Source organism: Salmo trutta, chromosome 18 (genome assembly GCF_901001165.1).
Source record: "Salmo trutta chromosome 18, fSalTru1.1, whole genome shotgun sequence".
Classification (NCBI taxonomy): Eukaryota; Metazoa; Chordata; class Actinopteri; order Salmoniformes; family Salmonidae; genus Salmo; species Salmo trutta.
Window position 1 is genome coordinate 19,015,715 of NC_042974.1, and position 72,089 is coordinate 19,087,803.

Genomic DNA, 72,089 nt, shown 5'->3' on the forward strand with positions numbered 1-72,089 from the left:
CCCTGTGGGTGGCGGCAACGTTTGTGCGGTTATTCCCTTGTGTTTGTGTTGTGCTTTCGGGACCGCCTGAATAAATGTTTGAGTTACACTGGAACTTATCTGCTCTCCTGCTCCTGATTTCCTACACACACCCCTCCTACGAAGAGGCGTTGTTACAGAATCCCGCACCACCTCAATGGAGTCAGCAGGAGCTGACGCGCTCTCCACGTCCATGGAGGAGCGCGTACAACATCACACCACCATTCTCCACCGTCTCAGGACTGCCATGGATCAGGTGATGGCAACGATGGAGAGATGGCCTGCCTACCCCTGCACCCGCCACGTACCAACCTACACCATCACCTGGGCCGGCGCCATCCGGACCCAGCGGTATTCGGCTCGCGCTCCCGAGGGAGTACGATGGGACGGCTGCCGGGTACAAGGGTTTCCTGCTCCAGCTGGAGCTGTACCTGGCAACCATTCACCCGGCTCCTTCGGGAGGTGAGAGCGTGAACGCCCTCGTCTCCTGCCTGTCCGGCAAAGCTCTGGAGTGGACCAACGCAGTCTGGGAGGGACCAGACTCGGCGAGGGACAACTACCCAGAGTTCACCCCTGCCGCTTCCGGGCCATGTTCGACCATCCCCCGGAAGGGCGAGCGGCGGGTGAGCATCTGTTCCATTTACGGCAGGAGACGAGGAGTGCCCAAGACTTCGTGCTGGAGTTCCGGACCTTGGCTGCCGGCTTGGAGTGGAACGACAGGGCCTTGATTGACCACGATAGGTGCAATCTACGTGAGGACGTCCGCAGGGAGCAAGCCTGCAGAGACGCTACCCTCACCCTGGACCAGCTAGTGGACATGTCCATCAGGTTGGATAAATTGCTGGCTACCCACGGGCGTCCAGATCGGGTCCTGTTGGTTCCACCCCCCAGCACCTCCGCTCCAACCCCCATGGAGTTAGGAGGTGCTGCAGCGAGGGAAATCGGAGGAGGAGCCTCCTTCTGCACCGGATGTGGTCGGAGAGGGCACACTGCCGACCGGTGTTGGAGGGGCTCGTCTGGGAGTTGAGACGGCAGGACGAGCACTGTTCGAACACGCCAGGAGAGTCAGCACCAGGCTCACCCAGAGCCCCCTGTTGGTCACATGTATGTGTTGATTTCTTTTCCTGAGTTTTTTCCCCATTCTCAGCATAAGGCGCTAGTCGATTCAGGCGCAGCAGGGAATTTTATGGACCGTGGTTTTGCACATAGGTTAGGGATTCCCCAGGTTCAGATGGACAAACCCTTTCAGGTGCACTCCCTAGATAGTCGACCATTAGGGTCAGGGGTGGTCAGGGAGTCCACGGCTCCACTGGACATGGTTACGCGGGGGGATCATGAAGAGAGAATTCGTTTTTTCCTCATTGATTCTCCTGTGTTTCCAGTGGTGCTGGGGATTCCCTGGTTGGCCTTTCACAACCCCACTATTTCGTGGCAACAGAGGGCTCTAAAGGGGTGGTCAGAGAAGTGCTCAGGCAGGTGTGTGGGAGTTTCCATCGGTGCAACGACGGTGGAGAGTCCAGACCAAGTCCCCACCGTGCGCATTCCCCCCGAGTATGCCGATTTGGCTATCGCCTTCTGTAAGAAGAGGGCGACCCAATTACCACCCCATCGACGAGGGGATTGTGCGATAAACCTCCAGGTAAACGCCGCACCTCCCAAGAGTCACGTGTATCCCCTGTCACAGGAGGAGACGGTGGCTATGGAAACATATGTCTCTGAACTTTTGAGGCAGGTCTACATTCGGCCCTCCATGTCACCCACCTCCTTGAGTTTCCTTTTTGTGAAGAAGAAGGGAGGAGGTTTGGGTCCGTGCATTGACTATAGAGGTCTAAATTCGATTACGGTGGGGTACAGTTACCCCCTACCTCTCATCGCTACGGCAACGGAGTAATTTCATGGAGCACGCTTCTTCACAAAATTGGATCTCAGGAGCGCGTATAATTTGGTGTGTATCCGGGCGGGAGATGAGTGGAAGACAGCATTTAGTACCACATCTGGCCATTATGAGTATCTCGTCATGCCGTATGGGTTGAAGAATGCTCCAGCCGTCTTCCAATCCTTTGTAGACGAGATTCTCAGGGACCTGCACGTGCAGGGTGTGGTGGCTTATATCGATGACATTCTGATATATTCCGCTACACGCGCCGCGCATATGTCTCTGGTGCGCAGAGTACTTGGGCGACTGTTGGAGCATGACCTATACGTCAAGGCTGAGAAATGCGTGTTCATCAAACAGACCTTCTCCTTCCTGGGGTATCGCATTTCCACATTAGGGGTGGAAAGGAAGTGTGACCTCATTTCGGCCGTGTGTAATTGGCCGACTCCCACCACGGTGAAGGAAGTGCAGCGGTTTTTAGGGTTTGCCAATTACTACCAGAGGTTTATCCGGGGTTTTGGGCAGGTGGCTGCTCCCATTACCTCACTGCTGAAAGGAGGGCCGGTGCGGTGGTCGGCTGAGGCGGACAGAGCTTTTGATCACTTGAAGTCTCTGTTTACCGAGGCTCCCGTATTGCCTCATCCGGATCCCTCTTTGCCATTCATAGTGGAGGTGGATGCGTCCGAGGCTGGGGTAGGAGCCGTGCTCTCACAGCGCTCGGGCACGCCACTGAAGTTCCGCCCCTGCGGAGCTAGCTGTCATAAAAGCTCTGAAAGTTGTTGCTAGCTATCATAAAAGCTCTGAAAGTGTGGAGACATTGGCTCGAGGGGGCCAAACACCCTTTCCTCATCTGGACTGACCACCGTAATCTGGAGTACATCCAGGCGGCGAGGAGACTGAATCCTCGTCAGGCAAGGTGGGCCATGTTTTTCACCAGATTTAATTTTACAATCGCGTATAGACCAGGTTCCCAGAACACTAAGGCAGACGCACTGTCCCGTCTGTATGATACGGAGGAACGGTCCATCGATCCCACCCCCATACTTCCGGCCTCTTATCTGGTGGCGCCGGTGGTGTGGGAGGTGGATGCGGACATCGAGCGGGCATCTCGTTCGGTGATGCCTCAGTGTCCTGCGGGATGGAGGTATGTCCCGCTTGGTGTCCACAATACATTGATTCGGTGGGCGCATACGTTACCTTCCTCTGGTCATCCAGGTATAGATAGGACGGTGTGAAGCCTTAGGGGGAAGTACTGGTGGCCCACTTTAGCAAAGGACGTGAGGGTTTACGTCTCCTCCTGTTCGGTGTGCGCTCAGTGCAAGGCTCCTAGACACCTGCCCAAAGGGAAGTTACAACCCCTCCCCGTTCCACAGCGGCCTTGGTCACACCTATCGGTAGACTTCCTGACCGATCTCCCTCCATCCCAGGGGAACACCACGATCCTGGTCGTTGTGGATCGGTTTTCTAAGTCCTGTCGTCTCCTCCATTTGCCCTGTCTCCCTACAGACTGCGGAGGCCCTATTTACACACGTCTTCCAGCACTATGGGGTGCCTGAGGACAGTTTCTGATCGGGGTCCCCAGTTCACGACCCGGGTGTGGAAGACGTTCATGGAGCATCTGTGGGTCTCGGTCAGCCTGACCTCTGGTTTTCACCCCGAGACTAATGGGCAGGTGGAGAGAGTGAACCAGGATGTGGGTAGGTTTCTGCGGTCGTATTGCCAGGACCGGCCAGGGGAGTGGGCGAGTTATGTTCCATGTGCAGAGATGATCCAGAACTCGCTCCGCCACTCCTCAACAAACATTTTGCCCTTTCAGTGCATGTTGGGGTATCAGCCGGTCCTGGTACCATGGCATCAGAGCCAGACCGAGGCTCCTGTGGTGGAGGATTGGGTACAGCGCTCGAGGGAGACCTGGGAGGCCGTCCAGGGGCACCTCAAACGGGCCGAAGGCCAGCAGAAGACGAGCGCTGACTGCCACCGCAGTGAGGCCCCAGTGTTCACGCCTGGGGATCGGGTCTGGCTCTCGACCCGAAACCTGCCCCTCCGCCTGCCCTGCCGGAAGCTGCGTCCACAGTTTGTGGGGACATTTAAAGTCCTGAGGAGGATAAACGAGGTGTGTTATTGGTTACAGCTCCCCCGTTATTACCGTATTAACCCCTCGTTTCATGTGTCTCTCCTCTGACCGGTGGTAGCTGGTCTGCTTCAAGAAGCTGAGGTGCAGGAGGTCCCTCCGCCCCCCCTGGACATCGAGGATGCCCCGGCGTACACAGTACGATCCATACTGGATTCCAGGCGTCGGGTGGGGGGCCTTCAGTACCTCGTGGATTGGGAGGGGTACGGTCCGGAGGAGAGATGCTGGGTGCCGGTTGGGGACGTCTTGGACCCATCTCTGCTGAGTGAGTTTCACCGCCTCCATCCGGGTTGCCCTGCACCTCATCCTCCGGGTCGTCCTTGAGGCCGGCGTCGGCGCGCTGCCGGAGCTGTGCGTCAGGGGGGGGTACTGTCACGACTTCCACCGAAGGTGGCTCCTCTCCCTGTTTGGGCGGTGCTCGGCGGTCGTCGTCGCCGGCCTACTAGCTGCCACCGATCCCATTTTCCTTTTCGTTTAGTTCTGTCTGTTTTTTCACACCTGTGTTTAGTTTAGTTGATTTAGGTGGGTTTATTACACCCCGCTGCAGGCTAGGCTTTGTGCGGGATTATTGCTGTGTATTTTGCTTGTAAGGGGTATGTGCCTGCACCACGGGATTTCGTTTCCTTCTTTTAGTATATGTTTAACGTGTGCATTTTGCGCTTTTGTTTGCGGAGTCAAGGTTTCTCCTCCGTGTGCGTAATTCATTCCCTGTGGGTGGCGACGACATTTGTGCGGTTATTCCCTTGTGTTTGTGTTGTGCTTTCGGGACTGCCTGAATAAACGGTTGAGTTACACTGGAACTTATCTGCTCTCTTGCTCCTGATTTCCTACACATCCCCCTCCTACGAAGAGGCGTTGTTACACCCTTACCTCTTCAATGAATATTCCATAGGCCTCTACATTATGGACAAGGTATGTGAAGGAAATCCATTATCAAAACAGTTTATTAAATTCACATTTACTACAAAAACCAAGGTATGAATAATGTTGTGTGCATGTTTTGTTAAACATCTGTATAATACCTATTTTTGGGATTCACAGACTTCACCCTCCCTACACCTTTCTTGAATGTTTCGAGAGATACAGGAATACAAAACTTGAGTGTCTCCATTGATCCAAGTTCCTTACAGTTCTGTGCAGACTCAGGATAAATACGTTTTGGATAAATACGCAGATTCAAAGAGGAGTCTGTAATTTGCTTTCTAGTGATCATGATATTTTCGTCAAAGAATATAATATATAACAGGAAACCTGTTTGATCACCATGCACCCCAAAATCATTCTGGCTATGGATACAGAGAACATCAACATGCCAGAGGATATATATACATCATGGGACTTGGGATTCAGCTGGAAGTTAACCTCATATTTAGATTTTTTTATTTCACTTAGCAAGTCAGTTACAAACAAATTCTTATTTACAATGACAACCTAGGAATAGTGGGTTAACTGCCTTGTTCAGGGGCAGAACAACAGATTTTTACCTTGTCAGCTCGGGGATTCGATCTAGCAACCTTTCAGTTACTAGCCCAACACTCTTGCCACTAGGTTACCTGCTTTGCCACTAAAATCATAAAAAACACTGATAACTAAAATATTGTGTTATTGTTATTGTTATGCGTATTATTAATAATAATAATAATAACAGGGGAGGGGGGTAGTTCAAAATTGTACCCAAAAAGGTTCTTCAAAAGGTTCTTTGAGGATCTATTAAAAAGGGTTCTTCGAGGACCTTATAGGGGTTCCCCCACATTTTCAATTTGAAGAACCCCTAAAGGATACTTCAGGTACCTTTTCTTTTAGAGTGTATGCTGCATTTCCTATAGACCTATTGTTAACTTTTTTTTGTAACAGTGATATCTTGATAATATGCAGCTGTTTAAAGGGCAAATCCCAGATTAAACAATAACAAAACGGCCGCCCTGCCTCTGTTTTGGTAAAAAGCTGAGGGATGGGTCTGGAGAAATGTAACCACTCTCAGATTAATAGACAGATATACGGATGCAAGGACTGACCATCCATGATATCAAAATTATTGTTTTAACCATATTATGAGGCTACACAGTGTTTGGTTACATTTACAATGTTTACAAACACTGAAGCAAAACAAATTTATATTTTGGGTTTTTATGGAGTGTGACATTTGAACTAACCTAAGACAACAACATAGCATGGCAGCAACACATGACAACACAACATGGCAGCAGCACAACATGGTAGCAGCACAAAACATGGTACAAGCATTATTGGGCACAGGCAACAGTACAAAGGACAAGAGTGTCAGTAAGAGCGTCCTTGATTGAGTCTTTGAATGAAGCGATGGAGATAAAACTGTCCAGCTTGAGGGTTTTTTGTAGCTCGTTCCAGTCTCTAGCTGCAGCAAACTGAAAAGAGGAGCGACCCAGGGATGTGTGTGCTTTGGGGACCTTTAACAGAATGTGACTGGCAGAACGGGTGTTATATATGGAGGATGAGGTCTACAGTAGGTATCTCAGATGGGGGGAGTGAGACCTAAGAGGGTTTGAAAAATAAGCATCAACCAGTGGGTCTTGCGACGGGTATACAGAGATGACCAGTTTACAGAGGAGTACAGAGTGCAGTGATGTGTCCTATAAGGAGCATTGGTGGCAAATCTGATGGCCGAATGGTAAACAACATCTAGCCGCTGGAGCGCATCCTTACCTGCCGATCTATAAATTATGTCTCCGTTATCTAGCATGGGTAGGATGGTCATCTGAATCAGGTTAAGTTTGGCAGCTGGAGTGAAAGATGCGCGATTACAATAAAGGAAACCATGTCCAGATTTAAAATTAAGCTGCAGGCTAATTTTAAATCAAATATATCTATAACCTTTATTTAACTAGGCAAGTCAGTTAAGAACAAATTCTTCTTTACATTGGCGGCCTACCCCGGCCAAACCCTCCCCTAACCTGGACGACGCTGGGCCAATTGTGCGCCGCCATATGTGCTTAGAGAAGGACAGTGTGCCATCTAGCCATACTCCCAAGTACTTGTATGAGGTGACTACCTCAAGCTCTAAACCCTCAGAGGTAGTAATCACAGTAGGTCTATGTTCCCCCACTCCTGGCCTGCCTTCACTGAGACCATCAAAGAGGACAGCGTCACCAAGATGATGGAGTCACTCACAGCCTTCAAAGTAGGATGACTCTCTATGGAGACTTACATGCATATCCCAGATTGTGCCTTTAAGCACAATCTTAATGGCTGTAAATATCACAGAGTAGACCATTAAAGGGGTAGTTCACGCCCAAATCGCATTATCTCTTATTACCTCAAAAGTGGTGTAAGAAATCGGTCAGAATTTAGGTTATAGACGTTTGCAGTTCATGTCCAGCAGGTGGGGCGATATCTCTGTGTATGAGCCACTGAGAACACCCCAGCTCAGGGCATTGGGTGTGGTATACCCAGTCGTTGGACATGACTCTTTTAGAGTACGGAAAAGGCTGACCTGAATTGGCAAGGTGTAGACTGGTGGAACTGAGACTGTAGCTGTATCAACATTTTGACAGTGATCTTCTTTGTCAAATCAAAGGTTATTGGTTGCATACACATACTTAGCAGATGTTATTGCGGGTGTTGCAAAATGCATGGGTTCCTAGCTCCAACAGTGCAGTAATATCTAACAGTACAAAACAATACACACAAATCTAAAAGTAAAATAATGAATATAAGAAATATAGAAATATTAGGATGAGCAATGTCAGAGTCCAGAGTATAAATATGTACAGTATGTGATGGGATGAATAGACATTATGTACAGTATGTGGATAGAATATATAGTGTATACATATATATACAGACACACTCCGGACTACGACATTGCTCGTCCTAAAATGTATATATTTCTTGATTCCATTCTTTTACTTTTAGTGTGTATTGTTGTGAATTGTTAGATACTACTGTACGGCTAGAGCTAGGAATACAAGCATTTCACTACACCCACAATAACATCTGCTAAATATGTGTATGTGACCAATAACAATAGCTTACCTTTTGACCTATATATCCCTCAGAATGCCCTTTGAAAACCAACATATGGTGTCACCTACATTAGGGTTAAACAGTCGGACCCTGCAGTTGTCATTATAGTGTTTCCTAGCAGAGACGACTGATCAAAAGCATGACTGCACCTTTACTAAAATGACATGTTGTTGAGTTAGTGCTCTCATAGACATCTCCCCAGCAGTTTGTCCTTTTATCAGGCTATAGCAAACACACACACCCACATGGGACGATCTGAACGTTAGATGACTGGGCAGCAGAAACGTGTAATCAGGGTACAGCTGAAGAGACCAGACATCACTTCACAATCCTGGGCAGTGCAGGCCAGCCCGACACAAAGCAGTGTTTTGGCTGCCTCAGAGAAGTATGTGTCTCCACCACAAAGCTGTTAGGTAAGCCACAAACTGGTTTGAACAGTGTATTCTGTTGAGGCATACGTACATAGACGACCAGTTGTACCATGCTGTGTCCTGACACGTAGCTCTTCACACTGAGATCAGTGACATTTTAGCCATAGGGAATTACCCTCACACTAACTGAAACTCTATAAGACATTATGTCAATCTATTTTTGCTTAGTAGTCAAGTACACCAAATACTGTATGCATGGGAATAAAGTAAAGTTGTTTACGTAGTACTGTCTGGGCCAGTCATTAGAATGTAACTGTCTTTTTTAAAGCAGAGTTGTTTATACAGGATCTGAGTTGAAGGTGATTTGAGGACACTGCTGAAGCTGAGGTAATGAGCTTGATCAGAGAGCAGAGACTTGTCATGCACTCATCTGAAACTACAATCCCTGAAAATCTAACACTGCATAAAGATGATGTATCTAAGAGCATTTGAAACTAACACTTCAGGTAAAATGGGGGATGAGGTCAATGTTTGATACAGTTGTAACATTTTCAGAGAAGGCTGAAAGAACTTAATCAGTCTTAGCTACACACCATAAAAACAGGAAAGTGAACTTGAATTGTTTACACTGTACCTTATACAGTACACACCACAGCTGCTTTTGTCCAATGGGTATCATTCAGGACAGGGACACACAAATACAAAGTCACCGACGCTAGCAGTGAGACAGCAGATGAGTGTACATGGGACCTATGGACATGCATACTCCATCATACACACACACACACAATCACACACACACACAAACACACACGCACGCACAAACACACACAGCCACATACACAAACACAGACAATGCCGTCCCCATGGGAGAGTTCAGCACTCTGTTGTCTGATTACTGCCATTAAAAATACCTGGAAACTGTCAAACGGAAATGCCTCGTCCCATAGGGGTAGCTCTACTAAGGGTATTGACACACCTGCGTATCTATCCACACCACTCATCCAGGCACATGTTGGTGGCATTCAGTTTGAAGAGAGAGATCCTAACGGCAATTTTAGTCATTCCTACTGTCATTTTTAATTCCACCAACATGCTAGAACAATATAGAACTTTCATTTTGAGCCTAACAACATTCTATAACATTCAATAACATTTTTACCCCACCAACATTCTAATTTGCAAGATAGTGGATAAAATGGCTGGATTAAAATGACTGGTGCCCCCACCACATCATTCTAAGCCTCCAGGGACCCTCACCTGCCAAAGGGACAGAATCACATCACATCTGGACATTGTTAGCCTCTATTTCCCCTGTGGGTGGCTGGCAAATAGCCACATCCATCTTTATCCTCTGACACGCTGTATGAGCCTCAGACCACACCACATAGTCTAATGTAACCTGCATTTCTAGGGGCCCTTAAGACCACACACACACTCACAGAAATGCATCAAATAACATGATCCAGCAGACAGGCTGTGCAGTGAGCTACTGATCAATGTTAAGTTTACAGTCAAAGAGAACAGTAATGACATATTTCAAATCCATCTAGGATTTGATATGAAGTTAGAAATTGACAATGGAACAAGATGACTTCTCGCCTTTGTGTCCTCAAATTGGATTTCAACAAGAAGTTTCCGTTGGCCATTACACAGCTCTCTACTACTGTGGATTTAAACAAGAAGGCTCAGTTGGCCCTTACACAGCTCTCTACTATTGTGGATATAAACATGCCATTTTATTACAAGAAGGCTCAGTTGGCCCTTACATAGCTTTCTACTACTGTGGATTTGTGGAGAAGTTAGCATGTCTTGGGGGTATGATCTTTGACCCTCTGTAACCTTCTCACTCATCATTATTCACAATTAATTCAGGATTATCCATAATCATGGTAGCATTCACATTCAAGTAAAAGTGTTAAAAAATATATTATATTCTTATTTACAATAAAAGTGACTCCAAAAGGACACAATACACTATTTATCATTCATTTCTATTGGGCACAAAATAATCTGAAACAACCAAAACAAACAACATATGCATCCAACATATTTGTACAGTCACAAGCTTAATGTAGCCATTGCGTGCTATGAATATAGGACCAAATGCATAACTTTTTACTACTTTAATATACAAGTGAATTTATCCCAATACTTTTGCAGGGATTTAGAACTATGTCTACATCCCAAATGGCACCCTAGTCCCTATATAGTGCACTACTTTTGACCAAGGCCTATAGGACTGTGGGCAAAAGTAGTGCACTATGTAGAGCATAAGGTGCCGTTTGTGGCACAGTAACCTGGAACTGATCTCAGAAGGGGTGTTTTACTGTGAAGAAATGCGTTATGTAACTATTTTTCTGTTCTGTTCTTTGTCCCTGTACAGTCACACAGGCCTAAGAGACAAGATGACGAGTCAAGCTTTTGAATAGGCTGTCACAAGAGTTTGGTTGATGTTAGAAAAATAGTTTTAATTATACACTAACTAGTAGCCTACAACTCCTAGACCCAAGGTGCTGCAGCATCTATTTTCCAAAGATAAACATTCTGACATTCTAACATACAGATGTAGGATCTTAATTTGATCACCCTGTTGTAGGAGAACTTTCCTGCAATGCAGGACATTTGAGGTTTGAAAAGGCTTGATTTTCCCTTACAAAATGTATCAACCCCTACAAAAATGTCTGTTACTTATAATCCACATAATAATTCACATTTCCTGTTGCTGCAGAATTATTTTCCTGCTGTAGCAAACTGGCTCAAATTAAGATCCTACATCTGTAAGTAGCCTGTCTCTTTACTCATTTTTATTTGATTTTTGGTTTCTAGAAGTTTCTCTGAAATGGTTAGCCCCCATGGACACTTCTGTTTATTTATGGATAAGCTGGTTTGTGATACAGTATATTTTCTTTCTCTGTGGAAGCCATCGAAGAAGAGACCAGCATGATTGCAGTCCTTATTCCATAGATGACATCATACCGTAGGCTATAGAATCACGTGGTTTGGGATTCTCTCTGTATGTATCCCACTAAATTTGACATTTTAGTCATTTAGCAGACACTCTTATCCAAAGCGATTTATAGGAGCAATTAGGGTTAACCCACTGGGCACAGAAGTCAGTTCAACGTCTAGTTTTGATTTACATTTGGTTAAGTTGTCAACTAATGGGAATTCAATGTGAGATCAACAACAAATGTCATCATGTCATTGGATTTAGGTTCAAAAAGATTAAGTGCCCTTACGTTGACAATATTTTGCAAATCCAATCAGTTTTCCACATTGATTTTTGGGGTTGAAATGACATGGAAACAACATTGATTCAATCAGTTTTTTTTTCCCAAGGGCACATTGATAGATTTTTCAGCTCGTCGGCTTGGGGATTAGAACCAGCAACATTTCGGTTACTAGCCCAACACTCTTAACTGCTAGGCTGCCTGCCGCCCGCTACGTAGTAATGTATATGAAATGCATACTGTATAGCAGAGGATTTGTTGCAAAAAGGAAACATCAGGTCAAGAAAGACCCCACGTGTATGCACACACACACACACACGTGCACACACACACACACACACACACAGTATCTGTAGTACACACACACTTCATGTGGAAGGTGGGTCCACATGCAGTCCACAGCAGGTTGTTATGGGTGGTCTGTGAATTATACCTTTCAGATAACAACCTATCAGAGCTGGGTTGATTGCTTACTCCTGTAGATTAAACACCAGATACCTCGGTTTTGGTTGTTTTCCTCTCTGACTTAAGGTCATGCTTTCATTGTTCCTAGGAATGCATATTGTCCATATTTCAAAAGTTGTTTTGACACTGTTCAGCCAACAGTGACTTTTGTTACCCAAATACTGCGGTGCATATTTTACCAATATATTTCATATATTCATCTTTTTTTGCTATGAGAGACTTCTGTTGGCTTTTTTTCAGGTTAATATTTATTTTGCCCATGGGTATTGTTAGTTTGGTGGGTACATATTGATGGTATGTGGGGTGAATTACTCCCCATTTAAAAACTCTTTGAAACGTCATGAAAAACTCTTCAGCATATACAGTAAATACAATCTATTACCCTTCTTCAATAAATATCACGACCAGTTAATGACCCGTCTTTTGAACTACTCTACTGACCTCTTAAGTACTGTGAATGTGCCACTCCATCTCCTTCATCTGCTTTTCCCATCTAGCAGCAGCAACAGCAGTAGAGACGTACTTCAGGCCTCTAGACTTCCGGTTGTTCTCTCCCAATGTTGTGTCTGGATCTCCAGACGGTATCACTAACCTCTGAATTTAAGACCACTGTGCTTTTTCCCCAGTCCTTACACAGTTTTAATAGGACTTAACCCAGTAATCATGGTCAGTGTATTTGTTTTAACGTGAGGCCCTGGCTGTTTTCACTCAGTATAACCCAGCTGATGTCCTCAGCTCTTTCTCTTTCCCAACCTAAAGCCGGATCTCAAACAGTTTACATTGAGTTATACATACAGATGTAGGGGCTTATTTTGATCACTCGGTTGCAGGAGAACTTTCCTGCTATTCAGGAAATGCAAAACCTCTACATCTGCATGTCCTCCTTTTCCTCTACTTTGTGACACCTGCTGATGTAAAAAGGGCTTTATAAATACTATAAATGTAATTGATTGATTGTTTAAAAAGGCTTCTGAAGTTTGTAATTACCACTTAAATCAAGAAAATCAAGAAAAAAGTATTAACCCCTACAAAAATGTCCACTAATTATCCATATAATCCACATAATAATTCACATTTCCTGTTGCTGCAGGATTATTTTCCTGCTGAAGCAAATTGGCTCAAATGAAGATCCTACATCTGTGCTAGTTCACGTTGAGTAATGAGTACAAAGAAACAATCAGACCAGAAGTTAACAGGAACATCTCTGCCTGGTCTGGTTTTATTAGACTCAGACTGGAAGATTTAGGATCAGCTCACCTTCTCCTAATCCTAACCTTAACCATTAGATGGAAAAATGATCTCTGACCTCAGAACAGTGTCTGGGTGCAACTTCACACTTTTCTTTTAATTAGAGACAATGACTGTGTTTAACCACAATGCAGCGCATTAAAGCCTTTAATGGTCGTTGGACAGGCATCAGCTTGGGTCTCCTCCACGGCATCTTTGTCATCTTTAATAACTTCACAGGCTGATGCATTTTTTAATTATTCCCAAAATTCCCACATCTCGCAGGAATATGTTCCTGCATGGGCATGCCTGGCACTTACTTATACCCTCAGAGCTGCTCCTGGTTGAAAGCACTTTTGCGCTGCCTGCCTGCTAGCCTGCCTGCAATAATCCCCTATACTTAGCCACCTAACCGCAGTACTCTGTCCTTACAGTTAGGGAATATGGCCCTATAACTGGGGTTCACACAACAGAGAGATACATAGAGATAGGGATTGAGAGAGAGAAAGAGAGAGAGAGAGAGATCGAGATAGAGATAGGGATTGAGAGAAAGAGAGAGAAAAAGGGAAATAAAGGGAAAGAGAGAGAGAGAGAGACTTACAGAAAGAGAGACAGAGAGGGTTGGAGGGTTGCTGGGATCTTTTGTACACTACAGTGCCTCCTCTCCATGATTAGAATGGACTCATTAGTGTGGTGGCAGTTTAGTTGTTTTCTATTCAGCTGTTTTGAGCAAACATGGTTAGCAAGACGGCTCTACATAACATTATAGATAAGCTTACTGTAAAAGCTGAATGAAAACAACATCTTGCAGAGATTGGAAAGACACACTAAAGTTCACCCAGGAGTTACCGTAATTTCCGGACTATTAAGCGCACCTGAATATAAGCCGCACCCACTGAATTAAAAAATTTTTTTTATTTTGAACATAAATAAGCCGCACATGTCTATAAGCCACAGGTGCCTACCGGTTCATTGAAACAAATTAACTTTACACAGGCTTTAACGAAACACGGCTTGTAACAAAAATAAATAGGCTTTAACAAAACACGGCTTGTAACAAAAATAAATAGGCTTTAACGAAACACGGCTTGTAACAAAAATAAATAGGCTTTAATGAAACACGGCTTGTAACAAAAATAAATAGGCTTTAACGAAACACGGCTTGTAACAAAAATAAATAGGCTTTAACGAAACACGGCTTGTAACAAAAAATAAAAAATTAGCAGTAAGCTTTAGTTGTCTTTTTGCACTGGGTCAATTCCTCACGCTGCTGTTTCCAACGTCTTATCATCGACTCATTAAGACCAAGCTCCCATGCAGCAGCTCTATTTCCTTTTCCAACAGCCAGATCAATCGCCTTCAACTTGAATGCTGCATCATATGCATTTCTCCGTGTCTTTGCCATGATGGGGGTGACAAAATGACTACCGTAATCAGAATGATTGGAAGTTTGAGAGCGCTCGATTTAATCTAAACAGTAAACAAAAAAGTTTTTTGACCTTAACCCGTTCGGCAATTTCATTGGTCTAATGAAAGCTTCATGCCGCCAAAAAACTGAGCACGTCACAGAATGTGTTTTTAAAAAATAAAAAAAATTGAAAGCGGGAAAAATCTATATATTAGCCGCGTCATTGTTTAAGCCGCGAGGTTCAAAGCTGGGAAAAAAGTTGCGGCTTATAGTCTGGAATTTACGGTACTGCAAGGATACTTCCCTCCTGTTTTACTGTATTCAGTGCCACCCTTGCCATCGGCGCCTCAGGGGGGTTGACGATATTGATTTGATGTTTTCCAAAGAGGACTGTGAGAACAGGGGAAGCTGATAGGACATGGCTGCGCCTTTCAACAACTGTCTTTTCTCTGCAGGATAAACAGCCAGAGAGGGAGCGATCAGATCACTTCCTTCATTATAGCAGCCTCCAGTTCTTTGAAAGGGACGAGTTGTCAAGTTCTGCATGATGTGCCATGGCCCCTTCTGTCCTGTGATGCCTGTGTATGATCCCTTATGACAGAAGGGCTCCCTAGGGCTGTGCGTGCGTGCGTGTGTGTGTGTGTGTGTGTGTGTGTGTGTGTGTGTGTGTGTGTGTGTGTGTGTGTGTGTGTGTGTGTGTGTGTGTGTGACATTCCATCCAGGTGAGTCAATAGGCCAGTGTCAAGAGCATCTCTTCAGCAGATAGCCCATGCACTGTATCTTCTGTAGTCCTGTACCAGATCACTATCCGTCACCCTCTTCAAAACACTACAATTGAGAAGTGTTGCTCATACAGTTTCACCAGAGACAGTGAGGTGCTAAACCAGGTCTCTCCAACCCTGTTCCTGGAGAGCACCTGATTCTAATAATTAGCTGGTTGATTAACTGAATCAGGTTAGTTACAACTGGGATTGAAAACCTACAGGGGGGTAGTTCTACAGCAATATAGTTGGAGAGACCTGTGCTAAACCATTGTGGAATGCTTTTAAAACATTGAACAAAGCTATTATGCTGAAATGTTTTCTATTTTTGTATCACAAAAATAACTGTTTGGTAGTCAGCCACCTCTTTCTCTGTGACAGACAGGAAATCAGTGCCAAAACCCTGATCCATACTTCCCAACAATACGTCAGCTTCAATGAAATAGGATTTTGGCTCCTCATGACACGACAAGCGATAACGTTTATATTTCCGGATCCCTCTTTGAAGAGACAAGGCAGGTCGTCATAGGGACTTACCCAGGATGACAGACCATAATCTGCTGCCAAGCTTTGTACAGATGTCTCCTTCCCACAGCTAGAACCTTACACAGGTGGGTAGGAATTCAACACGGGAGGTGTCATTGTGGTGTGTGTGTGTGTGTGTGTGTGTGTGTGTGTGTGTGTGTGTGTGTGTGTGTGTGTGTGTGTGTGTGTGTGTGTGTGTGTGTGTGTGTGTGTGTGTGTGTGTGTGTGTGTGTGTGTGTGTGTGTGTACCTGTTTAACTATTCTTGTAGGGACCAGAAGTCCCCACAAGAATAGTAAACAAACTAATATTTGACCAACTGGGGACATTCTGTTGGTCCCCATGAGGTCAAATGCTATTTCTATGGGGTTTAGGGTTAAGGTTAGATTTTTGGGTTAAGGTTAGGGTTAGGGTTATGGTTAGGGTTAGAGTACGGGTTAGGTTTAGGGTTAGGGGTTAGGGAAAATAGGATTTTGAATGGGACTGAATTGTGTCCCCACAATGTTAACTGTACAAGACTGTGTGTGTGTGTGTGTGTGTGTGTGTGTGTGTGTGTGTGTGTGTGTGTGTGTGTGTGTGTGTGTGTGTGTGTGTGTGTGTGTGTGTGTGTGTGTGTGTGTGTGTGTGTGTGTGTGTGTGTCATTCAAATGACCATAAAACATATCATTTTCATTTGAGTATTATTTATCCATTCATCTGTTTGACCAGAGAAGTAGAGATGCAAAGAACAGAGAAGCAAATCCTGTTGTTTTTCAACATCCTAAACAGCTTTGAGAGTACTCAAAGAGACAGGGAGCTACTGTAAATCATTCATTTTAGCTTTAAAGACTGGAGCACATTGATAGGCCCCTGGGTAAGAGTAACAGAAGGTCAATAGATATTGTCATTGGGTTAGGATTTATTTTCCTTATAGATGTGCTGTCATAGAAGGACCCACAGGTCTTCCAACCAACTGGTCAAAGTCATCAATACCTGCCAACATTGAATCCTAAAATGCAGTAGCATCAATATTTCATTGACTGTAAACAGTATATAACAAAAATCCCTGCACTGGACTGTAATACACCTACCAGTTGTCCTGCTGTTAATACAAGAATTCAGTCTGTCACCTCAGACTGCATGTCATCAGAGGCTTCTTTCCACTCTGCTAACATAGTAAACACAGCAACAGCAACATCACCACAGTCTGCAACAGATAGCAGATGTGCTGATGATTCTAGTGGGCAAAACCATAAACATAATGTTTCACACAGCTTACTGTGGATCTCCTCTCTGAGATCTGTCTGCTTGCCCTTCTTACATCACTGAGTTACAGAATACACTAAACATCCCTGTCTCATCTTCTAGCTGAACTAGATGTATGACAGTTAGCTGATGGAGAGAAAACTGAGTCTGAAAGGAAGGATTCAAGTGAGCTGAACAGGGCTCTTCATCAGATCACTGAGCTGGGTTTCCATGAGTTTAATTACACTAAACAAAAATATAAATGCAACATGTAAAGTGTTGGTCCCATGTTTCATGAGCTGAAATAAAAAATCCCAGGAATGTTCCATACGCACAAAAAGCTTATTTCTCTCAAATTTTGGGCACAAATTTGTTACATTCCTGTTAGTGAGCATTTCTTCTTTGCCAAGACAATCCATCCACCTAACAGGTGTGGCATATCAAGAAGCTGATTAAACAGCATGATTATTACACAGGTGCACCTTGTGCTGGGGACAATAAAAGGCCACTATAAAATGTGCAGTTTTGTCACACAACACATTGTCACAGATGTTTCAAGTTTTGAGGGAACGTGTAATTGGTATGCTGACTGCAGGAATGTCCACCAGAGCTGTTGCCAGAGAATACCATAAGCTACCTCCAACGTCATTTTAGAGAATTTGGCAGTATGTCCAACCGGCATCACAACCATAGATCATGTGTGTGTGTGTGTGTGTGACGTGTGTGTGCGTGCATGCGTGCGTGTGTGTATCAGTTGCAACAATTCAGATTGTTCAGATTTTTTTAATCTCTATTTTGTTATAGTGGAACATTCTATTGATCTTTTAGCCAACTGACTGTAACATAATGCTTGGTAATATCTGTGGTAATATCAGCTTTATTGGTCCACTCTCCAGCCTTTCTCAGGTAACAGAGGAAACCTGAGCCCTTAGACTACAAGTCGTTATTGTAGGAGACAGATCCAATTTCAGCTTTATTCCACTTGTTGTTTTCTTTACTCCTTTACTTCCTTGTTGCTTTTATCAGCAGCAGCTGGGCTGGGTTTTAGCATTTAGATTTCCTCCAATACTTATTGCATTCTACCTGATGAAAGGATATGTAACACCACAGGTACATTTCTGACTACGATCATCAGCATCTTGTAGTCTAGCTACAGCTCTGACGTTAGGCTGCCGATGTGAGAAAGTTGACATGAGAGAAACTGATGGTGGTCTGTCTGCATTTTCACCATAGTCTCTTGAAGAGGGAGAGGGTCAGTTTATACAGCACACTGCTGATCACACACAGGCCTCTAGCTGAACACTGACCACACCTGTCTGGCCCTGTTATAGCAGGGAGAGGAGAGGTTAAATGTGTGTGCCATGGCTGTGCAGGCTGACTCCATAGGGTGTGTGGCCCAGGAGGGATAGCAGACTGACAGGTGGTTCCACAGGGTAGGGCCCCTTTTACAGCCCTGCATGGGGACAGGGGGTAACCCTTACCCCACACAGACACAGTGACCACAGTAAGCCCTAAACATTAGAGGGCTTTAAACAACACTTCACATAAACATATCTAGAGATTTTCATGCTCATTTTTATATTACATTTTTAATGACATATCAACATATTTCTGAACAAAACTGTTCTCTTGTAATTCAAGAATATATAGTTATCTTCCATAGCAATTAAAAAAAATGTATCATCAAAAATATAAATCAGTGCTATTGAATCATATAATTATTAGTGATTGGTCTCAGTTTGCTAGTTATTAGTGTTATTTTAGAGTCGAATGGCTGAAAACTTAAGGGGCGGGAATTTGACCAACAGGGCGTGGCTTCACACCCAGAATGAAAGGGGTGTGTCTGTAGGCTGCTGATGGGGGCCAAAGGGCTTCGCGTGAGCACTTCTTTACCAAGGGAGAGGAGCAGAGAGTGCGAGGGGACAGAGGGGACATGAACTCAACCGTTTCTCAGAGCACTGTGGACTTTGGACAAGTTGACATTGACACTGTTCAAAATATTTTCTCTAGACTACAGTTATGAAGTGGATGGTCAAACAAAAGGGACTTTGAAATTGTCATTTTTGGAAATATTAATGCATTTTTTAAGTGCGTAATGTCACGACTTCCCCATGAACTATGTTTTTATGGGTAACATTATAAAGAAAGACTAGGCCTAATCTTGATTTTAAAGCGCATTGAACTGATCTAATTTAAAAGGCATGTTTCCTGCGTGTTACCCTCCAGCTCAGTATAGCGCCTCATGGGATGTAACAAATGGAAAGCTGGGTTCAACTTTGGACACCTGAAGGTACAGTCCAAACTTTCCGTCTTCTTTGCCATGATCATCATCTTCACGTACTTATTTTATTGTTTCACTGGGTACTGCGACTCCGTACCTTTAACTGTATACGACCAACATACTTTTATCAACAAAATCCTGCAAAAGGAAGGACTGGAGTATTCACCTCACCAACTGTCCGACGCGCACAAGAACAGTTCTCCCGGCTCGTTTGTTCGCGAGCTCCCCGGCGTTGACAGTGTTGACACACTCTTGCAGGGCAATGATAACGAACTGCGACCTGATAACAATATCTCGACAGCCAATAACTTCGGGACTAAAACGTTTCCTCAAGCAATCATCATCGGAGTAAAGAAAGGAGGCACGCGCGCGCTACTGGAGTTTCTGCGCATTCACCCGGATGTCAGAGCTGTGGGCGCCGAACCCCACTTCTTCGACAGGTTCTATGATAAAGGACTGGAATGGTACAGGTGAGCCAGTGCTGTTTTGAATTTCACTGAAATGTTTTTCTTTACAGGAGCACTGAAAACATCAACGTGAACATGGCCAATAGATGGAAAGAGATATGATTTTCTATCATAAATAGCCTAATGTTTCGTTTGAATTAGTCAATACAGATTGCCTGCTACCCAGGTAAAATCATGGTATTACAATCACTGTGACATAGGGGCTTGCTTGGTAAATACATTTTTTTTCTTCAAATAAAGTAATTCATCCAACAATGACAAAGTATCAGATATTGTGTGAAACTGCCTGTCATCACAGGCACCAAAAGATAACAGACTCAGAAACACATCTGTGGATTTACTATATATCAGGTGTCGCCTATATGGGAAATTCCATGGTAACAGAATTACACAGAAGACTCAGATTTTTCACTTTGAAATATATTCCAAACAAAAACCATTTATTTCAAAATTTAACAAACCATACAATTTATACCATACATTTCAAAAATGACATTTATTGGAAAAATTTGGAAACAGAAAAGTTTGGTAACAGAATTACGCTAAAATCTCTCCGTTTTATTCTGTTAGCAAACTTTGTATCTGCTCAGTTCTTCCTGTAAATGTGTTTTTGTAAAATGTACAGTGGAAATTGTTCAAAGTAGTCATTTTGCATAGAGTATATGGTTTGTAAAACTTTAAATAAATATACATTTGAAAGTGAAAAATAGGAGTCTTAGCATAATTCCGTTACCATGGAATTGCCAATATTTTGGAAACTTGTGTTTGTCATTGATCACCTCTCCTGAGCAGGCTCCTCCTCCACCTCCTCCTCCCTTCCTACAGTGTCACCTCGTTAATATCGCCCAATGCCAATAAGGATCCTCTCTTTGAGCCCCTTGGTGCGACAGGGTATTCAGTCCCCTGCCAATAAAATGCTGTTTATTGACATGATGTGCTGCGGTTCTAAGTGTCTGTCCCTGTGTGTGTCCCCGGGGACCCCTCACTGTCACCCATATCACCTGGTTGGGCAGGTGAGCACACAGAGATGTGACACAGAGCCAATGAGAGGGAGAAATCAATACAGTCTGTTAATTAATATTGCAGATGTTGGGTATAAACGTCGATAGCAGCAACGGAGGGATGAAAGTCTCTCCCATCACAACTCTCTAAACTCCCCAAGCATGTGCAGATGTTTTATTACTAAAGAAATCAAGATCACACAGAGAAATGTTTCTAATGATGTATGGCAGGTAGCCTAGTGGTTAAGAGCAGGTTGCTGGTCTGAATCCCTGAACCAACTAGGTGAAGAAACAAAGTATCCGTTGATGTGCCCTTGAGCAAGGTGCATAAACCTAATTGCTCTGGATAAGAATTACTCAAATGTAAATGTACTCTTTCCAAGCGTTGACAATGTAGCGTTGACAGTGTAGCCTATAGTCTTCTGCAAGTTACCTGAATGTACTGTCTTTCACGGAACTATAATTTCATTTGTGAGGCCAGGCAGTTGAACCTACAGTGTGGCACTACAACAGTTACAGGCCTTGGTGTTGAGAGACCAGTGACCTTTTAACACCGTCCCAGTGCTTTGTTGCAGCTGCACGGCGGCTCTCTAGTCTCTCGTCTGTCTCATAAATGTGTGATGAAATGGTTTTAGTCTTTCCTAATCTGACGACAGGTCTTGTCAGCACTGTGTGGATTGGCCTGATGTAATGACAGCTCAAGCATTAGCTTGGACAACTCAGGGACATGGAGATTAAGACCCTGTCACGGTTCAACATCACATTATGGAGTACCAGCCAGTCAGTGTACAGTAAAGTTGCCCAAAGCCAAGGCTCTGATCTAAAGTCAGTGTTGGGTCTTTTTCCCTAATGGTTTAGGTTGGTATTGGGGGATGGGAAGCTGATCCCAGATCTGTGCCTAAGAGTGTGATGGTTTATTGGTTCTTATCTAAGGAGAAGTGTGTAGTGCTGTGCTGGAGTAATGAAAATGGTGTCAAAGCAACCCAATTAGCCAGTCTCTCATCATCACCTGCTCCCTCTGATCTTCTCTCACTCCCTCCGCCCTTCTCCCTAAGCTCTGTGCCACTCGGGCTCCCGAGTGGTGCAGTGGTCAAAGGCACTGCATCTCAGTGCTAGAGGCGTCACTACAGACACCCTGGTTCGAATCCAGGCTGTATCACAACCGGCTGTGATTGGGAGTCCCATAGGGCGGTGCACAATTGGTCCAGCGTCGTCCGGGTTTGGCCCGGTGTAGGCCATCATTGTAAATAAGAATTTGATCTTAACTGACATGCCTAGTTAAATATATATATAAAAAATGTATCTTACCTCCCTCCTCTCTTCTCTCACTCCCTCCGCTTTTCTCTCACTCCCTCCCCTTTTCTCTCACTCCATTTGCTCTTCTCTCACTCCATCCTCTCTTCTCTCACTCCCTCCTCTCTTCTCTCACTCCATCATCTCTTCTCTCACTCCCTTCGCTCCTCTCTCACTCCCTCCGCTTTTCTCTCACCTCCCTCCTCTCTTCTCTCACTCCCTCCACTCTTCTCTCACTCCCTCCACTCTTCTCTCACTCCCTTCCCTCTTCTCTCACTCATCCTCTCTTCTCTCACCTCCCTCCTCTCTTCTCTCACTCCCTCCACTCTTTTCTCACTCCCTCCACTCTTCTCTCACTCCCTCCTCTCTTCTCTCACTCCCTCCTCTCTTCTCTCACTCCCTCCTCTCTTCTCTCACTCCCTCCTCTCTTCTCTCACTCCCTCCTCTCTTCTCTCACTCCCTCACCTCTTCTCTCACTCCCTCACCTCTTCTCTCACTCCCTCACCTCTTCTCTCACTCCATCCTCTCTTCTCTCACTCCATCCTCTCTTCTCTCACTCCATCCTCTCTTCTCTCACTCCATCCTCTCTTCTCTCAGTCCAGCCTCTCTTCTCTCACCTCCCTCCTCTCTTCTCTCACCTCCCTCCTCTCTTCTCTCACTCCATCCTCTCTTCTCTCACTCCATCCTCTCTTCTCTCACTCCATCCTCTCTTCTCTCACTCCATCCTCTCTTCTCTCACTCCATCCTCTCTTCTCTCACTCCATCCTCTCTTCTCTCACTCCATCCTCTCTTCTCTCAGTCCAGCCTCTCTTCTCTCACCTCCCTCCTCTCTTCTCTCACCTCCCTCCTCTCTTCTCTCACCTCCCTCCTCTCTTCTCTCACTCCATCCTCTCTTCTCTCACTCCATCCTCTCTTCTCTCACTCCATCCTCTCTTCTCTCACTCCATCCTCTCTTCTCTCACTCCATCCTCTCTTCTCTCACTCCCTCACCTCTTCTCTCACTCCATCCTCTCTTCTCTCACTCCATCCTCTCTTCTCTCACTCCATCCTCTCTTCTCTCACTCCATCCTCTCTTCTCTCACTCCATCCTCTCTTCTCTCACTCCATCCTCTCTTCTCTCACTCCCTCACCTCTTCTCTCACTCCATTCTCTCTTCTCTCACTCCATCCTCTCTTCTCTCACTCCCTCACCTCTTCTCTCACTCCATCCTCTCTTCTCTCAGTCCATCCTCTCTTCTCTCACTCCCTCCACACTTCTCTCCTGTGTGTGAAAGGTGTTGTATCAGCATTGATGGGGTCTTTGATTTTAACCAGGGTATTACACAGGGTATTATAATGTCTTGTGTAATGATTTATGTATCTACACGGTACTACACTAGTAACTGATATGAAACCAAATCTGACCCTTGTCCTTTGAAGGCAATTCAATCATTGTTTTATGTGTGCAACTGAGGAATAACATTCTGGTTACCAAAGCAGTTATAGAGTAGCTCCGTGGTGTAAAGGCAACTTTATAAAATGTTGCTATTCACATTGACATAAAGTGAAACCTATCCATTCATATGTAGACTGGATTCACTCCAGGCACCGTTTAGGAATGCATTTAGACTGGACTGGAAAGTGTCACTTCAACATTTTATACTTTGATAGAGCTCTTAACTTCAAGGTATTATTACACAGCTTTGTGTTTGTAATTGAACACTGTCCTCTGTCTTCAGTTGGTAACCAAGTAAAACACATGGCCATGTTAAAAGGAAGCATTTGGCAAATTGTTTTAGAAGAAATGCTTATATGTGGGGAAAAAACTCGATGCATTTGGAAATGGTAATGTGGCTTTGTGGGAGAGAACATGTTTAAAGGGTTTAGCTCTTTCTACTCTTTCTGCGTGTGACTGTGTGTGTGTTTCCACTGTGTGTGTGTGTGTGTGTGTTTCCATTGCATGTGTGCATGTACATTTTACATTTACATTTTAGTCATTTAGCAGACGCTCTTATCCAGAGCGACTTACAGTAGTGAATGCATACATTTCATAAAACATTTTTTTTTCTGTGCTGGCCCCCCGTGGGAATCAAACCCACAACCCTGGTGTTGCAAACACCATGCTCTACCAACTGAGCTACAGGGAAGGCTATGTAGCCTAAGCTTTACCCGATGAGATCCAGTCCCGTGTCTATCTCCCTCTCCCCATTCTCCTCTGCCATCCACCATTAAACCTATCCACAACTTTTCATTACACCATAAATATCCAATAGATATAAATGTAATTTCCCATATTGATCTGTTAAAATAGGGTTTCCTATTGATTCAGCTCCTGGCACCTTTATCAGGCCACTGCAGGGGAGGTTCATTAACCGCTGAATATTCAATCTTGTTGACAAGGTGTCGTTGGCCCGTCAACCAGCGACATTTATACCCTACACACATGGTTACACCTAGAATGTATTTATGCTGCAGTGAAATTCTAGTTACGTCTGTGAAACGTGTGGTGATTGGGGGGACAGGGTTCTTCAGAAGTATATTTTCTTTTATAATTCAGTGTAGCATTGGTCACAGTATCCAGACTGGAATGACAGGCTCTTATTTCCTGCAAGTCTTTTTTTACCAATCACAAGGGATTCCACTGTGGAATTCTGAGGCATATCTCAAAGGTTTGGAAATGGAGTGTTAGAGACAGAGAGTGTTCTTTGACCCAACAAAAAGGTTTTGGGAGGGCCTTTCATGGTTCCAAGTAGGAAGCATGGAAATTATTGTCTTTGAAATAATCAAATGTATAGAATTGGACTGAACAAAGGAGACCTTTGTTTGAATGTCCACTGGTCGGCTTGTCTTTGTGTCATTATGCAGAATGAGAGCAATGAGAAACATTCTCTGCTGTGACCAATGACAATCATAAATGCTGCCTCCTAACTTTTCAAAAATAACCTTTATCTCAGGCTATGGCGGTGTACGATCAAAGAACGATCTAGAATATATGCAAGCAACCAAAGGAATTCCTTCAAGATTGATATCAATATGCAAAATGAAATGGGGAAAATGTAACTGAATAATCGAACATGACTTGATAAATTGGTTTGGGGACGGGTATGGATTTTCAATCTTGAGAAAAACTCATCGTCCAACTCAGTCATCAATATTTTGACAGCTCATAATTGGCCGACCTTTCACCTTCAGTATGGCATGCACTATCCAATCAGATGATCGTTAATGAAATAACTGGAAAGTATAAGAGATGTGAAAATGATAACTAGATGAGTATTTAGAATTGGACAGATGGAAAAGTAATTGGACTTCCTTTCCAACCCTATAGTGTGACAGAACAAGGGGCTGACTATTACGAATCAATGTCTTCAATAGCCAGATGCCTAACCTAATTACATCTGAACATGATTATTTAACTAACAGATCATCAATTAATAGAAGTGTTAAAGTAATAGTTAAAACTGGGTTCCCTATACTGTTTACCAGTGTTCATGTTTGGTGGAGTGGAAACATGATTCCCCACTCCGTCCCTGTCACAGCAAGATGGATGGCACAGCTATAACAACCTCACATGGCACCACACCTCTCTGGAATCACAATACACACCCAGTCAACACTGATAAACAGAAATGTCTTGTTTTCTGCAAGGCTGTGATGATCGAATTGTGGACTAATGAATTTCTAGTTATCAGAGATTGTAGTAGTGGTTGTAGCGACTGTAGGATAGAAGTGTGAATGTTGACAAGGACAGTTTTACTTTTGCACCAACACCAGAGTTACTCTCTTTAGTTACACAAGGAATGAATCCCTGCCTACACTTCAAATTGTCTAACCTTATCTTAACCAGGGTCCATTCCCATTTAGAGTGTGCCTATTTGCCTTAGTACCTCAACAAGGCCAGAGAGTAGTGTAGGCTATTAGATAGTTATTGGAATATAATTCAGCCAGGAGCTCTCTTGTACACCATTTTACCTAGGAAGCTTTAAGTTGACCTCTACCCCCATCACCCAGCCTAACATCTTCTGTCTAGAGAGGCTACTGGATCAATGACTTTAAGTTGACCTCTACCCCCATCACCCAGCCTAACATCTTCTGTCTAGAGAGGCTACTGGATCAATGACTTTAAGTTGACCTCTACCCCCATCACCCAGCCTAACATCTTCTGTCTAGAGAGGCTACTGGATCAATGACTTTAAGTTGACCTCTACCCCCATCACCCAGCTTAACATCTTCTGTCTAGAGAGACTACTGGATCACTGACTTTAAGTTGACCTCTACCCCCATCACCCAGCCTAACATCTTCTGTCTAGAGAGGCTACTGGATCACTGACTTTAAGTTGACCTCTACCCCCATCACCCAGCCTAACATCTTCTGTCTAGAGAGGCTACTGGATCAATGACTTTAAGTTGACCTCTACCCCCATCACCCAGCTTAACATCTTCTGTCTAGAGAGGCTACTGGATCACTGACTTTAAGTTGACCTCTACCCCCATCACCCAGCCTAACATCTTCTGTCTAGAGAGGCTACTGGATCACTGACTTTAAGTTGACCTCTACCCCCATCACCCAGCCTAACATCTTCTGTCTAGAGAGGCTATTGGATCATTGACAGCTTAGTGTGTGTTTGCTGTCTCAGCCATTAAACCATCTCTGTGTAATGACTGACTGACTGACTGACTGACTGACTGGCTGACTGACTGGCTGACTGGGCTGGCTGGCTGGCTGGCTGGCTGGCTGGCTGGCTGGCTGGCTGGCTGGCTGGCTGGCTGGCTGGCTGGCTGGCTGGGTAAGAGAGGGTAATGGTCCTTTGTAGCTCAGTTGGTAGAGCATGGTGCTTGTAACACCAGGGTAGTGGGTTTGATTCCTGGGACCACCCAAACGTAAAATGTATGCACACATGACTGTAAGTCCCTTTGGATAAAAGCATCTGCTCATTTGCATAGATATATTATATATATAAGAAGGGAGGAAGGGTGAGGTGGAGAGAATGTGAGAACACACCTTTTTTTTGAAAACCTTCTTAGGAAAAATGTTATGGGTTTTCTTTAATAGCGTAACAGGAATTGGTTACTGGTGCGGTGGTTATGTTTAATTGTGAGGAAATGTGACTGATTAAAAGGAGAACTCTGCCCGAAGGAGATCTCTGGAAGAAATTGTCTGCGGAATGTGAACATTATCTGGGAAGTTCACAATGAGAAATCTGAAGAAAAAAATACTTGCTCTCTCTCTCTCTTCGTTGTACTGTGTATTTTAGAGACACGCTCTCTCTCTCTCACACACACACACACACACACACACACACACACACACACACACACACACACACACACACACACACACACACACACACACACACACACACACACACACACCACTTACTGGGTGTGGATCGGTCCCTTAATGACAAACACTGGAGCTTTCCCAGCAGCTGCAGTCCCTGTGTTCTGCCAGCAATAATCCCCATTCCTCAATTAAAACAAGTCAAGGATGGGCCGACAACCACAAGGACTGGGACATTTAACAGTTTAGGAAGTGGTTTTTCACTGCAGTCCAGTATTGAGTCTTCTCATTGGTCTAGAGTTGGGTAGATGCCAGATGGCCAATGGTTGGAGCCCATATTGAGTCCATTAGAGAGTTCTGAAGTGTACTGGTAAGTTTTATTCATTTGGAAAAGCTAGCTAATTAATGGAAACGTGGGCGTTTTAGCACGGTAGCAGACCCTGAGGAAGAACACTTTAGCATTATGTATAGTATAATTAATGGAAACGTGGGCGTTTTAGCACGGTAGCAGACCCTGAGGAAGAACACTTTAGCATTATGTATAGTATAATTAATGGAAACGTGGGCGTTTTAGCACGGTAGCCGACCCTGGGAAGAACACTTTAGCATTATGTATAGTATAATTAATGGAAACGTGGGCGTTTTAGCACGGTAGCAGACCCTGAGGAAGGAACACTTTAGCATTATGTATAGTATAATTAATGGAAACGTGGGCGTTTTAGCACGGTAGCAGACCCTGAGGAAGAACACTTTAGCATTATGTATAGTATAATTAATGGAAACGTGGGCGTTTTAGCACGGTAGCCGACCCTGGGAAGGAACACTTTAGCATTATGTATAGTATAATTAATGGAAACGTGGGCGTTTTAGCACGGTAGCAGACCCTGGGAAGAACACTTTAGCATTATGTATAGTATAATTAATGGAAACGTGGGCGTTTTAGCACGGTAGCAGACCCTGGGAAGGAACACTTTAGCATTATGTATAGTATAATTAATGGAAACGTGGGCGTTTTAGCACGGTAGCCGACCCTGGGAAGAACACTTTAGCATTATGTATAGTATAATTAATGGAAACGTGGGCGTTTTAGCACGGTAGCAGACCCTGGGAAGGAACACTTTAGCATTATGTATAGTATAATTAATGGAAACGTGGGCGTTTTAGCACGGTAGCAGACCCTGGGAAGAACACTTTAGCATTATGTATAGTATAATTAATGGAAACGTGGGCGTTTTAGCACGGTAGCAGACCCTGAGGAAGAACACTTTAGCATTATGTATAGTATAATTAATGGAAACGTGGGCGTTTTAGCACGGTAGCAGACCCTGGGAAGAACACTTTAGCATTATGTATAGTATAATTAATGGAAACGTGGGCGTTTTAGCACGGTAGCAGACCCTGAGGAAAGAACACTTTAGCATTATGTATAGTATAATTAATGGAAACGTGGGCGTTTTAGCACGGTAGCAGACCCTGGGAAGGAACACTTTAGCATTATGTATAGTATAATTAATGGAAACGTGGGCGTTTTAGCACGGTAGCAGACCCTGAGGAAGAACACTTTAGCATTATGTATAGTATAATTAATGGAAACGTGGGCGTTTTAGCACGGTAGCAGACCCTGGGAAGGAACACTTTAGCATTATGTATAGTATAATTAATGGAAACGTGGGCGTTTTAGCACGGTAGCAGACCCTGAGGAAGGAACACTTTAGCATTATGTATAGTATAATTAATGGAAACGTGGGCGTTTTAGCACGGTAGCAGACCCTGAGGAAGAACACTTTAGCATTATGTATAGTATAATTAATGGAAACGTGGGCGTTTTAGCACGGTAGCAGACCCTGGGAAGGAACACTTTAGCATTATGTATAGTATAATTAATGGAAACGTGGGCGTTTTAGCACGGTAGCAGACCCTGAGGAAGAACACTTTAGCATTATGTATAGTATAATTAATGGAAACGTGGGCGTTTTAGCACGGTAGCAGACCCTGGGAAGGAACACTTTAGCATTATGTATAGTATAATTAATGGAAACGTGGGCGTTTTAGCACGGTAGCAGACCCTGGGAAGGAACACTTTAGCATTATGTATAGTATAATTAATGGAAACGTGGGCGTTTTAGCACGGTAGCAGACCCTGGGAAGGAACACTTTAGCATTATGTATAGTATAATTAATGGAAACGTGGGCGTTTTAGCACGGTAGCAGACCCTGAGGAAGAACACTTTAGCATTATGTATAGTATAATTAATGGAAACGTGGGCGTTTTAGCACGGTAGCAGACCCTGAGGAAAGAACACTTTAGCATTATGTATAGTATAATTAATGGAAACGTGGGCGTTTTAGCACGGTAGCAGACCCTGGGAAGGAACACTTTAGCATTATGTATAGTATAATTAATGGAAACGTGGGCGTTTTAGCACGGTAGCAGACCCTGAGGAAGAACACTTTAGCATTATGTATAGTATAATTAATGGAAACGTGGGCGTTTTAGCACGGTAGCAGACCCTGGGAAGGAACACTTTAGCATTATGTATAGTATAATTAATGGAAACGTGGGCGTTTTAGCACGGTAGCAGACCCTGGGAAGGAACACTTTAGCATTATGTATAGTATAATTAATGGAAACGTGGGCGTTTTAGCACGGTAGCCGACCCTGAGGAAGAACACTTTAGCATTATGTATAGTATAATTAATGGAAACGTGGGCGTTTTAGCACGGTAGCAGACCCTGAGGAAGAACACTTTAGCATTATGTATAGTATAATTAATGGAAACGTGGGCGTTTTAGCACGGTAGCAGACCCTGGGAAGGAACACTTTAGCATTATGTATAGTATAATTAATGGAAACGTGGGCGTTTTAGCACGGTAGCAGACCCTGAGGAAGAACACTTTAGCATTATGTATAGTATAATTAATGGAAACGTGGGCGTTTTAGCACGGTAGCAGACCCTGGGAAGGAACACTTTAGCATTATGTATAGTATAATTAATGGAAACGTGGGCGTTTTAGCACGGTAGCAGACCCTGGGAAGGAACACTTTAGCATTATGTATAGTATAATTAATGGAAACGTGGGCGTTTTAGCACGGTAGCAGACCCTGAGGAAGAACACTTTAGCATTATGTATAGTATAATTAATGGAAACGTGGGCGTTTTAGCACGGTAGCAGACCCTGAGGAAGAACACTTTAGCATTATGTATAGTATAATTAATGGAAACGTGGGCGTTTTAGCACGGTAGCAGACCCTGGGAAGGAACACTTTAGCATTATGTATAGTATAATTAATGGAAACGTGGGCGTTTTAGCACGGTAGCAGACCCTGAGGAAGAACACTTTAGCATTATGTATAGTATAATTAATGGAAACGTGGGCGTTTTAGCACGGTAGCAGACCCTGAGGAAGAACACTTTAGCATTATGTATAGTATAATTAATGGAAACGTGGGCGTTTTAGCACGGTAGCAGACCCTGAGGAAGAACACTTTAGCATTATGTATAGTATAATTAATGGAAACGTGGGCGTTTTAGCACGGTAGCCGACCCTGGGAAGGAACACTTTAGCATTATGTATAGTATAATTAATGGAAACGTGGGCGTTTTAGCACGGTAGCAGACCCTGGGAAGGAACACTTTAGCATTATGTATAGTATAATTAATGGAAACGTGGGCGTTTTAGCACGGTAGCAGACCCTGGGAAGGACACTTTAGCATTATGTATAGTATAATTAATGGAAACGTGGGCGTTTTAGCACGGTAGCAGACCCTGGGAAGGAACACTTTAGCATTATGTATAGTATAATTAATGGAAACGTGGGCGTTTTAGCACGGTAGCCGACCCTGGGAAGAACACTTTAGCATTATGTATAGTATAATTAATGGAAACGTGGGCGTTTTAGCACGGTAGCCGACCCTGGGAAGAACACTTTAGCATTATGTATAGTATAATTAATGGAAACGTGGGCGTTTTAGCACGGTAGCAGACCCTGGGAAGGAACACTTTAGCATTATGTATAGTATAATTAATGGAAACGTGGGCGTTTTAGCACGGTAGCAGACCCTGGGAAGAACACTTTAGCATTATGTATAGTATAATTAATGGAAACGTGGGCGTTTTAGCACGGTAGCAGACCCTGAGGAAGAACACTTTAGCATTATGTATAGTATAATTAATGGAAACGTGGGCGTTTTAGCACGGTAGCAGACCCTGAGGAAGAACACTTTAGCATTATGTATAGTATAATTAATGGAAACGTGGGCGTTTTAGCACGGTAGCAGACCCTGAGGAAGAACACTTTAGCATTATGTATAGTATAATTAATGGAAACGTGGGCGTTTTAGCACGGTAGCAGACCCTGGGAAGGAACACTTTAGCATTATGTATAGTATAATTAATGGAAACGTGGGCGTTTTAGCACGGTAGCAGACCCTGGGAAGGAACACTTTAGCATTATGTATAGTATAATTAATGGAAACGTGGGCGTTTTAGCACGGTAGCAGACCCTGGGAAGGAACACTTTAGCATTATGTATAGTATAATTAATGGAAACGTGGGCGTTTTAGCACGGTAGCCGACCCTGAGGAAAGAACACTTTAGCATTATGTATAGTATAACACAATAATGTTTCACTTTGGTTCAAAAGGGAAGAAGCTGCTTTTATAAAGTTCTCAAAAAGACAACCCTGCTTATAGCATCATAAGAAGCCCTTGTGGAATATGAATCTAGGATAAGATTTCACAATACTGTATCAAGGCTGGAGTGTATTTCTGATACTGGGTTTTCTGCTTTTCCATAAAGGTAGTTGTTAGTAAGAATAACTACAGTGCAGTGCATGATTTCATACTGAAACCCTCGGAGCAATTTAACATAATGAAGTTACTAGAGCCCACATAGTCAACTGGTGGACAGCGGTCCAGATGCGGACCCAGAACGAGGTAAAACACCTTTGGGGGGGAACTCAGTGGGGTTTCGACCCCTGGTATCATCTGAACGCACGTAAGACATGAACAATTTTGTAGAATTGCAGGGAATGAGCTTTAAAACTGTAAAATGTTCTCTCTGCCAACGAGAGGGGTGTGAACAGTTTGGGGTTGTATGGGTTGCGAAGTGGGGGTTTGTTATTACGCCAAAAAATAACAATATCCATTCGGACCTTTGCCACCTAGGAAATTTGTGTGACCGGACCTTCTCAAATAGTACTTGAGTACCCCTGTACTAGAGGCTTGTTTTACAGTGTTATCAATTACATCACTGGGGTCAGGCTGAGGGAGGAAGGAAGTGACCCTCCAGTAATCTGTCCATCTCTCTCTTCCTCCTCCTCTTGTCTGTTCATCGGTTCATCTCAGGGTGGGGGCACCCGGCCACTGGTCACCCACGGATAAATCCTCACAGCCAACAGCTAACCCACTGTGGGCCAGGCAGTAACACAGTGGAACACACAGGCTGATTTTCCCATTCGATAAGACAGAGGCGGGCAGTCAAAGGGGGGCAGTCAAAGGGGGGCAAACAGAGGGGGTCAGACAGGGGGACAGACAGGGGGTCAGACAGGGGGTCAGACAGAGGGGGGCAGACAGTGGGAGGCAGACAGTGGGAGGCAGACAGTGGGAGGCAGACAGAGGGTGGCAGACAGAGACAGAGGGGGTCAGACAGGGGGTCAGACAGAGGGGGCGGACAGAGGGGGTCAGACAGAGGGGGCGGACAGAGGGGGTCAGACAGTGGGAGGCAAACAGAGGGGGGCGGACAGAGGGGGGCGGACAGAGGGGGGCGGACAGAGAGGGGCGGACAGAGGGGGGCGGACAGAGGGGTGCGGACAGAGGGAGGCGGACAGAGGGGGCGGACAGAGGGGGTCAGACAGAGGGGGTCAGACAGAGGGGTGTAGACAGAGGGGTGTAGACAGAGGGGGGCAGACAGAGGGGGGCAGACAGAGGGGTGTAGACAGAGGGAGGCAGACAGAGGGGGCGGACAGAGGGGGTCAGACAGAGGGGGTCAGACAGAGGGGTGTAGACAGAGGGGTGTAGACAGAGGGGGGCAGACAGAGGGGGGCAGACAGAGGGGGGCAGACAGAGGGAGGCAGACAGAGGGAGGCAGACAGAGGGGGGCAGACAGAGGGGGGCAGACAGAGGGGGGCAGACAGAGGGGAGCAGACAGATGGGGGCAGACAGAGGGGGTCAGACAGAGGGGTGTAGACAGAGGGGTGTAGACAGAGGGGGGCAGACAGAGGGGGGCAGACAGAGGGGGGCAGACAGAGGGGGCAGACAGAGGGAGGCAGACAGAGGGAGGCGGACAGAGGGAGGCAGACAGAGGGAGGCAGACCGATGGGGCAGACACTTTTCTCTGTCTTTCACTCTCTCATATACATACAGTATGCTCTCCCATCTTTTGCTCTCTCAGAAAAAAAGTATTATCGCTCTCTCTCTCTCTATCTTTTTAATTCTGGAGTTGGAATGTCAGGCTTTATCCTGCAGTAGTCAGTCTGGAGTCTTGAGCTGTTCTCCCTCTCTCCTCTCTCTCTGTTTCTCTCTCTACACTCTTAGAAAAAAATGGTTCCAAAAGGAGAACCCTTTTTGGTTTCAGGTAGAACCCTTTTGTGTTCTGTGTAGATCCCTCTGTGGAAAGGGTTCTACATGGAACTCAAAATGGTTTTACCTGGAACCAAAAAGGTTCTACCTGAAACCAATAAGTGTTCTTCCAAGGGTTCTCCTATGGGGACAGCCGAAGAACCATTTTAGTTTTTTTCTAAGAGTGTAAACGCATACAGACTCTGTTGTTACCTCTCCTGAGGAAGCTGTGAGACTGCTACTCACTCATTCTTCTCAACGTTGCCTGCTGTAGTAATCTCTGTATTAGTTGTCATGTTCACTTTTCCCCCTGGTAGACACATTCTTTAGGTCTTTCTTACTGACCTACCTCACTGATCTAAACCTCCTCAACAAATAGAACTCTCCGTCTCACCATTTCCTGCTGTGTGTGTAGTCAGGCAGCCTTGGTGTGTATTGAATTAGGTTCTACTATGCAATGCTACTGTATCACACACACACACACACACACAAAACATGCACGCACAGACACACACACACACATATGCACACACACATATGCACACACACCCACCCACGCACGCACACACACACACACACACACACACACACACACACACACACACACACACACACACACACACACACACACACACACACACACACACACACACACACACACACACACACACACACAGTACTTTAATTGGGCTCTTTTTGGTTGCTAACATGCATTGGTCAAAACTGAAGTCACATTGTCAAAACTCTTCACACAGTCAGCGAAGCAGAAGTGTATGTGGACCAAACTGTGAATCATTTTTCATTGCTTTCACACAAAATGCATTCAATGACCACATTCTCCGAAATCCATGAACTCTTTTCTCATTCGTACTCCACCGCCTGCTTAACTATATATTTGCAGCACATGTTTTCAAATGCTACACACTGTTTCCAAAACGGTTAAAAACACATTCAAAACAGAACGATGGCATATGTCATACATTTCTGCAGTAACCAGATTGAAACACAGAAAATCTCAGCACAATATTTAATCATTCCAAACACAGCTAATTGCAATTTCAGCTGAAAGCCTACCTAAGTGTCCTGTTTGTAGTCTCGTTACCAAACAGACAAAAGAGGATGGCTTCGGAAGGATTTAGTTTGGAAACATAGATCAAGGAAGACAGGTTGGTGGGGAAAGAAGAGTGGCAGGGAGAGGGAGAATGCGTGGAGGACAAAGGAGAGGAAGACCAAGAGCGGTGAGATAAGGGCCACAATTATTGACCATGTTGTAAACCATGGTCTCGCTTCGAGAGAGGCCGGTTTAAAACCTCTTATGGCTAGGGGGCAGTATTTTCACGGCTGGATAAAAAACGTACCCGATTTAATCTGATTATTAGTCCTGCCCAGAAACTAGAATATGCATATAATTATTAGCTTTGGAGAGAAAACACTCCAAAGTTTCTAAAACTGTTTGAATGGTGTCTGTGAGTATAACAGAACTCCTATGGCAGGCAAAAACCTGAGATGGTTCTGTTCAGGAAGTACCCTCTCTGACCATTTATTTTCTTTCTTTGACATCTCTTCCAAAAACTAAGGATCTCTGCTGTTACGTGACAATACCCACGTCTCCAATGGCCTCTCAGAGCCCGGGAAAAACAGGAATGACGTAATTCAAAGCCCTGGCTGAAACAAAGGAGAGCAAAAGCTAAGTGGTCTCTCAGTGGAGTAAGCCTTACGCTCACGACCCGCCCCGCCCCCGGCTTTCGGTTTTTCCCTCAGTTTACAGGCATGCACCTTCCCGGTCGGAATATTATCGCTTTTCTACGAGATAAATTGCATAAAAATTGGTTTTAAACAGCGGTTGACATGCTTCGAAGTACGGTAATGGAATATTTAGAAATGTTTTGTCACATTCTGCGCCATGCTCGTGACCGAGATTTAGCGTTGGGATAGTGTCTAGAACGCACGAACAAAACGTCGTTGATGGAACATAACGATGGATTATTTGGGACCAAACCTACATTTGTTATTGAAGTAGAAGTCCTGGGACTGCATTCTGATGAAGAACACCAAAGGTAATAACATTTTTCTTATAGGAAATGTGATTTTGGTGAAGGCTAAACTGTGTGGGTGTCTAAATAGCTAGCCCTGTGATGCCGGGCTATGTACTTAGATTATTGCAAAATGTGCTTCATCCGAAAAGCTATTTTAAAATCGGACATATCGAGTGCATAGAGGAGTTCTGTATCTATAATTCTTAAAATAATTGTTATGCTTTTTGTGAACGTTTATCGTGAGTAATTTAGTAAAATCACCGGAAGTGTTCGGTGGGAATGCTAGTTCTGAACGTCACATGCTAATGTAAAAAGCTGGTTTTTGATATAAATATGAACTTGATTGAACAGACATGCATGTATTGTATAACATAATGTCCTAGGTGTGTCATCTGATGAAGATCATAAAAGGTTAGTGCTGCATTTAGCTGTGGTTTGGGTTAATGTGACATTATATGCTAGCTTGAAAAATGGGTGTCTGATTATTTCTGGCTGGGTACTCTGCTGACATAATCTAATGTTTTGCTTTCGCTGTAAAGCCTTTTTGAAATCGGACAGTGTGGTTAGATAAAGGAGAGTCTTGTCTTTAAATAGCTGTAAAATAGTCATATGTTTGAAAAGTGGAAGTTTTTGGCTTTAGAGGAGTTTGTATTTCGCGCCCCGCCCATCATTGGATATTGGAGCAGACGTTCCGCTAGCGGAACGTGTAGATGTAAGAGGTTTTAAGGGTGCATCCAAATTTGCAGAGCTCAACAGTTGCATCATTAGTACACATTTTCCAGCAAAACAACAGGTGAGATGTGCATCCTTCAATGATAATTGAACTACATATTACAGTACAATACAGTATGTTCACATTTTTACATGTACTGACATATTGAAATATATTGATTGTTTTGTGTTTATCAGTAGGATCCAAAGTTTGCCTCCCACAGGAGGGAGAGGCAGAATACTATCAGATGCACAGGAAATTGACATTGTTGACATGGTAATACGGTCAGCACAACGACAATTGCCAGAGTCCTAGAGAAACATAAAATAAGGATGAAGCAGTTGTACACTGTACCCTTTGAGAGAAACGGTGAAAGTGTGAAAGAACTCCGGTATCAATATGTCCAGGTCAGATGTCTGTTCAATAACCAAACAGAGTACATACACAGCTACGCATAATGTAAGGTACTGTAAAACTGTAGATTTACTGTATTTTAGAGAGTAATGGAGATGGAAGCCAGGCAAACTGCACAGATATTGATCTTTGTGGATGAAGCTGGATTCAACCTGGCAAAAACAGGGGAAGAAATGTGATTCTACAGAGAGCAACCGTGGATGTCCCAGGCCAGAGAGGAGCTAACATCACAATGTGTGCAGCACTGTCCAATGATGGTTTGCTGTTACACAAACCACTCATTGGCCCCTACAATACAGAGGAGCTCATTTATTTCCTGGATGACCTGCATAATCGACTTGTGTCAGCGGAGGAGAGAGGGGCAAGAAACTCCCCTACCTTCGTTGTTGTGTGGGATAATGTGGCATTCCACCACTCTGCTGAAGTCACCGACTGGTTTGCTGCACATCCCAGGATGTCAGTACTATTCCTGCCTCCATACTCCCCCTTCCTAAACCCCATAGAGGAGTTTCTCTCTGCGTGGAGGTGGAAGGTTTATGACCACCATCCACATGACCAGATGTCCTTACTGGATGCCATGAATGTGGGGTGTGGAGACACTTCTCCTGAAGACTGCCAGGGTGTGGAGGGACTTCTCCTGAAGACTGCCAGGGTGTGGAGGGACTTCTCCTGAAGACTGCCAGGGTGTGGAGACACTTCTCCTGAAGACTGCCAGGGTGTGGAGACACTTCTCCTGAAGACTGCCAGGGTTAGATGACACTTCTCCTGAAGACTGCCAGGGTTGGATTAGACATTCCATCAGATACTTTCCAAGATGCATCGCCAGAGAAGACATAAGATGTGATGTTGCTGAGAACTTGTGGCCAAATTCAGGAGAGAGGGAGAACTAGAACCCTCACAGTACTGTACAGTATGAGTGATTATACTACACATGTTGATGAGAACTAGAACCCTCACAGTACTGTACAGTATGAGTGATTATACTACACATGTTGATGAGAACTAGAACCCTCACAGTACTGTACAGTATGAGTGATTATACTATACATGTTAATGAGAACTAGAACCCTCACAGTACTGTACAGTATGAGTGATTATACTACACATGTTGATGAGAACTAGAACCCTCACAGTACTGTACAGTATGAGTGATTATACTATACATGTTGATGAGAACTAGAACCCTCACAGTACTGTACAGTATGAGTGATTATACTATACATGTTGATGAGAACTAGAACCCTCACAGTACTGTACAGTATGAGTGATTATACTATACATGTTGATTAGAACTAGAACCCTCACAGTATTGTACAGTATGAGTGATTATACTGTACATGTTGATGAGAACTAGAACCCTCACAGTACTGTACAGTATGAGTGATTATACTATACATGTTGATGAGAACTAGAACCCTCACAGTACTGTACAGTATGAGTGATTACACTATACATGTTGATGAGAACTAGAACCCTCACAGTACTGTACAGTATGAGTGATTACACTATACATGTTGATGAGAACTAGAACCCTCACAGTACTGTACAGTATGAGTGATTATACTATACATGTTGATGAGAACTAGAACCCTCACAGTACTGTTCAGTATGAGTGATTATACTATACATGTTGATGAGAACTAGAACCCTCACAGTACTGTACAGTATGAGTGATTACACTATACATGTTGATGAGAACTAGAACCCTCACAGTACTGTACAGTATGAGTGATTATACTATACATGTTGATGAGAACTAGAACCCTCACAGTACTGTACAGTATGAGTGATTATACTATAAATGTTGATGAGAACTAGAACCCTCACAGTACTGTACAGTATGAGTGATTACACTATACATGTTGATGAGAACTAGAACCCTCACAGTACTGTACAGTATGAGTGATTATACTATACATGTTGATGAGAACTAGAACCCTCACAGTATTGTACAGTATGAGTGATTATACTATACATGTTGATGAGAACTACAACCCTCACAGTACTGTACAGTATGAGTGATTATACTATACATGTTGATGAGATCTAGAACCCTCACAGTACTGTACAGTATGAGTGATTATACTAGACATGTTGATGAGAACTAGAACCCTCACAGTACTGTACAGTATGAGTGATTATACTAGACATGTTGATGAGAACTAGAACCCTCACAGTACTGTACAGTATGAGTGATTATACTATACATTTTGATGAGAACTAGAACCCTCACAGTACTGTACAGTATGAGTGATTATACTATACATGTTGATGAGAACTAGAACCCTCACAGTATTGTACAGTATGAGTGATTATACTAGACATGTTGATGAGAACTAGAACCCTCACAGTACTGTACAGTATGAGTGATTATACTATACATGTTGATGAGAACTAGAACCCTCACAGTACTGTACAGTATGAGTGATTATACTATACATGTTGATGAGAACTAGAACCCTCACAGTACTGTACAGTATGAGTGATTATACTATACATGTTGATGATAACTAGAACCCTCACAGTACTGTACAGTATGAGTGATTATACTATACATGTTCATGAGAACTAGAACCATCACAGTACTGTACAGTATGAGTGATTATACTATACATGTTGATGAGAACTAGAACCCTCACAGTACTGTACAGTATGAGTGATTATACTATACATGTTGATGAGAACTAGAACCCTCACAGTACTGTACAGTATGAGTGATTATACTATACATGTTGATGAGAACTAGAACCCTCACAGTACTGTACAGTATGAGTGATTATACTATACATGTTGATGAGAACTAGAACCCTCACAGTACTGTACAGTATGAGTGATTATACTAGACATGTTGATGAGAACTAGAACCTTCACAGTATTGTACAGTATGAGTGATTATACTATACATGTTCATGAGAACTAGAACCATCACAGTACTGTACAGTATGAGTGATTATACTAGACATGTTGATGAGAACTAGAACCCTCACAGTACTGTACAGTATGAGTGATTATACTATACATGTTAATGAGAACTAGAACCCTCACAGTACTGTACAGTATGAGTGATTATACTATACATGTTGATGAGAACTAGAACCCTCACAGTACTGTACACTATGAGTGATTATACTATACATGTTCATGAGAACTAGAACCCTCACAGTACTGTACACTATGAGTGATTATACTATACATGTTGTTGGTTTTTTTTTGTCGTTATTACTGTAGCCCTGGAATTTCAGGAATTTGTTTTTTGTTTCAACTTTTTATTTTTCACAAGTAAATTACTATATGCAAAGATACATAAAAAATAAAGGCTATCGAAGCAAATTTCTGCATTTCTGATTCATTCTTGTTACATATACTTTAGTACAGTCAATAAAGTGAAAAGGTGTTATTCTTATTCTATAATGAAATACTGATTTATGTGAAAAATCACTGTTGTTAGTGTTTTTTAGGTCATTGTGTCAGAGTGACAATGTATGCTTTCTGAGTGAGAATTGTTTGCCAGTGTTATGGTCGAACGACCTTATTTTGAGACGTGTCACGGCCGTCGTAAGGATTGGACCAAAATGCAGCGGGTACGTGAATGCTCATAACTTTTATTGAACACTTAACGGAAAAACAAGAAAACGAACGACAGCTAAACAGTTCTGCAGGCTAAAATACAGCAGTGCAAAACAACTTCCCACAAAAGACAGGTGGAAAAAGGGCTACCTAAGTATGGCTCCCAATCAGCAACAACGAAGTACAGCTGTCCCTGATTGAGAGCCATACCAGGCCAACACAAAGAAATACACAACATAGAAAGAACATAGAAATACAAAACATAGAACAATACACAAAACCCCGACAACACAAAACAAACACACCCCTGCCACACCCTGACCAAACTACAATAATAAATAACCCCTTATACTGGTCAGGACGTGACAGTAACCCCCCCCCCAAAGGTGCAGACCCCGGATGCACCTGAAACAAAAACTAACAAAACAATAACCCACAACAAAACAAATCCCCAAAACTACAGGGGAGGGAAGGGAGGGTGGCCACCGTCACCGACGGTTCTTGTGCAACACCTCCCCAATCCTCCTACCACGGAGGTGGCTCAGGCTCCGGCCTTAGTCCCCAACCTAACCTGTCCACCCCCGCTGAAGGCTCAGGGCTAAGGCGCGTCGCTGGAGACCTCGGGCTGATGCGCGTCACTGGATACCTCGGGCTGATGCGCGTCACTGGAGACCTCGAGCTGAAGCACGACTCTGGAAGCTCCGGACTGAAAGGCGACTCTGGCTGCAACGGTTCTGGACTGAAGGGCGACTCTGGCTGCGCCGGTTCCGGACTGAAGGGCGACTCTGGCTGCGCCGGTTCCGGACTGAAGGGCGACTCTGGCTGCGCCGGTTCCGGACTGAAGGGCGACTCTGGCTGCGCCGGTTCCGGACTGAAGGGCGACTCTGGCTGCGCCGGTTCCGGACTGAAGGGCGACTCTGGCTTCACCGGTTCCGGACTGAAGGGCGACTCTGGCTGCACCGGTTCCGGACTGAAGGGCGACTCTGGCTGCGCCGGTTCCGGACTGAAGGGCGTCTCTGTTGGCTCCGGACTGTGGGCCGTCTCTGTCGGCTCCGGACTGTGGGCCGTCTTTGCAGGCTCCGGACTGTAGGACGTCGCCGGACGCACTGGACCGGGAACTGTCGCCGGAAGCTCTAGACGTGGCACTGTCGCCGGACGCTCTAGACGGGGCACTGTCACCGGACGCTCTAGACGGGGCACTGTCGCCGGAAGCTCTAGATGGGGAACTGTCGCTGGAAGCTCTAGACGGGGAACTGTCGCCGGAAGCTCTAGACGGGGAACTGTCGCCGGAAGCTCTGGGCGGGGTACTGTCGTCGGAAGCTCTGGACGGGGTACTGTCGTCGGAAGCTCTGGACTGGAGCTGCGCACTGAAGGCCTGATGCGTGGGGCTGGCTTAGGAGGCACCAGACTATTTTCACGCACCACAGGGCTAGTGCGAGGAGCAGAAGCAGGACGAACTGGACTGGGCTGACGCACTGGAGGCCTGGTGCGTGGGGCTGGTACTGGAGGTACCAGACTGGAGACACGCACCCCAAGGCTAGTGCGAGGAGTGGGAACAGGAAGTAGTGGACTGGGCTGACGCACTGCACTGGAGGCCTGGTGCGTGGTGCTGGCTTTGGAGATGCCAGACTGGAGACACGCACCTCAGGGCTAGTGCGGGGAGCGGGAACAGGATACACTGGGCCGTGGAGGCGCACTGGCGGTCTCGAGCGCAGGACTGGCACCACCCCTACTGGCTGGGTGCCCGCTTCCCCCCGGCAAATGCAGGACACTGGCACTGAGCACACCGGCCTGTGGATGCTCGGCCTCGACGCTGTGCACATCATCCCATAGCACGGGCCTGACCAGTTCCACGCTGCCTCCGGTAAGCACAGGGAGTTGGCTTAGGGCTCAACCCTGGCCCAGCCAAACTATCCGTGTGCCCCCCAAAACATTTTTTGGGGCTGCCTCTCAGGCTTCCATGCCAGCCGTGTTCCAGCATAACACTCCTGGTCCTCTCCAGCCTTCCTCCATGGTCCCTCTCCGGCTAGGATCTCCTCCCAAGTCCACGACTCCAGATAGCTCCTCTCCAGCTCCTTACCCCGCTGCTTGGTCCGTTTGTGGTGGGAAGTTCTGTCATGGCCGTCGTAAGGATTGGACCAAAATGCAGCGGGTACGTGAATGCTCATAATAACTTTTATTGAACACTTAATGGAAAAACAAGAAAACGAACGACAGCTAAACAGTTTTGCAGGTTAAAATACAGCAGTGCAAAAACAACTTCCCACAAAAGACAGGTGGAAAAAGGGCTACCTAAGTATGGCTCCCAATCAGCAACAATGAAGTACAGCTGTCCCTGATTGAGAGCCATACCAGGCCAACACAAAGAAAGAACATAGAAATACAAAACATAGAACAATACCCAAAAAACCCGACAACACAAAACAAACACACCCCTGCCACACCCTGACCAAACTACAATAACAAATAACCCCGTTTACTGGTCAGGACGTGACAACATGTATGAAGTGTTTTGGTGGTTTGAGTGAGTTTTGGAGGTGAGATTAACTGTTTGGCCAAGATGCATGTTGATAATGCAGACTGTGTGAAGAGTTTTGAAAAAGTGGCTTCAGTATTGACTGATGCCTGTTAACAATTGAAAAAAGCTAACTCCTGAAGCCTTCATTCTTTCTTCCCAGTAATAACAAGCCTTTCTCTCTGCAGAGTAGCAGAGTATTGAGTCTAAAGCATGGGACAGAGGGTTAAACTCTCGATGTCACAGTGTGTTTAACCCTGCAGATGACACTGAACTTGTAGTGACAGAAATACAGTCCCCCAGTGATGGGAATTGAGTACAGAAAGTATTCTCAACATTCCTGGACACTGTGTGTACTCATAATTTACAATCTCCTATGGAAGTATCCCTGAGAGAGAGAGAGAGAGAGAGAGAGAGGCTGAGCTTAAGACATCTTGCATTACAAGCATGCCCATGGCCCCGGTGGTCTCATCCACTGAATCAAAAGTGTCTGCCTCTGACCTTCAGGGCGGAAAGGCCCATATCCTCTCTCAGAGGGGTCTGGCGAGGGTCCCAGACTAAAGTTACACAGATCACAGCATACAGGGTCTGAACCCTGGGACCAGCAGGGAAAACACTTCCTACCCAGGGACCAGCAGAGAAAATACGTCCTACCCAGGGACCAGCAGGGAAAACGTTTCCTAACCAGGGACCAGCAGGGAAAACACTTCCTACCCAGGGACCAGCAGAGAAAATACATCCTACCCAGGGACCAGCAGGGAAAACATTTCCTAACCAGGGACCAGCAGGGAAAACATTTCCTAACCAGGGACCAGCAGGGAAAACGTTTCCTAACCAGGGACCAGCAGGGAAAACACTTCCTACCCAGGGACCAGCAGAGAAAATACATCCTACCCAGGGACCAGCAGGGAAAACATTTCCTAACCAGGGACCAGCAGGGAAAACATTTCCTAACCAGGGACCAGCAGGGAAAACACTTCCTACCCAGGGACCAGCAGAGAAAATACATCCTACCCAGGGACCAGCAGGGAAAACATTTCCTAACCAGGGACCAGCAGGGAAAACATTTCCTAACCAGGGACCAGCAGGGAAAACATTTCCTACCCAGGGACCAGCAGAGAAAATACATCCTACCCAGGGACCAGCAGGGAAAACATTTCCTAACCAGGGACCAGCAGGGAAAACATTTCCTAACCAGGGACCAGCAGGGAAAACATTTCCTAACCAGGGACCAGCAGGGAAAACGTTTCCTAACCAGGGACCAGCAGGGAAAACACTTCCTACCCAGGGACCAGCAGAGAAAATACATCCTACCCAGGGACCAGCAGGGAAAACACTTCCTACCCAGGGACCAGCAGAGAAAATACATCCTACCCAGGGACCAGCAGGGAAAACACTTCCTACCCAGGGACCAGCAGGGAAAACATTTCCTAACCAGGGACCAGCAGGGAAAACACTCCCTACCCAGGGACCAGCAGAGAAAATACATCCTACCCAGGGACCAGCAGGGAAAACATTTCCTAACCAGGGACCAGCAGGGAAAACACTCCCTACCCAGGGACCAGCAGGGAAAACACTTCCTACCCAGGGACCAGCAGAGAAAATACATCCTACCCAGGGACCAGCAGGGAAAACACTTCCTACCCAGGGACCAGCAGGGAAAACACTCCCTACCCAGGGACCAGCAGGGAAAACACTCCCTACCCAGGGACCAGCAGGGAAAACACTCCCTACCCAGGGACCAGCAGGGAAAACACTCCCTACCCAGGGACCAGCAGGGAAAACACTCCCTACCCAGGGACCAGCAGGGAAAACACTCCCTACCCAGGGACCAGCAGGGAAAACACTTCCTACCCAGGGACCAGCAGAGAAAATACATCCTACCCAGGGACCAGCAGGGAAAACACTTCCTACCCAGGGACCAGCAGGGAAAATACTCCCTACCCAGGGACCAGCAGGGAAAACACTCCCTACCCAGGGACCAGCAGGGAAAACACTCCCTACCCAGGGACCAGCAGGGAAAACACTCCCTACCCAGGGACCAGCAGGGAAAACACTCCCTACCCAGGGACCAGCAGGGAAAACACTTCCTACCCAGGGACCAGCAGAGAAAATACATCCTACCCAGGGACCAGCAGGGAAAACACTTCCTACCCAGGGACCAGCAGAGAAAATACATCCTACCCAGGGACCAGCAGGGAAAACACTTCCTACCCAGGGACCAGCAGGGAAAACATTTCCTAACCAGGGACCAGCAGGGAAAACACTCCCTACCCAGGGACCAGCAGAGAAAATACATCCTACCCAGGGACCAGCAGGGAAAACATTTCCTAACCAGGGACCAGCAGGGAAAACACTCCCTACCCAGGGACCAGCAGGGAAAACACTTCCTACCCAGGGACCAGCAGAGAAAATACATCCTACCCAGGGACCAGCAGGGAAAACACTTCCTACCCAGGGACCAGCAGGGAAAACACTCCCTACCCAGGGACCAGCAGGGAAAACACTCCCTACCCAGGGACCAGCAGGGAAAACACTCCCTACCCAGGGACCAGCAGGGAAAACACTCCCTACCCAGGGACCAGCAGGGAAAACACTCCCTACCCAGGGACCAGCAGGGAAAACACTCCCTACCCAGGGACCAGCAGGGAAAACACTTCCTACCCAGGGACCAGCAGAGAAAATACATCCTACCCAGGGACCAGCAGGGAAAACACTTCCTACCCAGGGACCAGCAGGGAAAACACTCCCTACCCAGGGACCAGCAGGGAAAACACTCCCTACCCAGGGACCAGCAGGGAAAACACTTCCTACCCAGGGACCAACAACACTTCTCTCATATCCTCTGCAGCTCTGTTTCACACACACTCTGGTACCAACATTTACACACACACACACACACACACACACACACACACACACACACACACACACACACACACACACACACACACACACACACACACACACACACACACACACACACACACAGAGGATCATTGCTACCAGATGTGGGAGTATCCTGTGCCGCTGGTAGCAGTGTAGAGTGTTTACTGCTCCTGCATCAGGGAGTGAGGCTGTGTGTGTATTCATGTGCGTGTGTGTGTGTTTGGTGGGTGTGTCTATGTGTGTTCCTCTGAGAGTGAGGCCACCTTTTAAATCAACACTCCTGTCCTGTGTTTACACACATGGGCTCTTACTGTATGACCCAGTGAGGAGAGGAGAGATAACGTTGGGACGACAAATAAAGAGTTAAAAGACTGGAGCACTCAGTGTGTGAAATCAACCCTCTGTTGGACCAGTTCTAATGGCCACTGCGTTTACTGTACCTGAGGGGGCCAGCTTTATACTGTACAACACGACACACACACACACGTTAATGCCCAGATGCTGTGTTTTACGAGTGAGCTTCACTCATGAAAAAGTACTACTGAATTACTACTGGTTTTACTACTTGATTGCTATTGAGATGTGTAGTAAAACAGCAGTGATTTATGTAGTAATGAGTGATATATTGGTACGTTTCACTACTGGTAAACACTACATATTTCACTACTGGTGAACACTACATATTTCACTACTGGTGAACACTACATATTTCACTACTGGTGAACACTACATATTTCACTACTGGTGAACACTACATATTTCACTACTGGTGAACACTACATATTTCACTACTGGTAAACACTGCTACAAGGTCCCTATTTTACAATGTCATAGGCTAATCAACATATGTTGAAGACAAAATAATGAAAAGGGCTGCCTCAATAAATATACAAAGATTTGTAGTTATAATGTTTCAGGTAAGACCCAAGTGCAGACTGTGTTGAAGTAACATTGTTTATTACAGCAACAGGGGCAGGCAAATGAGAGGTCAAGGCAGGCAGGGGTCGATAATCCAGAGTAGTGGGGCAAAGGTGCAGGCAGGGTCAGGGGCAGTCAGAGTGATCAGGCAGGTTGGCTCAGAGTCCGGACAGGTAAGGGTCAAAACCAGGAGGGCGAGAAAAATAGTGACTGGGGAAATGCAGGAGCTGAGATAAATGCTGGTTGACTTGACAAACAAGACGAACTGGCAACAGACAAACACATATATACACAGGTATAAATACACAGGGGATAATGGGGAAGATGGGTGACACCTGGAGTGGGGTGGAGACAATCACAAGGACAAGTGAAACAGATCAGGGCATGACAGTAGTTGAACAAGTCATTGCATGTACAGATTTTTTTTACTTGAAAAAACGTGACTCAACTTGCTCTTAGAAAGCACGACTTGGATTTGACCCGTTCTACTTGGGACTCGGGCCTTGTTTCCGACCTTTTTCATTGTACATTGCTCAGAGGGTTTTGATCAGTCATTAAAGTGCTGAAAACAAATTGGCTAAAAATACTAGAGTTTTGGTGAATGTAAAGCCAACTAGCACAAAAATAATATTGTGATATAGTCAAAATGATGCAACACGATATACTGTAAAAAAAGTATTCCCCCATACAGATTACTACTGTATGCCTACTCAATCCTTATTGAATAACTACTGCCATCTGTGTCTGTAGTGTTGTGTCACTACTGATCACTACTGAATTGCTCCTGATCCTTTTTTATTCCATACATAAAACCTTTTGGATTACTATTGAAACATTTACTACTGTTTGCATATTCAAAATCACTGCTGACATCTTCTTGTCTCACTACTGTGTCCCTACTAGACTATTGCACATGATATTTCCTCAAGTTTCTAACTGTAGTTACAGTGCATTCGGAAAGTATTCAGACCCCTTGACTTTTTCCACATTTTCTTACTTTACAACCTAATTCTAAAATGGATTAAATTAAAAATGTTCCTCATCAATCTATACATAATACCCCATGATGACAAACCCACTAGCTTTTCTGAATGCTGTGTCCGCTGCTCGCCTAGCGTAGTAGTGACTACCGAACGGCACCCTGACTCACCTATTGCTGCTCTTTTGACCTTATGATCACTCGACTACACAGCTGACAGCTGATGGACTGTTTCAATAACACAGTACTTCATTTTGTTTATCTGTCGGCCCCAGCCTCAAACTCAGGTCCTGTATGTACCTAACTGACCCGCTCTGCCCATTCAACGCCATTTACCCGTTGTTGTCTTAGCTCTCCTGATCAACACCTGTGATTGCTTTATGCCTCTCTCTAATGTCAATATGCCTTGTCTACTGCTGTCTTGGCTAGTTTTTTTTGTTTAATTTCACTGTAGAGCCCTCAGAGTCCCGCTCAAAATGCCTTAGATAGTTCTTTGGTCCCACCCCACATACATGCAGAGACCTCACCTGGCTTAACTGGTGCCTCCAGAGACGAAACCTCTCTCATCGTCACTCAACGCCTAGGTTTACCTCCACTGTACTCACATCCTACCATACCTTTGTCTGTACATTATGCCTTGAATCTCTGTAGCCCCCAGTTCCACTCCTATTCCCCAGGCGCTATCATTTGTTTACATCTGTAACCGTAAAAGCCTTGGTTTCATGCATGTTAACATCAGAAGCCTCCTCCCTAAGTTAGTTTTTTTCACTGCTTTTAGCACACTCCGTCAACCCTGATGTCCTAGCCGTGTCTGAATCTTGGCTTAGGAAGGCCACCAAAAATTCAGAAATGTCCATCCCCAACTACAACATTTTCCACCAAGATAGAACTGCCAAAGGGAGTGGAGTTAGCCTGCAGAGTACTGTTATGCTATCCAGGTCTGTGCCCAAACAGTTCGAGCTTCTACTTTTAAAAATCCCCCTTTCCAGAAATACCTCACTGTTGCCGCTTGTTATAGACCCCCCTCAGCCCCCAGCTGTGCCCTGGACACCATATGTGAATTAATTGCCCCCCATTTATCTTCAGAGTTTGTACTGTTAGGTGACCTAACCTGGGATATGCTTAACACCCCGGCCGTCCTACAATCTAAGCTAGATGCCCTCAATCGCACACAAATTATCATGGAACCTACCTGGTACAACCCAAAATCCATAAACATGGGCACCCTCATAGATATCATCCTGACCAACCTGTCCTCTAAATACACCTCTGCTGTCTTCAACCAGGATCTCAGTGATCACTGCCTCATTGCCTGCGTCCGTAATGGGTCCGCGGTCAAACGACCACCCCTCATCACTGTCAAACGCTCTCTAAAACACTTCAGCGAGAAAGCCATTCTAATCGACGTGGCCCGTATATCCTGGAAGGATATTGACCTCATTCTGGCAGTAGAGGCAGACCTCATTCTGGCAGTAGAGGATGCCTGTGTTGTTCTTTAAAAGTGCTTTCCTCACCATCTTAAATAAGCATGCCCCATTCAAAAAATGTAGAACTAAGAACAGATATAGTCCTTGGTTCACTCCAGACCTGACTGCCCTTGACCAGCACAAAAACATCCTGTGGCGTACTGCATTAGTGTCACGTCCTGACCATAGAAAGATGTTATTTTCTATGGTAGAGTAGGTCAGGGCATGACAGGGTGGTTTTCTAGTTTAGTTTTTCTATGTTGTCATGTTCTAGTTTTGTATTTCTATGTTGGTTTTGTTTGGGATGATCTCCAATTAGAGGCAGCTAGTCATCGTTGTCTCTAATTGGAGATCATACTTAAGTAGGTGTTTTTCCCACCTGGGTTTGTGGGAGATTGTCTTTGAGTTAGTGTTTGTTTCACCTCTGCGTCACGGTTTGTTGTTTTGTTATTCAGTTTATTTATATGTATTGCATAGTTTCACAGTTCAATAAAAATGTGGAACGATAATCACGCTGCACTTTGGTCCGCTCCTTCCTACGACAACCATGACAGAATCTCCCACCACCAAAGGACCAAGCAGCGTGGAAGGGACCAGTGGACTATTGAGGAGATAAGGAGGAGTATATCCAGCGCTTTGGAGGAATTAGGGGCAGGAGAAAAGCGCCTCCCATGGGAACAGGTGGAGGCAGCGAGAGCACGGCAACAAGGGAAGCACGAGAGGCAGCGGGCACACGGGGAGATTGGCAGAGTCAGGTTGGAGACCTGAGCCAACTCTTCGTGCTTACAGTGGGGAGCGAGTGAATGAGCAAGCACCGTGTTATGCGGTGATGCGCACTGTGTCGCCAGTGCGTATTCACAGCCCGGTGCGCTCTGTGTCTGCCCCACGTACCAGGCCTCCAGTGAGTCTATCCAGCCTGGTACGCCCTGTGCCTGCCCCACGCATCAGGTCTCTAGTGCGCCTTCCCAGTCCGGTTGTCCTGTTCCTGCTCCTCGCACTCACCAGTCTGGCACCACCTGTGCCAGCCCCACGCATCAGGCCTCCAGTGCGCCTTCCCAGTCCAGAGCTTCCGGCGACAGTTCCCAGTCCAGAGCTTCCGGCGACGTCCCCCAGTCCGGAGCCTCCAGTGACGTTCCCTAGTCCGGTGAGACCTGTTCCGGCTCCACGTAAGAAGCCTCCATTGATGATCCATGGTCCGACGCCTCCAGTGATGATCCATGGCACGAAGCCTCCAGTTATGATCCATGGCCCGGAGCCTGTAGTGATGATCCATGTCACGAAGCCTCCAGTGATAATCCATGGCCCGGAGCCTCCAGTGATAATCCATGGCAAGAAGCCTGTAGGAATGATCCATGGCCCGGAGCCTGTAGGGATGATCCACGGCATGAAGCCTCCAGTGATAATCCATGACCCGGAGCCTCCAGTGATGATCCATGGCACAAAGCCTCCAGTGGTGATCCATGGCGCGGAGCCTGCAGTGATGATCCATGGCATGGAGCCTGCAGCGACGGTCCCCAGTCCGGAACCTCCTGAGACGGCCCGCAGTCCGGAACCTCCTGAGACGGCACGCAGTCCGGAACCTCCTGAGACGGCCCGCAGTCCGGAACCTCCTGAGACGGTCCGCAGTCCGGAACCTCCAGCGGCGGCCGACAGTCCGGAACCACCAGCGGTGGCCTGCAGTCCGGAACCTCCAGCGGTGGCCTGCAGTCCGGAACCTCCAGCGGCGGCTTGCAGTCCGGAACCTCCAGCGGCGGCCTATAGTCCGGAACCACCAGCGGTGGCCTGCAGTCCGGAACCTCCAGCGGTGGCCTGCAGTCCGGAACCTCCAGCGGCGGCCTGCAGTCTAGAACCTCCAGCGGCGTCTGCAGTACAGAGCCTCCGGCGATGATCTACGGTTCGGTTTCTCCGACGACGATCCACGGTCTGGTGGCACAAAAACAGAGGGATCAGTGGGCGGAGCGGGGGTTACGCCCCGAACCGGAGCCGCCTCCTCTGCTGGAGGATCCGCGGGATGAGAAGGTTATGCGCACTGCACCAGAGCCGCCATAGACATTCGTTATCCTCCCTTTTTTTGGGGGGGGGGTTGTTGTTGTTTTTGTTTAGGTGCGTTCGGAGTCCGCACCTTTGGTTGGGGGGGTACTGTCACGTCCTGACCATAGAAAGATGTTATTAACATGATGCTGCCACCCCCGTGCTTCACGGTTGGGATGGTGTTCTTCGGCTTGCAAGCGTCCCCCTTTTTCCTCCAAACATAATGATGGTCGTTATGGCCAAACAGTTCTATTTTTGTTTCATCAGACCAGAGGACATTTCTCAAAAAAGTACGATCTTTGTCCCCATGTGCCGTAGTCTGGCTTTTTTATGGCGGTTTTGGAGCAATGGCTTCTTCCTTGCTGAGTTTATGTCGATATAGGACTCGTTTTACTGTGGATATAGACACTTTTGTACCTGTTTCCTCCAGCATCTTCACAAGGTCCTTTGCTGTTGTTCTGGGATTGATTTGCACTTTTCGCACCAAAGTACGTTCATCTCTAGGAGACAGAACGCGTCTCTTTCCTGAGCGGTATTGTAACGGCTGTCATAGAGAAGGGACCAAGGCACAGCGTGTTGAGTGCTCATAGTGAAAATTTATTTTAACTCAGAATACTAAAGACAAAATAACAAACAAACAGCCAACAGTTCTGTCAGGTAACAGATAACTAAACAGAAAATAACTACCCACAAACACAGGTGTAAAAAAACCCTACTTAAGTATGATCTCTAATTAGAGACAACGAGGACCAGCTGCCTCTAATTGGAAATCATCCCAAAAAAAACAACATAGAAATAGAAAACTAGAACTAAACATAGATATAGAAAACATAGAAAAACACAAAACACCCCCCTGTCACGCCCTGACCTACTCTACCATAGAAAATAACATCTTACTATCGTCAGGACGTGACAGGTATGACGGCTGCGTGGTCCCATGGTGTTTATACTTGCATACTATTGTTTGTACAGATGAACGTGGTACTTTCAGGCGTTTGGAAATTGCTCCCAAGGATGAACCAGACTGGTAGAGGTCTACAATTTTGGGCGGATTTCTTTTGATTTTCCCCTGGTGTGAAACAAAGAGTCACTGAGTTTGAAGGTAGGCCTTGAAATACATCCACAGGTACACCTCCAATTGACTCAAATTATGTCAATTAGCCCATCACAAGTTTCTAAAGCCATGACATCATTTTCTGGAATTTTCCAATCTGTTTAAAGGCACAGTCAACTTAGTTTATGTAAACTTCTGACCCACTGGAATTGTGATACAGTGAATTATAAGTGAAATAATCTGTCTGTAAACAATTGTTGGTAAAATTACTTGTTTCATACACAAAGCAGATGTCCTAACCGACTTGCCAAAACTATAATTTATTAACAAGAAATTTGTGGAGTGGTTGAAAAACAAGTTTTAATAACTCCAACCTAAGTGTATGTAAACTTCCGACTTCACTGTACATACAGCATCCCTTTGATCGTTGTATAATTTCTTCTCGCATCTACGTGCTATCCTCCTCTCACCTTATCTCTTCGCTTGTGGACTTCAGTGCACAACATGTCAGCTGTCTGTGACCAGGCGAAAAAACCTTTCCAAGCCAAACCATCATATCATAACCACTTCCTACATTGTTGTCACCATATTATAATGTCAGTGGTGTAAAGTACTTAAGTAAAAATACTTGAAAGTACTACTTAAGTAGTTTTATGGGGTATCTGTACTTTACATTACTATTTATAGTTTTGACAACTTTTACTTTTACTTCACTACATTCCTGAAGAAAATCATGTACTTTTTACTCCATACATTTTTCCTGACACCCAAAAGTACATGTCACATTTTGAATGCTTAGCAGGACAGGAAAAGGTCATTGCTATTGCCTCTGATCTGGCAGACTCACTAAACACAAATGCTTTATTTGTAAATTATGTGAGTGTTGGAGTGTGCCCTGGCTATACATCAATAAAAAAACAAGAAAATGGTGCCGTCTGATTTACTTAATATAAGGAATTTGAAATGATTTATACTTTTATTTTTACTTTCAATACTTAAGTATATTTTAGAAATTACATTTACTTTTGATACTTAAGTATATGTAAAGCCAAATACTTTTAGACTTTTACTCAGGTAGTATTTTTTACTGGGTGACTTTCACTTTTACTTGAGTCATTTTCTATTAAGGTATCTTTACTTTTACTCAAGCATGACAATTGGGTACTTTTTACACCACTGTATAACGTCAGTCAACATAGTTACTAGAACTAACGCATGAGTAAATCCGCTACAATCATGCAGTACAGTGTATAGTCACCAAGGAGTTTAACAGTTACACTGGCCGGTCCCGGTGGCAATACATTTATGTTGGATAGCCATAGCCAGTTAGCTAACACAGTATCACTCTCTGTTTGAGCTGGTTGTTTGAGTAGGCTAAACTAGCAAGCTGCATTTGCTAAGTAAGTGAAAAAAAGACTAAATATCTCTCTCTCTGTCACTTCTCCTTAATTTTTGAAGAAAAGTAATTTGTTAAACTGTTCAGCTATTGTCTTTCACTGCACTGCAGTGCTAGCTTGCTGTAGCTTATGCTTTCAGTACTATATTCATTCTCTGATCCTCTGATTGGGTGGACAGCATGTCAGATCATGCTGCAAGAGCTCTGATAGGTTGGAGGATGTCCTCCGGAAGTTGTCATAATCACTGTGTAAGTCTATGGAAGGGGGTGAGAACCATAAGCCTCCTACGTAAGTCATTGTACCCAGAGGAGGACGGAAACTAGCCGTCATCCGGCTACACCATGGTGCTACCCTACAGAGTGATGTTGAGGCTACTGTAGACCTTCATTGCAAAACATTGTGTTTGAAATCAACTATTTGGTGACGTGAATATATTTAGTAGAGTTTTATCTAAAAACGTTTTAAACGTTTCACTATTTACATGTTTCTGAAATTCACTGAGGATAATGGTCCTCCCCTTCCTCCCATGAGGAGCCTCCACTGATACAAACACACATACCTATTAGCTCGCATGGTGAAAACAGAGGCTACATAGCTACATTTCAATATGGCTCGTAAACACAAGACAATTTTGACTAGCAATCTTTTTGATGTGGTTATATAAATGGCTAAACAACGACATGAAAGTATTCATAAAACATAAAGGAAAGTTAAGCTTACAGATGGTGCCAGCATAAGGGCTATGAAAGACAGGATGACAAAGGATGGAAGATGATTACATTCGGGAATTTTCAAAAACAGTAGATCGCTAACAACAACCAACTACTTCCTGTTTTGTCTTCTTCTGTGGTCGTGAAAAGACGGTGTAATCTGGCGGTAGTGTTGTGACTACTTATTTATTACCAACATCAAGTAGTAAAAATCTCTACCTGATTACTACTGGAAACACTACTGTTTTTCCTACTGAACACTACAAAACTCTACTTGAGTAGTGCATATACAACACATTCACTGCACAATCCCTACAAGTCTCTACATAATCACTACTGCACGAATAGGTTTTGTGTAGTAATTCAGTAGTCTTTTTTTCATGAGGGGTCACCTACTTAGAACAAAAAACAATTAAGTAAATATGATGTTTCCAGAATTAGTGTGTAGCTCGTCATCTTTTCACCTTGTTTTTGAGATGACATTGACACAGGTTGGTATACGTAGTTCAGTCACTACAACACGGTCGTAAACAGTAGCCTATTAACCTGAGGTCTTTTAAAATAGGGCCTAATAGAGCTGAGGGCCACCCAGACGGTGAGTACTGCAGGCTGCTGATAGCAGCAGGTCTATGGAGATAAACACACACCGACATTCCTGCTCCAGATGCTAACAGCGCTACCGCTAGGCTAAGGTGTGATCAAAACCAACAGCAAGTCGCTTAGCTAGCCTCCGCTAACCTGGCTGCCCTTGGAAACCATACAAAGACCAACAGCATCTGATAAAGAACAAACACAACAGTTGAAGTGGTATACACTCTAGTACATAGTCTCGCTTTAATCTTGCGAGATAAGGCTGACCAGGTTAATGTTTTTTTCCCCTCTCTCTCCCTCCCTCCCTCCCTCCCTCCCTCCCTCCCTCCCTCCCTCCCTCTCTCTCTCTAGTGTGTGGCCTCCTTTTAGGGTTTGTGTTATAGCCAGAGAGTCCTACAGAGTTCTGTGATTACAGGCCTGTGTTCCAGAATGTAAATATGATGTCAATGGAAGTTGGGACAGGTCCAGCATGGATCCCATTAGCCTGATTGGCCAGAATTAAACATCCACTTACTGCTGAGTACACACTGCACAAACAGACTGGCACCTCTATATGGCAGGCCAAAATGATCACTGTAAAAAAAACAAAGAGCAAAATCATAAAATGAAATAAATATAATTATTTAGTTGTAGTGGGTTGTAGTAGTAGTTGTAAAGAAAAGTGTCACTTCCTTTATATCCTTTATATAAAGTATAGAAACGTGGCACAATGCTGTCCTATGTAACTGATCGGCCACTGTGGGAGTCGTTCAGAACAAAGAGGAAGACAGGAGAGAGAGGCCCCTGGAGATGAATGCGTAGAAAAGCTGGATCCAAGTGGAGATGTTGTTCTTTGATGTTTTCTGTGTCACTTGCTGACCTCTTATGTTGTAATATTAATATCAACATGCTACAGGCCTAGTTGGGTGAGCCAAATAAATGTTTTCTACATTATTGTTTGTTTATTTCTTTTTAAAGAAATGTCTTTATGGAACCAGAAGATCACATTGAGATGAATACCAAAAACCTAATACATTCATAATCTTCTTTTTGAATGGTGTATTACTGTAGTATGAGTGTTCTCTATATGCCTGATCCTCATATCCCCTCATATAGAGGCTGTAGTAGGGAAAAAAGAGGTGATCTGTTGTAAAAACATATGTCGTGTTTTCAGTATTAGCCCCATGGCACATTTGTGGTGGGGGACATCAGATTTGGATCAGAGAGGAGTTTGTTCCCCACACAGCTCAGGCCAGAGCCCTGCAGTTAGAGACCAGAGAACAACCACGTCAACGGCAGCCTTCAGGGCGTGTCTCAAATGGCACCCTATTCCCTATATATTGCATTCATTTTGAACATAGCCCAAATGCACTGCATAGCAAATAGGGTGCCATTTGAGACTCACCCTCAGTCTCTACCACATGGCTATGCAACAGGGGGGAACCATCCGTGGAAATTAAATGAGGGATTTTCTGAAGACTTGGAACATTCCTCCATGCTTGGATTTCTAAAACATAAACCCGCCGTGAGATTTGAATCCCCTCATTTTAAATTAAATGAAGGGATCTTTTTTTGAGGAAAGTTGGAAGGATTCCTGTTTTGTATTTTAAAATGAAACTTCTGGTAATCCACTTTAGATAGTGTTCCAGCATATGGTTCCAGCTGTGAAAGGACACCTTTTTGGAGACTAATAGATGTCCTTCATCTCACAATCAGAGCCTTTACTGCCAACCTGGGTGTCAGTCTATTTCTCCTTTCTTGGCTAAAGCAGAATCAGACTGTTGCTAGTCTGTTGGGGAGTTTCTTGCAGCTTCAGTGGTATACAATACACAGTACATGGCGTAGTATATTTGTCCAGGCAGCCTGGGGGAGAGCGCACTCAGCCCAGCTCTCAGCCCAGCCTCCAACAGCCTTGTGAAGGAGGAGGAAGTCCTGAGGAAATTACTTTTCACTGGTCATTATGGCCTTGTGGTTTGCCTTAAGCACCCACTCATTAACTTCCTTTCCATCTGACATGCATTTCAGCGAGGCCAGCGTCTAATGTAGGTGTTTATATTGATGTAATCACAGACCTAACCAACTACTTACAAAGCTAAATCAGAAGCTCCCAAGGTTGCAGAGCATCAAAGAGACGATCAGAAGACTCCAATAACACAAGGAATATTAATATGTTGTCACAATTTGTAATATAGATTGGGACGCAGATCTGGTCATGTTTATGACACACAAGCCAGGTTTCAAAGGTCTTAAAGTCTGTTGCATCACATGCAGGAGGATAGGATTGAGACTGGGTACATAGAAACAAGATTTCTGTTTACTTTATGGGTCACAAGAAATTCCCAGAAGCTTTTGGTGGGTCCGTTTGCCAAATATTTGGGAACCACTAATCAAATCTTTTCTCTCCTCTCTTCTCCTCTCCTCTCCTGTCTTCTCCTCTCCTCTCAGAAACCTGATGCCTCGGACGTTGGAAAGCCAGATCACTATGGAGAAGACACCTAGCTACTTCGTCACCAAGGAGGCTCCTCGCCGTCTTTTCGCCCTGAGTCGTCACACCAAGCTGATTGTGGTGGTCCGAGATCCTGTGACCCGGGCTGTGTCCGACTACACCCAGACACTGTCGAAACAACCCGGCCTTCCGTCCTTCCAGAGCCTGACCTTCCGGAACTCAACCACGGGCCTCATCGACACCTCCTGGAGCGCCGTGCGCATCGGGATCTACGCCAAGCACCTGGAGAACTGGCTGCGCTACTTCCCCCTCTCAAAGTTCCTCTTCGTCAGCGGGGAGCGGCTGGTGACGGACCCGGCCGGGGAGATGGGCAGGGTGCAGGACTTCCTGGGGCTGAAGAGGTTGGTCACAGACAAACACTTCTACTTCAATCAGACCAAGGGTTTCCCCTGCCTGAAGAAGCCTGAGGGGAGCAGCAGGCCACGCTGTCTGGGGAAGTCTAAGGGAAGGCCTCATCCAGAGATCTCTCCAGAGGTGCTGCTCAGGCTCAGGGAGTTCTATAGGCCATTTAATATGAAGTTTTACCAAATGACAGGCCATGACTTTAGCTGGGACTGATGGAAATGGGATGGGATAGAGAATAGACATGGGTCTCCAGAGGATCGACAGGCCCTGTACTGGCCACTCAACCTGATGTTTTACCAGATGACAGGTCTTCGTGACTTCGGCTGGGACTGGCGGGAACAGGCTAGAGCTGTGCTACCAATGTCACCAAACCATGGGAGAGACTGATAGTATCTTTTGGTTTTAAAGAGAGGGATTAAAACTCCTTGAATAACAGATGTGATTTTTCTTGTATGATTGTTGTGTCCATACAATGTAATACCATTTTTATATTCTGACAAAACTGCTCCATGAGCCTGACAAATCTTTTTATCTGAGAAATGAATCCCGAATATGCTAATACTATTTAAATAAGCTAGACTACAATAAGCCAAGTGCATTTCTTGAATAATTTTAGTAATCAGAAATTATTTACTGTTGTCCCATTTTCCAGTTTTAAAATGCAACCCCAACGATGTTTAGGTGACATTCTTTTTAACAGAAGACTATTGCTGGGATAAATGCTGGGATAAATGCTGGACAATGCGCTTTTTTGAGGGAAAAATATATATTATTGGTTTACTCTATGTGCTGTAAAATTGCTATTATTTATGTTGCAAGAGTTATGCTATTGAGAATTGTGATATATCCAATATGTGTATCTGTGGTTTTCTGCATTGTGTTTTTGTTTCAAACCAAACTAATAAACTGTACCGCTCTGACTGTACATTTCTGGAAAGCATAATTTATCAAATTACAATGTTTTATCTTCTACTTCTGTATTTCAAAATGCTGATATTTTACTAAAGCTTTTATTACAAAACAACTGTCTTGTTTTCATCAAATAAGTCAACATTTCAGTATAAAATACCTTTCTATGAAATATCCACACCATATGATCTACTGTTCAGTCACGTCAGACCACATTCTTTCAGCGGATGTGTAGAGAGAGGGGAGGTAGAGAGGGTGGTGTGGGTCATTTGGCCCTGTAGTGTCCAGGGCTAAATTTGAAGTTAATGCAGAGAGGAAGCTTTCTGATGTGTAAGCAATCAATTGGCCGGGGTCATTGGAGACCTTTGGGATGGCCATTTTTGACCCCTGATTCCCCATTGACCTGCCTCACCATCATAAACTGCTGACCACTCCAGTGCTGCGGCGTTGGCCAGTGGAGCCGCCCAGGCCCAGACACACTCCCTGGGTCCTTCCCAAATGGCACCCTATTTCCTATATAGTGCACTACTTTTGACCAGAGCTATTGTCAAAAGTAGTGCACTTTATAGGGGATAAAGTGCCATTTGGGACACAAATATACTCCCTATTCTAGAGGATCCATTAATATTGCAATCTTAACCTCCGGGACCCGGGGTGAAGGAAGATGGCTGAGCAGAATCAATAGCTGCCTGTTTAGTTTATAGGCTCTGGGATATGTGCTTATACCTACCATGTCCCTGTGTCACGGTGATTTAGACCAGGGTCGGCCCCAGGTCGCTATCACACATTTGTAAAATATTACTTAACGTGTGATTTATCATATATATGCATGAGGATATTCATATTGGTCTATGATATTGGTCCGTGGACCCTTATCTTTACTGGCCTTCAGACTAATATATAGTACCAGTCAAAAGTTTGGACACACCTACTCATTCAAGGGTTTTTCTTTATTTGACTATTTTCTACATTGTAGAATAATAGTGAAGACATCAAAACTATGAAATAACACATATGGTATCATGTAGTAACCAAAAAGCTGTTAAACAAATCAAAATACATTTTAAATTTGAGATTATTCAAAGTAGCCACCCTTTGCCTTGATGACAACTTTGCACACCATTGGCATTCTCTCAACCAGCTTCACCAGGTAGTCACCTGGAATGCATTTCAATTAACAGGTGTGCCTTGTTAAAAGTTAATTTGTGGAATTTCTTTCCTTCTTAATGCGTTTGAGCCAATCAGTTGTGTTTTGACAAGGAAGGGGTGGTATACAGAAGATAGACCTATTTGGTAAAAGACCAAGTCCATATTATGGCAAGAACAGCTCAAATAAGCAAAGAGAAATGACAGTCCATCATTACTTTAACGGTTACAACATCAAGGTCAGTCAAAACGGAAAATTTCAAGAACTTTTAAAGTTTCCTCAAGTGCAGTCACAAAAACCATCAAGTGCTATGATGAAACTGGCTCTCATGAGGACCGCCACAGGAAAGGAAGACCCAAAGTTCGCTGCAGAGCATAAGTTCATTAGAGTTACCAGTCTCAGAAATTGCAGCCCAAATAAATGTTTCACAGAGTTAAGGTAACAGACACATCTCAACATCAACTGTTCAGAGGTGACTGTGTGAATCAGGCCTTCATGGTCAAATTGCTGCAAAGAAACCACTACCAAAGGACACCAATAAGAAGAAAATATTGCTTGGGCCAAGAAACACGAGCAATGGACATTAGACCGGTGGAAATCTGTCCTTTGGTCTGATAAGTCCCAATTTCAGATTTTTGGTTCCAACCGACATGTCTTTGTGAGACGCAGAGTAGGTGAACAGATGATCACCACATGTGTGGTTCCCACCGTGAAGCATGGAGGTGTGATGGTGTGGGGATGCTTTGTTGGTGACACCGTCTGTGATTTATTCAAAATTCAAGGCACACTTAACCAGCATGGCTACCACAGCAATCTGCAGCGATACACCAACAGGACAATGACCCAACACACCTCCAGGCTGTGTAAGGGCTATTTGACCAAGGAGGGTGATGGAGTGCTGCATCAGATGACCTGGCGTCCACAATCACCTGACCTCAACCCAATTGCGATGGTATGGGATGAGTTGGGCCGCAGAGTGAAGGAAAAGCAGTCAACAAGAGCTCAGCATTTGTGTGAACTCCTTCAAGACTGTTGGAAATGCATTCCAGGTGAAGACGGTTCAGAGAATGTCAAGAGTGTGCAAAGCTGTTATCAAGGAAAAGGGTGGTTACTTAGAAGAATCTCAAATATAAAATATATTTTGATTTGTTTAACACTTTTTTGGTTACTACATGATCATAGTTTTGATGTATTCACTATTATTCTACAATGTAGAAAAAAGTTAAAATAAAGAAAAAGTCTGAATGAGTAGATGTGTCCAAACTTTTGACTGGCACTGTACTTACTGTTTTTGGTTTGTACCTCATTCATTTGGTGTCTCATTTACAGTATGTAGACGTCAAAGTTCTTATTTAATCAGAATCCCCTTCCTTTGCCAAATACATTTTCATGTACAGGAATTTGACACAGTGAAATGGTGCTGCCACAATAAACAGTATAGATATATAGATGTGGAATTTACACAACTCACATCCAGTATGTCCACAATGAACACCAGGTTAGAAACTACTGACTACACTATATGAACACCAGGCTAGAACCAGGCTAGAAACTACTGACCACACTATATCAAATCAAATCAAATTTGATTAGTCACATGCGCCGAATACAACAGGTGTAGACCTTACAGTGAAATATTAACTTACGAGCCTCTAACCAACAATGCAGTTTAAAAATACGGATAAGAATAAGAAATAAAAGTAACAAGTAATTAAAGAGCAGCAGAACTTGGCTCTCCGGTACAGTCTATGACTAGGGTGGCTGGAGTCTTTGACAATTTTTAGGGCCTTCCTCTGACACCGCCTGGTATAGAGGTCCTGGATGGCAGAAAGCATGGCCCCAGTGATGTACTGGGTCGTTCGCATTACCCTCTGTAGTGCCTTGCAGTTGGAGGCCAAACAGTTGCCATACCAGGCAGTGATGCAACCAGTCAGGATGCTCTCGATGGTGCAGCTGTAGAACCTTTTGAGGATCTGAGGACCCATGCCAAATCTCCTTCAGTCTCCTGAGGGGTAATAGGTTTAGTCGTGCCCTCACGACTGTCTTGGTGTGCTTGGACCATGTTATTTTGTTAGTGATGTGGACACCAAAGAACTTCAAGCTCTCAACCTGCTCCACTGCAGCCCCGTTGATGAGAATGGGGTCGTGCTCTGTCCTCTTTATCCTGTAGTCCACAATCATCTCCTTTGTCTTGATCATGATGAAGGAGAGGTTGTTGTCCTGGCACCACATGGCCAGGTCTCTGACCTCCTCCCTATAGGCTATCTCGTCGTTGCCGGTGATCAGGCCTACCACTGTTGTGTCATCGGCAAACTTAATGATGGTGTTGGAGTCATGAGTGAACAGGGAGTACAGGAGGGAACTGAGCACGCACCCCTGATGGGCCCCTGTGTTGAGGATCAGCGTGGAGGATATGTTGTTACCTACCCTCACCACCTGGGGGCAGCCCGTCAGGAAGATCAGGATCCAGTTGCAGAGGGAGGTGTTTAGTCCTATGGTCCTTAGCTTATTGATGAGCTTTGAGGGCACTATGGTGTTGAACGCTGAGCTGTAGTCAATGAATAGCATTCTCAAATAGGTGTTCCTTTTGCCCAGGTGGGAAAGGGCAGTGTGGAGTGCAATAGAGATTGCATCATCTGTGGATCTGTTGGGGCGGTATGCGGTATGGAGTGGGTCTAGGTTTCTGGCATAATGGTGTTGATGTGAGCCATGACCAGCCTTTCAAAGCACTTCATGGCTACAGACGTGAGTGCTACGGGTCAGTAGTCATTTAGGCAGGTTACCTTAGTGTTCTTGGGTACAGGCACTATGGTGATCTGTTTAAAACATGTTAGTATTACAGACCCGGACAGGGAGAGGTTGAAAATGTCAGTGAAGACCCTTGCCAGTTGGTCAGCACATGCTCGCAGTACACGTCCTGGTAATCCGTCTGGCCCTGCGGCCTTGTGAATGTTGACCTGTTTAAAGATCTTACTCACATCGGCTGTGGAGAGCGCGATCACACAGTCTTTCTGGAACAGCTGGTGCTCTCATGCATGTTTCAGTGTTATTTGCTATAGGCTCGTGTCACTGGGCAGCTTTCGGCTGTGCTTCCCTTTGTAGTCTGTAATGGTTTGCAAGCCCTGCCACATCCGATGAGCATCGGAGCTGGTGTAGTACGATTCGATCTTAGTCCTGTATTGACGCTTTGCCTGTTTTATGGTTTGTCAGAGGGCATAGTGGGATTTCTTACAAGCTTCCGGGTTAGAGTCCCGCTACTTGAAAGCGGCAGCTCTAGCCTTTAGCTCAGTATGGATGTTGCCTGTAATCCATGGCTTCTTGTTGCGGTATGTACGTAAAGTCACTGTGGGGACGACGTCAACGATGCACTTATTGAGGAAGCCAATGACTGATTTGGTGTACTCCTCAATGCCATCGGAGGAATCCCGGAACATATTCCAGTCTGTGCTAGCAAAACAGTCCTGTAGCTTAGCATCTGCTTCATCTGACCACTTTTTTATTGATCTAATCACTGGTGCTTCCTGCTTTCATTTTTACTTGTAAGCTGGAATCAGGAGGACAGCAAGGGAGAGCTTTGTATGCGTCTTTGTGTGTGGAGTAAAGGTGGTCCAGAGTTTTTTTCCTCTGGTTGCACATTTAACATGCTGATAGAAATTTGGTAAAATGGATTTAAGTTTCCCTGCATTAACTAGGAGCGCTGCCTCTGGGTGAGTTTTTTTTTGTTTGCTTATGGCGGAACACAGCTCATTCAATGCTGTCTTTGTGCCAGCCTCTGACTGTAGTGGTATGTAAACAGCTACGAAAAATACAGATGAAATCTTTCTAGGTCGATAGTGTGGTCTACAGCTTATCATGAGATACTCTACCTCAGGCGAGCAATAGCTTGAGACTTCCTTAGATATCGTGCACCAGCTGTTATTTACATTTTAGTCATTTAGCAGACGCTCTTATCCAGAGCGACTTACAGTAGTGAATGCATACTTTTCATTAAAAAAAATTCTCCGTACTGGTCCCCAGTGGGAATCGAACACACAATCCTGGCGTTGCAAACACCATGCAAACACCATGCTCTACCAACTGAGCCACAAAAATACATAGTCTGCCGCCCCTTGTCTTACCAGACGCTGCTGTTCTATCCTGCCGGTGCAGCGTATAACCAGCCAGCTGTATGTTTATAGTGTCGTCATTCAGCCACAACTCCGTGAAGCATAAGACATTACAGTTTTGAATGTCCCGTTGGTAGTTTAATCTTCCGCGTAGGTCATCTATTTTATTCTCCAAAGATTGCACGTTTGCCAGCAGAATGGAAGGAAGTGGGGGTTTATTAGATCGCCTACGAATTCTCAGAAGGCAGCCCGCCCTCTGGCCCCTTTTTCTCCACCTCCTCATCACACAATCACGGGGATCTGGGCCTGTTCCTGAGAAAGCAGTATATCGTTCGCATCGGGCTCGTCAGACTCGTTAAAGGAAAAAAAGGATTCTGCCAGTCTGTGGTGAGTCATTGCAGTCCTGATGTCACGAAGTTATTTTCTGTCATAAGAGACGGTAGTGGCAACACATAAAATAAGTTACAAACAACGCAAATATATGAACAAAAAAACACAATCGGTTGGGGCCATGTAAAACATCTGTCTTCTTCTCCGGCGCCAGGCTAGAAACTACTGACTACACTATATGAACACCATGTTAGAAACTACTGACTACACTATATGAACACCATGTTAGAAACTACTGACTACACTATATGAACACCATGCTAGAAACTACTGACTACACTATATGAACACCATGCTAGAATCAGACTATAAACTACTCACTATATAAGCACCAGGCTAGAAACAACTGACTACACTATATAAACATGAGGCTAGAAACTACTGACTACACTATATAAGCACCAGGCTAGAAACAACTGACTACACTACATAAACATGAGGCTAGAAACTATTGACTACACTATATGAACACCAGGCTAGAAACTACTGACTACACTATATGAACACTGGGCCTGAAACTACTGACTACACTATATGAACACTGGGCCTGAAACTACTGACTATACTATATGAACACCATGCTAGAAACTACTGACTACACTATTTGTTCATTTTATTGCCATTTGTCCCTCCATTTCTATTATGTAGGTGCCTCGTAACAATATGGATATGCTGGATTTAAGGAAGCTGATACATCATAAAATGGCCCTGATAATCACATTTTCAATCAGCAAATCAAATCAACTCAAGCTTTATTTATGCAGCACATTTCAGACATAGAATGCAACGCAATGTGCTTTACAGGAAGAAAAAAACGAATAAAAACATTTATATGTACTTCACAACAAACATAAGAGAATAAAAACCAAAAGTATAACAATAAAAACTGTAAGACTAAAAAGCACCCTAAAGAAAAGCAAACCTAAAAAGGTGTGTTTTAAGATCTAATCATTGGTTGTACTAAAGAAGAGAGACTGGTGATTAGAATGGACAGGCCAAGGTTCAACAATGTAGAACTGGGGGGAGAAGAGGGGGACTATACAAGTGGAGAACAAGAAAACCCCCACAGAGAACAGCAACAATAGTGTCTTATTGCTCTTTGGGTATAGCATGTTGAAAGTCAGAGGATTCCATTCATTGAAGAGGAGAGGAGAGAGAGAGGGAAGGAAGGGAAGGGAATGTCTTTGAGAGTTCCCCGAGCTAAAAGTTCCCTTTATATTTCAATACTAGAACCATTGTATTTCTGTACTAGAGCCTTTATATTTCAATACTACTAGAGCCTTTATATTTCAGTACTAGAGCCTTTATATTTCAATACTACTAGAGCCTTTATATTTCAGTACTAGAGCCTTTATATTTAAGTACTAGAGCTTTTATGTTTCAGTACTAGAGCCTTCATGTTTCAGTACTAGAGCCTTTATGTTTCAGTACGAGAGCCTTTATAGTTCAGTACTAGAGCCTTTATATTTCAGTACTAGATCCTTTATATTTCAGTACTAGAGCCCTCAAAGTGGATAGCTATCTTTTCACCAGCTGACTGGATGGATTGCATTGAGGCTCGACCATAATGATTTGCAAACACCCAGGCGGGCTCAAAACGAGGTCTGTAGAGCGGGTCCTGAAACCTCTTCTCAGACATCTCACCCCACACATCTCCCTGGAGGTTCCTGTGAAGGCCTGAGCGCTGTGTAGCCATAGTCAGTGGAAAATATCAATGAATAAGGCTCATGCAGGCAGGGAATAAGCCTGGAAGTCACCCCTCAGATCACCTCAGATAAAAGCAATTGTTGACCCTTTAGGTGGAGGTCAAGCAGCTGTATTCATGGGAGTGGTGAATGGCCACTGTGTCTGTGTGTGTGTGTGTGTGTGTGTGTGTGTGTGTGTGTGTGTGTGTGTGTGTGTGTGTGTGTGTTAGGTAGAAGGACAAGACCTGTTCAATAGCATGGTTGAGTGGCTTCACTTCCTTATAGTACCTATTATTACTATCCTCTGTCTCTGTGTTCAGCCTGTGATTATACAGCTGTTTCCAAAGCCTACGTTCACCACCTGTCCTGTACTCTGATCACTTACTCACTGCAAATCCCCCACAATCCTCAAGAGGGGACAAGCAACACCCGCACCCCCTAGCCCTCTCCCCTTTCAAAACCGGTCACCCTGCAAAAGATCAATTAGATGCCATGCCACTTAACAGATGTCCAGTGTGTATTGGAGAGGGAGTCAGATCTCCTCTGGTCTGGTGGATGGAAGGCCATGTCTCCTCTGGTCTGGTGGATGGAAGGCCATGTCTCCTCTGGTCTGGTGGATGGAAGGCCATGTCTCTGGTCTGGTGGATGGAAGGCCATGTCTCCTCTGGTCTGGTGGATGGAAGGCCATGTCTCCTCTGGTCTGGTGGATGGAAGGCCATGTCTCCTCTGGTCTGGTGGATGGAAGGCCATGTCTCCTCTGGTCTGGTGGATGGAAGGCCATGTCTCCTCTGGTCTGGTGGATGGAAGGCCATGTCTCCTCTGGTCTGGTGGATGGAAGGCCATGTCTCCTCTGGTCTGGTGGATGGAAGGCCATGTCTCCTCTGGTCTGGTGGATGGAAGGCCATGTCTTCTCTGGTCTGGTGGATGGATATCTCAGACTGACGTTCTATGGTCTGGAAGAGATGAGGACTATTTCTCTCTGAGGAGAAATAGTCTCCAGCCTATTAATTTCCATCTAAGAGAGGAGAGAGGATAAAAGGAGAGAGGAGGAATGGAGAGAGGAGGAAAGGAGAGAAGAGGAGAGGAGAGAGGAGGAAAGGAGAGAGAAGGGGAGGAGGAAAGGAGAGAGGGGGACAGGAGAAAGGAGGAAAGGAGAGAGGGGGACAAGAGAAAGGAGGAAAGGAGAGAGGGAACCTATGTCAGCCAGTGGATGAAGCCGAACACAGAGGACCTGACACTGTGGACCTGACACAGGGGACTGACACAGGGGACTGGCACAGGGGACTGACACAGGGGACTGACACAGGGGACTGACACAGGGGACATGGCACAGGGGACTGACACTGTGGACCTGACACAGGGGACTGACACAGGGGACTGACACAGGGGACTGACACAGGGGACATGGCACAGGGGACTGACACTGTGGACCTGACACAGGGGACTGACACAGGGGACCTGACACAGGGGACTGACACAGGGGACTGACACATGGGACTGGCACAGGGGACATGACACTGGGGACTGACACAGGGGACCTGACACCGGGGACTGACACAGGGGACCTGACACAGGGGACTGACACAGGGGACTGACACAGGGGACCTGACACAGGGACCTGACACAGGGGACTGACACAGGGGACTGACACAGGGGACCTGACACAGGGGCATGTTTCAAGTAATTCAAAAAACAGTCACTTCTAGTGCTGGTTATATAAACATGAGCAATTTCAATTGACTAGATTATTCATTCAAAACGACTTCCATTGTGTGTTATTTGATCAAGTATTTTGAGGAATTAAAGATTCATCCTCACATCACCAGCGACCCATACAAAATGCTGACACTCTGCTTACATTGAATAAGTATTTTCTCCAGTGATTAGTGACCAAATCTGAGACAATGTCCACTTCCTGTGAACTGGTGGGAGACTAGACTTCGGTTTATTCCCACATCTCTAGGTCAAGAAAAAGACAGGCAAAATATCTCACATCTAGCCCCCAGGGCCTGAAATATAGCAGAGATCACCTCCCAAACTCTCATTATTTAATATTCTCTGAGAGGCTGTTCATATCTGTTATATATCTGCTCCGAGATTCAAAGATGTCTGCAAAAAGAATGGGTGTCAGCTATGACATGACACGTTGACTTTGACATTTTTTGGGGGGTTATTGAACTACAGTAAGTGAAGTGGAATTACAACCGGTAATGGTATTGCGGTAACAGAATATGATCATGGGTTCCTGATCTGTACTATACATCAATACATAATTATAGATATACTGTAAATGTCATTCTTTTCATGGGGATGTATCCTAAATAGGTACACAAAGGTAAAAATATGCAATATCCTCCTTTACATATTTGGTTATTATTCTACACACTGGCTTTTATTTTAATAAGCTCTGCCCCCAAACAAGACCAAATTTGGTTGGTCAGGACCAGACCCAATCTGAACCAATCATAGATGCCTATGTTTCACAAGTTTGGACATCAAAGTACAGCACAGTACAGCTCAGTATAGTACAGTAGAGTATAGTACAGTACAGTAGAGCTCAGTATAGTACAGTAGAGCTTAGTATAGTACAGTAGAGTATAGTACAGTACAGTAGAGCTCAGTATAGTACAGTAGAGCTTAGTATAGTACAGTAGAGTATAGTACAGTACAGCTCAGTATAGTACAGTACAGTAGAGCTCAGTATAGTACAGTAGAGCTTAGTATAGTACAGTTGTATAGTACAGTACAGTAGAGCTCAGTATAGTACAGTAGAGTATAGTACAGTACAGTAGAGCTCAGTATAGTACAGTGCAGTAGAGCTCAGTATAGTACAGTAGAGTATAGTACAGTACAGCTCAGTACAGTACAGTATAGTACAGTACAGCAGAGCTCAGTATAGTACAGTAGAGTATAGTACAGTACAGCTCAGTAGAGTATAGTACAGTACAGTAGAGTATAGTACAGTAGAGCTCAGTACAGTACAGTAGAGTATAGTACAGTACAGTAGAGCTCAGTATAGTACAGTAGAGCTCAGTACAGTACAGTAGAGTATAGTACAGTACAATAGAGGATAGTACAGTACAGTACAGCACAATAGAGTATAGTACAGTACAGCACAGTAGAGTACAGTACAGTACAGCACAGTAGAGCTCAGTATAGTACAGTAGAGTATAGTACAGTACAGCTCAGTATAGTACAGTAGAGTATAGTACAGTACAGTAGAGCTCAGTATAGTACAGTAGAGTATAGTACAGTACAGTAGAGTATAGTACAGCTCAGTATAGTACAGTAGAGTATAGTACAGTACAGCTCAGTATAGTACAGTACAGCTCAGTATAGTACAGTAGAGTATAGTACAGTACAGCAGAATAGAGTATAGTACAGTACAGTGCAGCACAGTAGAGTATAGTACAGTACAGCTCAGTATAGTACAGTACAGCTCAGTATAGTACAGTAGTATAGTACAGTAGAGTATAGTACAGTACAGCTCACTATAGTACAGTAGAATATAGTACAATACAGTAGAGCTCAGTATAGTACAGTAGAGTATAGTACAGTACAATAGAGGATAGTACAGTACAGTACAGCATAGTAGAGTATAGTTCAGTACAGTAGCATATAGTAGAGCACAGATCACTACAATACAATATAGTGTACTCAACTCTAGTGTGCTCTACTGTGTACTGAATTATATTGAACTGTACTGTCCAAACTTGTGAACCCAACTGTGGTGTGTGACTACTATGATTTCCCATTGTAGCCAATTAGATTTTTCAGAAATTCCGTTACTGATTTGGTCATTTCAAAGTACTAGGCAATGTTTCTTAAACTTACAGAAGGCTTCAAAACTACATCTAAGTGTTGATATCAGTTGGCAGGGGTCTTTACTTCAACATTAATGTGTTTTGATGTATTTCTAATACCTTGTAAGACTTTTTCTGCTAGATGTTGTCTAAGACCCCTTTTCCATCTGCTTGACCAGAAATCAAAGCCTTTGCTCATGCCTAATTTGTAGGATGGAAAATGGTAAAAAAAAAAAAATAGATATATGACTTAATTTCTCAAACATATAGACTCTTAGCTTTCATTTGACGCCCAATTTGACATGCTCCTATGACCTTCACATGTTGGTGCTCGTGGGTCCTTTTACATGGAAATAACCCTAGTACCAAGGGGTTAAACAGAAAGAACTCCTCCAGAGACAACAGGTAACCATCTATACCATGGAGACGAGACACACTGCAATCAGAGACCTTTCACACTCCCAGGGATCGATCAGCAGCTAGTCAGGACGGCCTGATGACCATAATGCTGTGCAGTGTCCAGACCATTATCTGACACAGTGACAGTCAGGCTTCGGTATTAGAGCACGTCGTTCCACACATAACCATGCCTGCTGTGATCAATACACAACTAAAAGAACTGGTAATATGATATTGATGTGCTCCCGATGATAAGGGGATAAGGAGAAGGGTTGGTGTGTGTGTGTGTGTGTGTTTAACTTAATGTGTCTTTTAACAATGTAAATGTATCTTCACACAGGATGACATTCCAATGCATTTCTAACTGCTACTTGCTCAGTTTCATCTTGCCTGAGTTGATCAAGCTGACGTATTGGTGTGTTCAGACTAATGGAAATCAATGAGACAGACAGCGTGCTGTTAATAAGAGCATTGCACTTCCACTTACTCAAGCTAAACCAGACTGAACAGTAGCCACATCTGATTAATGGGATAGCTCATCAGGATTGCTGAATACAGTCACTACAATGCGTATGATGGAAGTCAACAATCACAGTACATGACTCACAATAGATTCTCTACTGTGGACCTTCACTACAATAGATTTTAATGTAATTACAAGCCTGGTGATGAGTTATTACATTTCATAACATGACATCTAATAACATGACAATAACATGAGCAACATATGTTTGCCTTATTATGGAAAGGAAACTAAAAGTTGTCTAAAGCAGAAAGAGACTGGCCATTCAGCCAGGGTGGCATTAAGCCCAATTTGGAGACCAAATATAATGTGACACTCAGCAAGACATAGACTACATTTATAAACGTATTATAACGTGACACAGACAATCTATGAGGGAGAGTGGAGCCAGGGCCCCTCCCTACCATGCTGTAGGTCTAACCTGTCACCTCACAGAATGGATGCTGATTTAACGACAGAGATGTCACTCCCTCTAGGGGCAGGGGTAAGGCTTCTCTGCCCACCCACTAAGAGCCTCATTTTCACTGGCACAGTGAGTAGGGGTTGTGTGTGGGTAGGGGCTGAATGAAAGACAGAGATGTCACTCCCTCTAGGGGCAGGGGTAAGGCTTCGCTGCCCACCCACTCAGACGGTTTCACTGGCACCGCTTAGCTCTTACACTATCTATACTCTGAAGAGCCTGCCTAGGGTCTGTGTCTGTGATGTCTGTAGGCTTGCTGTGTGTTCTCCTCCGTAACCACTGTATCAATCCCAAGGGCCTGGTCGGTAATTACTGGGAAGCCTCACCAGTCAAATTCCTGCACTCTGTCATCTCTCCAATCCCTGGAATGGCTTTTGGCCACACTTCTGCGCTACATGACGGGATAAGTCCATAATTTGTTCCATGCTTTTTTATTAAAACCCAAGCCACATTGGTAT

General features: G+C 44.7%; 1 protein-coding gene across 1 annotated transcript; it reads left to right on the plus strand.

Moving 5' to 3' along the window:
• The first annotated feature begins 19,147 nt into the window (after positions 1-19,147).
• On the plus strand, positions 19,148-59,149 carry LOC115152938 (heparan sulfate glucosamine 3-O-sulfotransferase 6). Its single transcript, XM_029697878.1, has 2 exons — positions 19,148-19,990; positions 57,804-59,149. Exons 1-2 carry the CDS (start codon positions 19,482-19,484, stop codon positions 58,420-58,422), a joined length of 1,128 nt encoding a protein of 375 aa, XP_029553738.1. The 5' UTR covers positions 19,148-19,481; the 3' UTR covers positions 58,423-59,149.
• Positions 59,150-72,089: the final 12,940 nt, after the last annotated feature.

Bases quoted from the DNA above. Each gene is read 5' to 3' on its own strand.
- LOC115152938 (XM_029697878.1), top strand. From the start codon at position 19,482: ATGGGATGTAACAAATGGAAAGCTGGGTTCAACTTTGGACACCTGAAG. The intron at 19,991-57,803 runs GTGAGCCAGTGC...CTCTCCTCTCAG, and splicing joins AAAGGACTGGAATGGTACAG to AAACCTGATGCCTCGGACGT.